We start from the raw sequence: 72,089 nt of genomic DNA, 5'->3' as shown, positions 1-72,089 counted from the left end.
GGCCCGGCATGAAACCACATTGGTCACAGTGTACAACTTCCAGAATGACCTTATTAAGCCTATTGGCCAGTACTTTGGTTAGAATTTTATAATCTGCATTGAGCAGAGATATCGGGCGGTATGAACCGCAATCAAGCGGGTCCTTATCCGGCTTCAAGAGCACTATAATGGTGGCATCATAGAAGGACTCTGGAAGTTGACCCTGCGAAAGAGCAGCCTGTAAGACCTCCACCAAAGCAGGAGACAGTTCATTCAGGTACTTTGCGTAGACCTCAATCGGAAGCCCATCTGGGCCTGACGCCTTCCCTTTGGCCAGATCAGAGATAGCCTGTTGTACCTCCTCAAGGGTAATGGCGGCCTCCAGCATGGTACAACTATCAGGCAACAGGGTAGGAAATGTTATATCAGACATATAAGCATCTATCTGAGACTGTGAGGGAGGGTGTGGGGAGGAGTACAATTCTGTGTAAAAGTGAGCAAAACAATCTACTATGGCCTGGTTGGAGTCCAGCACTGTACCCTGTGGGTCTTTAATTTTAAGTATAGAGGGCGTTTTGATGGATCAAGTATGCTAACAGTTTACATGACTGGTTGCCCAGTTCAAATGCTGATTGCTTATTAAAGAAAATACGTCGGTTGGCCTTCTCCTGTAGGAGGTGCAAATATCGTCTCCCACTTCCCAACCAGGCTTCCCGATTGCTGTCTGAGGGGTCCTGAATATAAGCCTGTTCCAGGTGTTTACAATTATTTTCCAACTCGGTTTCCTCTCTGGCGCTCTCTCTCTTGATGTAAGTAATCGAGGACTGAAGGCAGCCACGCAAATAAGCCTTGGCGGTCTCCCATAGGATCAGTTTATTTTCATACGGAGAATTTAGGTGGAAAAAACATTTGAGCTGATCCGGTATATGGTCAGTCTCGCCGAAGAGAGAGAGACAGAAAGGATTGAGTCTCCATACCGAGCCCCCCAACCGAGGCTGACCAAGAGTGAGCAACACAGCCGAGTGGTCCGACACGGACCTAGGAAGATATGTGATTGAGGTGGCTGCGGAAACCAAAAGGGGGTTTCCTACAACCATATCAATCCGTGAAAGGGTGGAATGCCCAATAGAGTGGCAGGAGTATACTTTGGTCATGGGGTGGTAGTGTCTAAAGACGTCTGTCCAGCCCAACTCATTGAGTAGACCGTGTAGAGGGGTGGGGGAGGGGGTGTGGTGGGGGCAGTGGCTAATTTGTCTAGGGTCAGGTCTAGAACCATATTATAGTCGCCCATGCAGAGCAGGGCAGCACCAAGATATGAGGCTGCGAAAACCGCCGCTTGATGTATAATCTGTAGTGAACCGGGGGGAGGAAATGCACAGCAGGACATAAGGGCGATTATCAATGTAAGCGTGTACAAATACGTATCTGCCCTCAGTGTCCACTCTGGAGGCCGCCATCCCCCACTTGACCGACTTGTGTACCAACAAAGATACCCCTCTGGAGTGTGTGGTGTGGAAGGAGTGTACAGTACCTTGCACCTATGGCTTATTTAAGAACCGTGCTGTCTCGGAGACCATATGTGTCTCCTGTAGGCACAACAGCTGTGGGTTGCATTTGCTGATCTGGGTAAACACCATAGCCCTTTTCTGTGGACTGCCAAGGCCTCTCACATTCCACGACATAATTTTAATGGACATCATGGCACCTAAAAGAAGAGAACAGACAGGGCAGGCAGGCAGCATTAACAGTTAGGAAATCTTGGATGCATAGAACTGATAACAAAAACATAATAAACCAATAAACAGTGCTGCTCTCGGCAGCAAACATATGAAAGCAAACAAAAAGCTGTACAGCTAACATGTGGCACTTCTATGTACTTCTATGTCCCGTGGATATAAACCCATATGTCAAGAGTATGTGTGCATAGGCTTCTAGTCCCACCGGTCCTGAGCCCAGCTGTAAACTAACCTAAGGGTCTAAAAATTAAAAATGTCCTGGTGACCAATAACATAGTAAAGGAATCTGTCCAACCTAGTTATGCCAAGTAGGGAGCAGAGGTGTCCTCAAGTTCAGCGATAAGCACGGTGTATCCCCTCACATGAAGGCGACCGCAGGGCTCCTGTTACAGTGCTGATACTTCAGAAGGGAACACCATAACAAAGAAAGGTGTAGTGCAGATACGATCAGGAAACAACAGGTAAGAACGTTAAACAGAATAACTCAAAGCGTTACCGCCCGATATGGCATCGTACTGGGACCAGTACATGGCGATCAAGTCGTCAATCCTTCTCACGTCCGCGGGCCTCGGCCTGACGTCTGGCTGCCCACTCCTCAGCGTCACGAGGCGCCGTGAAGTGAATGGCTCTGTTGCCATCCACTACGCGGAGTCGAGCAGGGTAGGCCATGGATTATGGGATGTCCAGTTCTTTAAGTTTGCGCTTAACCGCTACAAACGTGGCCCGCTTCTTCTGTAGCTCCGCCGAAAAGTCGGGGAATATAGAAATTGGCGCCCCATTAAAGACAAGGGCAGGTAGTTGCCGTACCTGACGCAGCACCAAGTCTCGATCATTGCAGTTGAGGAGTCTGGCAAGGAATGGGCGCACGGGGGCCCCCGGTGGAGGTGGTTTCGCGGGCACCCTGTGTGCTCTTTCGACTGCAAAGCCCGCTGAAAATGGCACGTTAGGCAGTATTTCCTTCAGCCATTGCTCCACAAAGGCGCCTGGAGCAGAGCCCTCAGAGCGCCCCGTAGGCCCAGGATCCGCAGATTATTGCGTCGTAGCCGATTTTCCAAATCATCGGCCTTAGATTTCCATTGCTCACTCTGCTTTTCCAGGACAGTAATGGCCGCAGGGATCGGAGCTGTTCTATCGTCCAGGTCCGATATACGGTCCTCAGTATGCCGGACTCTGTCCCTGAGTTTATGGAGGTCCGCCCGCAGTAGGCCCAAGTCTATTTTGACTTCCTCCAACATACCCGTGAGGGAGGCCTTGCATGTGGTGATAGCCGCGAGGATCTGTCTCATGGTCTGCTCTTCCACCTCCTCCGCTCCACTGCCGGATGAGCTGCCGGCTACGCCAACATCATCAGGGTCTGCACCGGCTTTAGTCGCGGCGCGTCCGCTTCCTCCTCCGCCACCATTTTGGGAAGCCGTGCGCGCCTGCGGCTGCAGCTTCTCGGGAATCGTAGGTTGCTTTGCGAGTCCCATGGCGGATCTCCCTGAACGGGCGCGGGTCCTGGATTCTGTGCAGGATGCTGGGTTACACGGGATCTGCACGAAGCTACTGCAGCATGCGACCGCTCGCTCCGGCGTCCAAGCCACGCCCCCCCACATTTACATTTGTAATGAAACAATCCCAGCAACATTGTTTTGTTATTGGTGAAAAAATGGGGTGCATACTTTTGGCTTCATTCCGAACACATTCCAAAAGCAAATGTAGAAACACAGCCTCATGTTGTAAAAAGGAAAATAGTCATCTGTCACTAATATGATTCCCCTGATACCGTTCCTATATGATTTAACACATGTATCAACATGAATTAACAAATGATATATGATTAATTTTAGCTAGTGACAAATTCAGCCCTTTCAGTCATACTTTTTTGCTTGCATTATCATGACACTAATACTCGTACTATACCAATTACTATAGTTTTGTTAATAATGAAGACCAAGTATTCTGCATATGGCTGTTCTAGGGCTTTTGAAGCAAGATGGTGAATTTCTGGTTAGCCTTATGATAACTTTTTAGGTGGGTGACGACTTGTGTTCAGGGGTGTTGTCTCTATGTTTCACATGTCTGTCATTGGTAACAACAACAAAAAATATATATTGGGTCATACATTGGTGGTTTTCTTTAATTAAGTAATCTGGAATGTACTGTGTGTTTTGACACCTTTCTATCATGGCCAGCATTATCTATTATAGGTATTAATTTGGCTATCTCCCTATAGGCTATCTGCCTCATGTCTGACAGTGCTACATTGCCTCGTAAGAGTGCTAAAAGGAGAGAAAGACCACCTTCAAAGCCACCTGGCTGAGAAAGCTAGATACCGCAGCCAGTGTAGCTAACCATCACAAACCCTTCATTCACTTCTAGGACCACTGGGCTTCAGGCTAGTCATTCATCAAGCTGAGAACTGCACCTCACGTTGACTGTATCCCTAAAATTTGGGAATTACAAGGCTTGGTGAGTAATACTAGTATCAGAAACCCCACTAGAAGCAAACTGGTGAGATATCACATTTGGTGAAGATCAGTTAATGCATTAACTCTGTTACTACTAGGTTCTACCTCAGGTTAAGCAAGGAAGAGAGGGACCCCACTGAACTAGGTCACTAAGGAGGAGATTCTGGGTCACTGAGGAACAAATGCTTAACGACTGATCTATAACCACTGATTCCATAATATATATATTTTTTTCATATACAGTATTTAGGTTATATAAAGACAATGACAAATATGACACTGAGAGCACACAATGGACAGACTCGGAGCAGCCTCAACATGCCCTGCAACATGTACAGATGCTGGCACATGCCTTATGCCACACATCTGAAAAGTGTTGCCAGTCTCACCATGTTTTCTTATCACTGCTATGTATACAAAAGGAAACATGCACTGAGCTGAACCTTTGAACCTCATTAACTGTCTACATCTCTTTTATCTGGTAAATATCTTCTTCCCAAAAAATTATGATACAAAAAAAAACATACTGACAGATTAAAATTGATAGAGATAAGCGAATAAAACTTCATGAACTCAGATTCATTGTGAACTTTTCAAAATGCTTGATCCATTACAGAACCGAAATTTTTGCAAACTCTGTCCAAGACATTTTAATATACTACTTCTGCTATACAGAAAATAAAAAAGAGCCCCCCCCCCCCCTTGCAGGCGTGCACAGTCAGGGAAGGGAGGCCATGGAACGGCCCTGCAACCCCCATGCCACAGGACCAGACCCAAAATTGCCACACCAAAACCCAGCCAGCACCACCGGCAGAGGAAGCTGCCCCCAAACAGCACAAGTCTGGATAAGGTATTGCACTCACCATAGCTATCAAAGACAGAATGGGACAGACAGGAGGGATTAAAACCATGAGCACTCAGGTGTCTCCTGCTAATTGCGGTCATGTGGGTCTCACCAGGAGGAGTGCAAAACACGGAGAAAAGAGAGAAACAAAATATCGGTAATATATATATATATTATATATATATATATATATATATATATTATTTGTGGTACCATGGTATAAGAGTAACCTGGATTAAGAGAGTTTTTCAAGAAGAGCTCACAGTTTTTCAAAATTGTAACTTGGTTTAAGAGCATTGCTTTGGTTTAAGAGTTCCCTGTACTGGGTGGGAGGAGGAGTGGAGGAGGGGCATGGTCTACATAGTGTGGTCTACAGCACTGCACTCTGAATCAGGAAGTCTCCCTCACCTTCCAAATCATGGCAGATCCACTTCAGGCTGTGGCTTGCATCAGGGGACAGGAATGTGAAGGTAATCACTTTGTAGCTGTAACCCCTCTCTCCCCGGACGGAGAGTGCTGCTAAACTGTTTCCACATATGCCCTGCTTATTCCTTCATGCTCCCTGCAAACTCTGTCAGCCCTTGTGTTTCTCATCCTCTCCATTCCTGCTATAATCTTTCTGCACTCACACTCAGCTATATACACTGCTGCTATAATGTGCCTGCACTTACATTCAGCTATACATACTGCTGTATAGAAATGTTTCTGTCACTGTCCTCCTGCACAGCCCTGTGATTTTCACTTCCTGATTGGTCCACGCTGAACACACACCCCTTCCCCATTGCTGGTATGTCACCACACAGACCTCTGACAGCAGCCCTGCTTCTCTATTCTAGCCTGTTGTACTACACTACTGTATTATGGGGATTTGCACCTCCATCCTGTATCTACAAACTGCTGATGTTTTTCCTGGTTTATGCAGTTACTATAGATTATACTCCACATGCTGATTGCTATACTGTACAGTAACTTATAATATCACATATTCAGCCGTTTCTGTATGTTTGTGTAATTTTTTTACATGTTATTCAGAATAAAAAAAATCTTTATTTTGGGGTGTGGAATTCAACAATATGAAAGAGATGATGTGTTTCCAGGGCTGACCACACCCTTAACCATAGAAAGAAATGTTAACAGCTATCACCACTACCCCAATGTGCCACCCTAGGCACAGGACATGCTTAGCTGTAGATACAGCCCCATTCAAGACCCATAACTACTACATACATACAGTGCATGAATGTTCAGAACTGTCAAAATCCATATCAGTTATTATCCTCATGTTCTAAACATGAATATGAGACTTCATCTTCAATGTAATGGATGGCTGTTCCTAGTTATATCACTTTTCTTTACAAAATGATAGGTCTTCTAGATTTGGCGGTTTCACAGCCCTCTAAACAGCTGTTGTGATGCCACATACGCTCTTACTAACTGCTTTAGAATTGGTAACATAAATGAGTCTAATAAGTTCTGTAACTTTTCCAGAGCAATTATGCAAGAAATGTGTCTGACTCTTCTCTCTAAAGTGTAATGATGATAGGGAACGTGTCACTTGATGCAAGTAGATATAGACCCAGAGGAATTGATTAAACAGACATGGGAACAATGTGTGGAATAATACCTTATTTCACCTTTTATTCTGACTTACATGTCTCCACTTTTGCAGTAAAACTATCAGCTTTTGATTTATTTAAGGACAAGTCTTTATATTTAAACATTTGTATTCCTCAGAGATTAGATTTCATTGCAAGGAACCTCAACTCATTTACCACCAGTTTAAGATAAAACCACTAGGAGGCAGTGTGCACTACGAAAGGCCATTTACAACTGCTGGGACTATGCCATGACTAAATAAGGGGATTGGTTCTGTATGTATAGCAAATGGAAAGTAAATAAACTAACCTCATTTATTGTTTAAAACTTTTATTAAACTATAAAGCCACCTTCGATATTATATCCTAGATCAGGGCTGTCACACTCAGACCCTCCAGCGGTTGCAAAACTACAATTCCCATCATGCCTGGACAGCCAAAGCTAAATCTTTGGCTGTCCAGGCCTGATGAGAATTGTAGTTTTGTAAGAGCTAGGGGACTTGAGTTTGACACCTGTGTCCTAGATGGGTATGTGCAGTAATTAGGGTAATTTTCTATGCTGGCACTGTGGAACATGTTGGCACTAAATAAATATTATTACTAGTGTTGAGTGAGTATGCTCACTCACTCTATCGAGCATCAGGGTGCTCTTTAAATATTTGTGCTGTCAGTACAGTAGCGTGAATATTTAAACAGTTTCAGAGCTCATTCATTATCATGCTGTTTGATACAGTTTGAGTACCGTAAAAAAAAAAAAAAAAAACTGTAAATACAGTAAATGAAGCTGCTATTTTAACCTGTCTGTTCTTCTCCCGATGCCTCTGGTCCTCCGTAGAGATGAGCGAAGCTGGAGCATGCTCGAGTCCATCCGAACCTGATCGTTCTGCATTTGCTTAGCAAGGGCTGCTGAAGTTGGATAAAGCTCTAAAGTTGTCTGGAAAACATGGATACAGCCAATCACTATATCCATGTTTTCTACACAGCCTTAGGGCTTTATCCAACTTCAGCAGCCACCGCTTATCAAATGCCGAACGATCGGGGTTGGATAGACTCAAGCATGCTGGAGGTTCGCTCATCTCTAGTCCTCCGCTTAGTGACAGCCCTCCCAGCCCAATGATTGGCTGAGCAGGTTATATGTGAGTGGAGGATAGGAACTGGCACCAGAGGGCATCAGAGGAGCGCAGACAAGTGAATATAGCTACCTATTGCATGTTATTGTAAAAATATTTGTTTATTTCATTCCTTGAAGAGATGTTTAACCCCTTAGTTACTGCTAATACGACTTTTTAAAGTGGTTACAAATGGGGCTGGAATCTCAAGAGATCATATGTCAGTATGTAAGCTGGAACTACACTGAGCGGTAGTTTATCGTTCAGGGTACCTTAACCTGTTACATGCCGCTGTCAATTCAGATCAGAACGATCCTGTAAGAAGGTTGTACGTACTGATCCAAAGTCCCGCAGCGAGGACCCAGCTTCTGATTGTCTCTATGGCAATCCTTCTAAGGGATTCCTTTATTTACTGTGTGCTTTGGTAGGGCATCACATTGCACTATATTACACAGACTGCCTAAAAGAAATGTTTGTAGAGGAGAAAATCCTGGTAGTAAGGTTACAACAAATGCATAAATTTGCCAACATAAAATATATGTGAGGCTCCTAAGTAATTCGATGTACCAAACTGTATGACTCAAGAGTGTATTAAGTAACTGTTGCCACCCCAATCACTAGAAAGTTGATTGTCCACAAAGGTTTACAGATGCTTTGAATATAATTTATTTGTGCAAAAGGAATCCACAGACTAAAAAGTTTAGTCGACGTTTCGGTGAGTCATACACCTTTATCAAGATGTCTGTGGTACGGAATACAAAATAGACAGTGTAAGTATCTATTAAAGTTACTGAATATGTTACATAACAGTAGAAAATCATATACATAAAGATAATGGAAAAACTTCCAACAAGTAATGTCTTCTGATCTGTAATTATAGTATTTGTACATCATTGTCATGGTTATTACATCGGTGTTAAACATATAGAAATATATTATATGCTCAAATCCATAAGAGGAGAAAAAACCCCATATTGTCCAGTCAGAGGGGGTGGTGGCGTGGCTATAAATAAATAAATATATGAACCCAATTAGATGATGTAAAATTGGCTATGATATATCACATAGTAACATAACATGAAACTCGGGATTGTTAGTCAAGGGTAGAGTCATAGCAGGAGGTAGTAGAGAAAGGGGTGAAGGATGTTACCTGTGTATTGTAAATATGGGCAGTCCTGACGTGTCTCTCAATGTGTGCTGGAGCAGACTGCTGAAAGGAGAAGAGGAGGGATGGGTGAGAAGGGGAGATAATGCATATAAGGGAAGGAAGCCGGAGTATCCATATGTCCAGGGTCACAGGTGGTATGGTAGTTACCTGTAGGCAGACTGAGCTGCATGTGGCTGGCGATGTGAATCGCGGCGTCTGGTGCGTGTTGCGGCTAAGACCCGGTCTTATATGTGCAGGGCGCATGCGCAGATGGCTCACTTTGATGACGCGCTGTCAGGCGTGAGTCGGCGTAATGACGCGCTGTCTTGCGTGATGACGCGCAATGCCCGGCGTGATGACGCGCGTCGGAGGGCCGTGCTGTGTTGTTGCTAGGGACGCTACAGTGAGTGTGATGCATGGAGATGGCTGGCTCTCAGTTAATGTGCAGGGGAGATGGATGGAAATGTGTGCGGATAAAGATGGGATGCCAGCAGGACCGGAAGAGATTGGGGCGATGTATTGTATCAGTAAAGAAAGATCTAATAGAAGATGTATTGTATCAGTAAAGGAAGATCTAATAGAAGATGTATAGAAGATATATATGAAGAGTAGTTTGGTATGGCTCTCTGTAAATGAATGGGAAGAGGAAAGAAAAGGGAAAAGGAGAAAGGGAGGGGGGGAAGAAGGGGGGAGGGGAGGGAAGGGCAAAAAGGGAGGGGAAAGGAAAAGACAGGGGGCGGCGGGAAGGGGGAAGAGGGAGAGACAGGAGAAGGAGCGTCAGGCTGAACTGGGGGAGGGGGATAATACTACCTGTCTAATAGTCGTATGGCGTAAACAAGTCCTAGGGAACCTAGGGAAAAATTCACAATGTGTTAGAAGATCACATAATATAATAAGACATGACATCTAATGTAATATATCACCCGACAGAAGATAATCTGAGCATCATAGTGGATTATATGAGCAAGTCATTAGGTACGCAATATTTCATATTCTCTGTTGAGTCCGTGAGGTTCTAAGGTATCCAAGGTGTGGATCCAATAGGCCTCACGTTCCTTCAGTCTTTTTATCCTGTTGCCACCTCTTCGTGCAAGTGGTATCTGTTCGATCACTTGGAATCTTAGTTGAGCCACATTATGTTTAGCTTCTGTAAAGTGCGCTGGTATAGGAAGTAGAATCTTTTGGCAACGGATCGTGGATTTATGTTGGGCTATGCGGTCACGTATATGTTGGGTAGTTTCGCCCACATATCCGAGGCCACAGGGGCATTTGATCAAATAGACCACATAGGATGATTCGCATGTGAAAAAGCCTCTTATGGGATAATGTTGACCTGTACGTGGATGGGTAATGTATGTATTCTTGGTTATGTTGGAACATTGATGGCAGTGAAGACATGGAAAAGTGCCCTTCTTTTGTGTTTGTAGAAAGGTTTGGTGTTTTGTTTTGGAGAAAGAGCCTATATCGGCTCTAATCAGTCTGTCTCTGAGGTTCGGTGGTCTCTTATGGCAGATGAGGGGGGCAGTTTTAAATTCATCGATGTCAGGATATGCTTTCTGTAGGATATGCCAGTTTTGTTTTATGGTTTTGTGGATCAAAGGGGAGAAGGGATGATATGTATTGACAAAGGCTATACGTGGTGGTTTGTTTGTCATATTTTGTATGTTTTGGTTGGGATGATTGGGTGTGAGGAAGTTGTCGGGGTATCCCCTCTGGGTGAATTTTTGAGCCATCTCTTGTAATCTGGTTTCCCTTACTCTCTGGTCCGTGACTATCCTAGTAACTCTGCAGAATTGTGATTTTGGCAGGGATTTTTTCATTTGTTTAGGGTGACAGCTGGTATAATGAAGGAGACTATTTCTGTCAGTTGGTTTGACATATAGGTCAGTGGTCAGGTCCCCTGTTTCGTTTTTTGTGACTGTAGTGTCTAGAAACTGAATTGAGGTGTTGCTATGTTGCATGGTGAATTGTAGGCCTGTGGTATGGGTGTTGAGGTCGTTGAAGAATACAGTGAGTGAATCGATTGTGCCATTCCAGATGCAAAACACGTCATCAATAAATCTTTTCCATAGGATGATGTTGTTTGAAGAAGGATGAGTGAAGACTGCGTTGTCCTCAAAGTGTGCCATGAAGGCATTAGCATAAGGGGGCGCCACGTTGGACCCCATGGCTGTGCCGGATGTCTGAATGTAAAATTGGTCTCCAAAGAGGAAATAATTCTTAGTGAGGACTATTGTGAGGAGTTCTATGCAGAACTGTTTCTGTTGTTGTGTAAGGGTAGTGTCCTGGTCCAATAGGGACTTTGTGGCCATGATACCTGTGTCATGTGGGATTGACGTGTAGAGGCTATTTACGTCCATGGTAACCAGAATGCTTGTTGGTGGTATGGGTGTTATGTCCTTGAGATTTTGTAAGAAGTCTGAGGTGTCAAGAAGAAATGATTTTGTCTTGCGTACTAAAGGTGTGAGTATTTTTTCCAGGAATTGTGCTAAAGGGGAAAAGATGGAGTCTATAGATGCCACTATGGGGCGGCCTGGTGGTTTCTGCAGGTTTTTGTGGATTTTTGGTAATGTGTAGAAAACCGGTGTGACTGGGTGTTGATTGTAGAGAAATTGTTGTAGTTTAGAATCTATGATGTTGTCAGATTTGTATTTGTCCAGGAGTGTGGATATCTCTCTGGCGGTTTCGCTAGTGGGGTTTCTGTCAATGGGTCTGTATGTTCTGGTGTCCTGTAGTTGTGACCTAATTTCGTCAATGTAGTATGATCGGTCCATGACTACTATGGCTCCACCCTTGTCTGCTGGTTTTATGACCAGGTCTCTATCTTGTGCCAATGTTTGTAATGCTCTATGATCAGTGGCATTCATGTTGTGATGTAGGTGGTAGTTGCCTTTTTTGATGGAGGTCAGTGTGTGTCCAATGTCTCTTTTGACTATGTCAATATATGTTTCAATGGGGTGTTGATTTTTGGGAGGCATGTAATTGCTGAGGATCCGAAGGCCTGTCTTTTTGAGTGTGAACATACCTGTTGTTTCCGGATTCGTGTCGGGACCGAGATCTGTTTTGTGAAAATGTGCCTTGAGTCTTAATGATCTGTAGAACCTTTCTAGTTCCTGTTCGAGGAGGAATGTGTTAAAGGTAGGGGTAGGGCAGAAAGACAGTCCCTTTTGCAAGAGGTTAGATTCTACAGGGGACAGGTTTTTTGAGGAAATGTTATAGACTAGGGGGAGAGGACCTACCTGTGATCTTGTTTGCATCCTCTCCGAATGTGTGTATGATTGGCCTCTACGTCCCCCCCGGGATCCCCTGGGGCCTCTTAGTCCTCTCCGGTGGTAATTTAAATAGCGGCCTTGTTCGCCTTCGGAGCTGGAGGATTGTTGTTCTTCAGAGGAATAGTAGGGGCGGTGATTGCGGCTCGGTCTGTATGAAGTGGGTTCATGCCATTTGTATACTTGGTTGATGATGTAATCCTCAGTGTCTCTAGCAAATTTGTTTCTCTTCTTTAGCTCGAGTTTCTGTCTGAATTCCATGATAAACGATTCAGTTCTCTTTTTCTCTTTTTCATTGCCGTCCATTCTTCATCAGGGAGGCTATTCTTCAGTTGTTCTTCAGTCTCTTGTAATTTTCTTGTAGATTCTTGGATGGCTTTGTCCAAGAATTCTAGTGAAAGTAATATTATGTCCATAGAGCATTTGTTCAGTATTCCCTCGAATTTCATGCAGTAATCTTTGTCATTGTTGAATAGGGTGGGTCGTAGGTGAACCCTGAGTCCTCTGGGTATGCGTTGTACCCGATGGTATTCAGCCAAGGTGGCACTGTGTAGTTCCAACGAGATATTGCGCTTGGATTCGCGCTCATAGTCGCGTCCTCTTAGTTCGCCAGCCGGGACTTGTAGGAATTGTCTGGATCCTGTAAATCTTGCTAGGATTTGGCTTGCTTCATCGTCATTGTATGAGACAATATTTGATGCCATTGATGTTTCAAAAGGTGCGTTATCCGAAAATAGGTCTATATAATCAGTGTGTGACGGGTGAAATATTGCGTACCTAATGACTTGCTCATATAATCCACTATGATGCTCAGATTATCTTCTGTCGGGTGATATATTACATTAGATGTCATGTCTTATTATATTATGTGATCTTCTAACACATTGTGAATTTTTCCCTAGGTTCCCTAGGACTTGTTTACGCCATACGACTATTAGACAGGTAGTATTATCCCCCTCCCCCAGTTCAGCCTGACGCTCCTTCTCCTGTCTCTCCCTCTTCCCCCTTCCCGCCGCCCCCTGTCTTTTCCTTTCCCCTCCCTTTTTGCCCTTCCCTCCCCTCCCCCCTTCTTCCCCCCCTCCCTTTCTCCTTTTCCCTTTTCTTTCCTCTTCCCATTCATTTACAGAGAGCCATACCAAACTACTCTTCATATATATCTTCTATACATCTTCTATTAGATCTTCCTTTACTGATACAATACATCTTCTATTAGATCTTTCTTTACTGATACAATACATCGCCCCAATTCTCTTCCGGTCCTGCTGGCATCCCATCTTTATCCGCACACATTTCCATCCATCTCCCCTGCACATTAACTGAGAGCCAGCCATCTCCATGCATCACACTCACTGTAGCGTCCTTAGCAACAACACAGCACGGCCCTCCAACGCGCGTCATCACGCCGGGCATTGCGCGTCATCACGCAAGACAGCGCGTCATTACGCCGACTCACGCCAGACAGCGCGTCATCATAGTGAGCCATCTGCGCATGCGCCCTGCACATATAAGACCGGGTCTTAGCCGCAACACGCACCATACGCCGCGATTCACATCGCCAGCCACATGCAGCACAGTCTGCTTACAGGTAACTACCATACCACCTGTGACCCTGGACATATGGATACTCCGGCTTCCTTCCCTTACATGCATCATCCCCCCTTCTCACCCATCCCTCCTCTTCTTTCAGCAGTCTGCTCCAGCACACATTGAGAGACACGTCAGGACTGCCCATATTTACAATACACAGGTAACATCCTTCACTCCTCTCTCTACTACCTCCTGCTATTAATGACTCTACCCTTGACTAACGACCCCTATTTTCATGCTATGTTACTATTTGATATATTATAGCCAATTTTACATTATCTAATTGGGTTCATATATTTGTTTATAGCCACGCCACCACCCCCTCTGACTGGACAATATGGGGTTTCTTCTCCACTTATGGATTTGAGCATACAATATATTTCTATATGTTTAACACCGATGTAATAACCATGACAATGATGTACAAATACTATAATTACAGATCAGAAGACATTACTTGTTGGAAGTTTTTCCATTATCTTTATGTATATGATTTTCTACTGTTATGTAACATATCCAGTGACTTTACTAGATACTTACACTGTCTATTTTGTATTCCGTACCACAGACATCTTGATAAAGGTGTATGACTCACCGAAACGTCGACTAAACTCTTTAGTCTGTGGATTCCCCCTTCCTTTTGCACAAATAAATTATATTCAAAGCATCTGTAAACCTTTGTGGACAATCAACTTTCTAGTGATTGGGGTGGCAACAGTTACTTATATAGTGATCATTTCCACCCAGCAACTACTTTGAAGAGTGCGACCCGTCACACACTGATTATTCAAGAGTGTATTAGGGATTATTACAATTCAGGAGTTGTTTTGTGTTGTAATAGACCCATTTCCAGCAGCCCTACATCTAGACAGGTTTTAGTAAGGACCTATTATAAAGAGTGATGATCTGCCGAATCAGGCCGATTTGACAGATTATCGCTGCAATGAAGACATGGCCGATGGGTGATGACTGTGTAAAAAATGATAAAATTTATACATACCTGTTCACGATCCCAGTCCCACAATCTCATCACTACTGTATGCATCTGCCACCGGAACTTCAGAGACTACCTTTGAAGCGACATGCCGCTCAGCCAATCCCCGACTGAGACAATACAAACCATCTCTAAAGTTCCAGCAGTGGTTGTGGGCAGCGGGCAGAACCAAGGAGAACATTGGGGATCATGGACGTGTATGTATAAACTTTATTATTTCACACGTTTACAGCCAGGGCTGCACAGACATCACTAATAATGTCCATGCAGCCCTTGCTGCACGATTATCGAGCAATGTATTAATAATTTTAGAATAGATAATATAATATGGAACACTTTGCATTAGCCTACCTAGACACACAAACACACACACACACACACACACACACACACAACAAATCGAACGAATCCCTCTCCAAACACACTATACATTCAGCTTGAAGGGTTAGTTTATAGGAGAAGATAAACATAATAGCTCCATAGACCTAAGATGTGATCTTTTATGCCATCTCATCAGTCTCTTTCTGGCTTTCTGATAAAACAATGTTCACTTTGTTAGCAATCAGACATAGAATACAGACACACACAGTTTTTCTAAATCAAGAAGAGATGGAATCCTAGCAGTAGCATAACCGTTTCAGAATGTGTCTGCCGCCATTTGTGATCTACCTAGAAAATGTAGTTCCTTAAAATATTTAAGCTATTGCAGTAACTAGCTGTTTCACATTCCTCATACAGTATATCACCAACGGTCATAATATAATATAATTATATTTTTTTCTAAACCAATTCTCTCCATTAAAACCAACAGGAAAACCCAGGAACTGTTCCTGGTTCTTGCATGCTTGGTCCAGGGATAATGGCTCCTAATAAGATGATGGCCATAATGATATCTCCTCTCATTGCTATATTTCTGCTCTTTTTTTTATATACTCTGTAAGTAAAGACTCAGCGAAGACAAATCTAGACTTGCATGCTGTGGAATGGGCTGTTAGTGTGAACACCTAATAGAAAATTGCTCACAGGAATTAATGTGATAAAAAGAGCAACAAATTCATTTTCACCTTTTCCTGAGAGTTCATTTATTTAATTAAAACAAAGTGTTTTTTTCCCTCTCAAAACAAAGCATGGTTTACATATCCTTTTCCCATAGGCTTATCCATGGAACAAAAAAAAAGTTTCAAAACCCATGACATAAATGGCATTTCTTACAAGCTTAGGTTAAATATGCTATAAGGTAATTGTTACGGTTGTAAATAGTGATCATGCTATTTATTTACAGACCAGTTTTAAGTTATTACACACCAGTTTTCTTATCTAGAATTGGTAGACCCATGTTTAACTCTTTAAGGAAGGAGACAATTTTCATTTTTGCGCTTTCGTTTTTTCCTCCCCATGTTTAAAAGGCCACTGCTCTTGCATATTTCCCCCTACAGACCCACATAAGCCCTAATATTTTGCGATACCAATTATACTTTGCAAATACAGACTTTTTCTATAAAATATGCTGAAAAACTAGAAAAACATTATATGTGCAGTGAAATTTGAAAAAAAGGTTCAATTCCTTTTATTTCAAGGGGTTTTGTATTTACTCCGTTCGCCCTATGGTAAAACTGTCTTGTTATCTATGTTTCTCAAGTACCATTACAACTATATGTAACTTGCATAACTTTTATATTATTTGATGGCTTTTAAAACATTTAAACCTTTTAAAGAAAACTAAATGTGTTTAAAATCACTCTATTCCCATCCTTATAACGCTTTTATTGTTTGGTCTGCCAGAAATGGCTGTGTGAGGTGTCATTTTTTGCACCTGTTCTTTCTATTGGTACCTTGTTTGCATATATGCGACTTTATGATCATTTTTTATTACATTTTTGCTGGATTAAATGTAAATAAAAATGCACAATTTTGCACTTTGGCAGGTTTTTTTGTGCTTACGCCGTTTACCGAGCGAGATCAGGAATGTAGTCATTTAATACCAAATATACGTAGATACCAAATATGTTTATTTTGTATTTATTTTTATTTATAAAATGGGAAAAGGGGGGTGATTCAAACTGTTATTAGGGGAGGGGATTTCTTATTAATAAAAACATTTTTTTTTCACATACAGTAATTAGAATACCCCTGGGGGACTTCTATATACACAGCACTGATCGCCCATTGAGATCAATGTTGTGTATATAACAGACCACCGATCCATCAGATCGGTGCTCTATTATAATTATTATAATAGTCTGCTGCAGACCATCTACAGGGATTGCAGAGCCGGGATCAGTGCCGGAATGGCCGGCTCATTATAACGGATCTCCCGTCCACGTTCACATCGCGGGGGGGGGGAGATCCCCCACTATACACCAGGGACAGGGGGCGAATATACTATTCAAATGCAGCTGTCAGCTTTGACAGCTGCATTTGAATAGTTTATTAGCCAGCTGCGGCGGCTAATACCCACAGTCCCTGGCTACACAAAGCAACCGGGCACCGCGGGCTGCAGAGAGGGCTCTCTGATCCCCCTTAACGGCCGCATGACGGGTATACCCGTCATGCGTCATTAAGGGGTTAAGATGTGGGGGTGATGGGGCTGATTATTTACATCTATCATGGTCAAGTGAAAAGATTTTTGAATTTTGGTCCCAAGCTTTACAGAAGATAGATGTCACGGACTGTAAGATGAGGAATGGAAGACACCAGACAAGTGCTGCCCTGGTACTGGCACCCACCCCAGCTGTCCCTGCCTACTTGCCCTGACTGCCCTAGGTAGCAACGGACAACTGGGAGGTGTTCTCTAATTGAATCAAATTGTGACACAAAACGAAGACAAGACGAAAAAACATAGTAAGGGGGTGGTCAGTGGTCCAAGTAAAAAAACAGCCAGTCAGCGAAGTACAGAAACAGAGTCCAGAGAATAATTGAAGTTCAAGCCAGAAATCAGTTTGCCAAGAGAATCAGTCAGATCAAATGCTAAGCTCACTACTGAGGCTCTATCGCAGGCAAGGTACTGCGATAGGGGAACATACTTATGGGGCCTGTAGTCCCAGCCCCCAGGTGTGATTGGGGCTGAACCTTCAGGTCCTGCCCAGATACTGAGAGCTGAATAATAAGTCAGCGATCAGTCAATATTTTGTGAACTCACTACACCTATGCTGATATGCCAGGGAGTAAATACTGGCCACTGTTACAACCAGCAATAGTAGAGCAGAGCAAAACCTGACATTCAGTCTGGCTGCTATGGACAGCGAGCCAAACGCATGGTCCGAGTCCTAACGATAGAACAGAAAGTGGGAATTCAGCTACCTGGGATGCCAAAATTAATCTTCTTAGTTGACACATCAGGAATTAAAAATAATAGAAAAAGTATAAATATTATTTTGAGAAGCATATTCTACGCTTAACTGGGGGATTGGGAGAGATGCATGGTCCGGTACAAGAGATATTATTAAGTGGGAGATTTTATTTGTTCTTTTTTTCTCATTCAGTGGACAGGGGTGGGGGCAAGGGTAGGAGGGGTAGGGATTTATGTATTGTGGCTATAATGATGTATTGGATTTAGATGAGTATTTGTACTGGTTCGCTGCCCGTGTCTCTTTCCTTTTTATTGTTGTATAATATGTTGCATTTTGGAAAAAAAAGAAAAAGAAAATATAATTAAAAAAAAATCTACCCCTTGGACTTCACCGGAAGTCATGTGTAAGCAAAATCAGAAGCCAATAGGTTAATGAGTAAACAGTGAAGAGGCCTAAGCCAGGAGGTCACACAATTATGAGAATTAGCAGACAAGTGAGGATACAAGGTACAGAGTCCAAAAGCTCAGAAGCCAGAATTTCCAGTAGAATGTAGGAACCCAGGGAATGTACCTAATTCACAGTGGAACCCTGGCAATAATATAATGTGACTGCTAATGTGGGTAATGAAGTGCAAACTGATATCTAAGCTGTGCTCTTTGAGCTGGACTGATAATTCTGAAAATAAACATACTATTTTATTCATTGCTCCAGTATTGTAGCCTGTTTATTTTTCAACAGTTCAATCAAACTACAATGTGAAAGCACAGCTTTGTGGTTGTGTTATATATATATATATATATATATATATATATATATATATATATATACTGTATGTATGTATATATATATATATATATATATATATATATATATATATATATATATATATTGCATATATGTTTGTTATGTAATACCAGGTATTACATGAACACAATAAACACTTTTTTTTAAACTCACTTTCAAAAGTATTTCCTCACACAGAAAATCAACTGCACTTGACCCCAGGACGCAATGATGATGGGAGTGGTAATGTATGAGTTTATTTCTGGGTGGTGCTTGAGAAATGATCTTTCAGTAGCTCTGTACAAGGAATGTCAGCATGTCAGATGTCACTATGTCTGAACTAGAGCTGTACCTGGACCTGCGTTCCCAGCCCTGCAGATCTGTCTATCTCTTCGCCAAAGCCAACAACATCCCATTTGTGCACCACGAGATCAGGCTGTTTCAAGGTTAGCTGGGCATCTCTTGTCTACTGGGTCGGGAAGGGGGGTAAATGGGCTTTGTAGGCTGCAGTTCAAAGTTAAATCATACAATGACACTATTATTACTCTGCTTACAGTTACACTGAAATAGGTATTTTGCTTCTATTTGATACTGCAGAATTAAAACATTGCTTGTACTGTACTTGAGCATTGTATATCTCAGTAAAAGGAAGAATTATTAAGACTACAGAGCTGGAGTTTGTCGACCTCTAACATGTTAAAAATTATTCTTTAACACTAATAAAACTAATAATAATAATAATAATAATAATAATTAGAGATGAGGGAAGCAAACCAGTTGGACCTGGATCCAGGCTGAATAGTCTGAGCATTTCATTTCTGTGGAACCTGCTAAAATAGAGTTGGTAACATAACAGAAAGGAGGAAGAGGAAGGATCACATCATCTCAGGGTAACCCAGAATGCCTTGCAAACAGCTGTCCCAGCCAATTAGGAGGCAGTACAGTGGTAATGTCAGAAACACTATGAAAGTATATGCATACAGGGTGGTGCAAAAAGTAGGTTATGAAGGGGGAGATGTATCAAACATGGTGTAAAGTGAAACTGGCTCAGTTGCCCCTAGCAACCAATCAGATTCCACCTTTCATTTTCAAAAATGTCTGTGAGGAATGAAAAGAGGAATCTGATTGGTAACTGAGCCAGTTTCACTTTACAGCATGTTTGATAAATCTCCCCCTTCATAACCCTATTACACATACTGTCCACCTACTTTTGGACCACCCTGTATATATTCAGTAGCCATTTTAGAGACAGTAGATATTAGAAGTAGATCTATGTGAGGGACAATCATAAGGGAACAACACAGATAGGAATAGGGCCACGGCGACATTAATTATTTAGGAGTTGAAGCAGCACTGCAAAAAAATGTTCTGTCAGTGCAAAATTTGTTGTGTGCTAGTTTTTTATGGTACACAAATGTTTGTAGGGGGAAAATCCCTGTTTCTATAGGACTTTGTGTCACTTTTTCAAACAGTATGCTACTTGCAAAAATGTATAATTTTTGGACAGTTTGGAAAAACCCATTGCTTTTGAAGTTCACTCATCTCTAATGCGCCCAATCCATACAGACCCTCTCAACTCTCCAGATACTTGGAGGAGAGAAAGTTCTGGCAACTGAATTTTAATGTTCTTTTTCTTAGAGGGGCTAAGCACAGGGCCGTCTTTCCCATTGGGCAGGGTAGGGGGCTGCCTGGGGGACCATGCCTCATAGGGAGGACCTCAAAGTTATAACATTGCTCTAGCAGAAGGAGGAGATGTCTACATGTGGTAGTGGTGGCCCTGTCTCTGCTGTATGTGTCTACATGTGGTTCTGTCTGTCACTGTGTCTATGTGTTGTGCTGAGTTTGATTGTGCTGTGTGTGTCTGTCACTGTTTCCATGTGTGGTTCTTTGCCTGTGTGTGGTGGGCCGACTGATTACCTATATGAGTGATGAATCATCCCATCATCTTCCCTGTCCTGGACCTCTTCCATTGGGTTTGTGGCTGCACTGTGTGTTGGTGTGGTTGGTGTGTTACCCACAGTCAGAAAAAATAGGTCCCATCGTCAGGACAGCAGAGTTCCTCACTTGGCTCCATCAGGACTACTGAGCTAACCTCTGCAGCACCCTTGGCACATGACACAGTGCCAAGGGTGCAATGCACTGCAGCAGCTATATGTATTCTGCGGTGGGGGGTATTCACATATTACAGTGACTTTATTAATCCCTGAATTGCAGCACCCTAGGAAGGTGGGAGGGGTCACAAGGTTGGAGGGGTTTGGTCAAAAAGGGGGGTGGCTAGTTCACAGCTGCACCCAGCGGTTCATAATGCTGTTGAGACAGTCTTGGCTAAGCAATAGACAGACATAAGGGCTAATTAATAAGTATCTGGTTAACATGTTTTAGTTAATGTTATTGCTACAAGGTAGTATGCCTTCCACAGTAAAGGTATATATTTATTGGCATAGAATTATTATGTAGAAATTAGCTTAAGAATATTTGTGACACACATAAAAATCGGATCTACATTTCTTACACATTACATTGCCCTTTATCCATAATAAATGTTTAGTGTTAATGAACAGAATGGACAGTATATACAATATATACATGCCATAGGAAGAATGCTTAGTGTTAGTTAATGTTCAGTTAGAGCAGTTATCCTGGGTCTATTCACTATATCTCTGTTGTAACAGGTTAAGGACAGAGCTAGAGGCTACATACAGGAGAATGCTGTGCAAGCTGCTTGTAGTAGAGACATAGAGACTTCCCCAGGTTTCTAAAGTATTTAAAGTATTATAATGTAACTTTACAGTTTACTCTTTACATTTCTTAGACGCTCCTTTATTGGGTTTCTCAAGCAATTTTTATCCAACATTATGTTTAGAAGAGAAGTACACGGTTGTGTATTTAAATGTCACCAAGTAACAGGAATATATTCAGAGGAAAGGGCACACATTCTGTAATATGTCTGCATTTTAGGATGCTGGGAGTTGTAGTTTCTGAGAGGAAAAACCTTTAATAAATGACAATAACATAAAAAGTGAAGTGAAGGTTGTATAGAGGTTGTGAGTGGATGCAATCTGTGGGTCACAGCCAACATCTCTGAAGGTCCCATCAAAAAAACTTTGGTTTTCAGGGGCTGATTATCAGAAGATTGTCTGTTCATTTATACTACAAATCCCAGTGTATCCTGATAACTGCAGTATATGCTGGGAGTTGTATTTTTTACAGGTCTGCAGCTGATGTAGCTGGAAGGTCTTAGGTACTGTGTACATGAGATGCTTTCTGGAAGAGCAGAATAAATAGTTCTTTGGAGGCTCAGTTTGTGGAAGTGGTCCCAGAACAGTACTATAGGAGATATATATATATATATATATATATATATATATATATATATATATATATATATCCAGTAAACCAAAATCAATGTTACCAACAAATACCTGTATACAAGAAACAAATATCATCACCACACCATTACCATTACAATGTTAAAGAGTATGTAATCACTGTAAGTGATAACAGTGCAGTTACATCAAGTGATTCACAGGGAGCATGTTTTCTGATCAAAGTAATCTGCAAATATTATAGGCCCCTCGTTCCATCACCTACCCCTTCTTTGCCAGAATATAGTAGTCACCCATTTAGAAGTTAGGCCCCACTTTACCTCCCTATAGTATAAGCATCCTATGTGCCTCCATACATTAGTTAGGCTTTCTCTGCATCCAATTAGTAGTTAAGCCCATCTGTACCTGTATAGATTAGTTAGACTAATTTGTGCCTCTATATAGTAGTAAGGCCCACCTGAGCATCCATTGTACAGACATCGTCACAATATAGTAGTAAGGACCCCCTATGCACCCGTATAGTAGTTAGGCCACTCTGTGTATCCATATAGTAGTTAGGTCCCTGGGTGCCTCCATACAATAATTATGCCTTCTCTTTTCTTCCATTTAGTAGTTAGGCCCCTCTGTGCCCCATTATACAATATAGTAGCTACTTCCCCCCCGTGCCCCTGATAGTAGTTTGGCCCCTATGTACCCCTATTTAGTAGTTAGGGCCCTCTGTGCCCCTATATTTTAGAAGCATCCTCTGTGTCACAATAAAGCAGTTAGGTCCCCCATGCCCCCATATAGTAGTTAAGTCCCTCTGTCTCCATATAGTAACAGGTTTCTTTGTGCATCCATATAGTAGTTATGTCCCTTCGAGGCTCCATGTAGTAATTATGCCTTATCTTTGCTTCCATATAGTAGTTAGGGCCATCTGTGCCTCTATTATATATGTAGGCATTCATTGTGCCACCATATAGTAGTTAGGTCCCCTATGTTTCTATATACTAGTAGGCCACTTTGTACATTCATATTGTAGTTACACCTCTCTGTGCAGTTAGATTATTAGATAGACTTCCCCTCTAAGTTACACCACCTCACTAGGTAGTGTCCCAAAGTAGGTATTCCCCTATTGTTACATGCCTAGAAGTTACCACCTCCCCAGCAATCAAATCCCTCCCTCACCCCTAATAGCTAGCACCACCCAGTGGTCAACCCCCACCAAACCCTTCCGCTAAAAAATAAACCAACCATACTCACCTGCCTGTAAAGTCTGACAGTGTTTCCTCTACCCCCTCACTCTGCAACTCAAGAGTGCTATCATTACTATGCAGGAATGCTAGGAGAGAGAGGAGCATAATGCTTCCAGTATTCACACAATGATTGGCAGGGCGGGAAGTCAATGGTTCCTCATTCTGTCAGTCAGAAAGCCACATCAGTTAACTGTAATTTAGATTTTTCTATGAGTTAGAATTATGAGAGCTTACAGCTAGGAGCCAGGTGCAGCATCCAGCGACAGAAGGGGCTTCACAGGAGCAGGGGGGACCTTAGAACTTGCCAAGTGCTAATGTCAGCCCAGGGGGCCCACTCTAGCTTGGTGTCCACAGGGGAGATTCCCCTGTTTCATGGCAGACCAGTATGTATATAGTAATTACTTGAAGAAAAGATTATCCTAACCAAGCAACAGCATTATATACAGCAATAACACAATGATCACCTGGAGAAAAGGTTTTCCTTTCATATACTTGCACTTACTTATTATATATTTGCATTATCAGTATCTCCATATCTGTATTTACAGTTAAGGATTTGCACACTTTAAGGCCATGTTCACACTACGTAAGTAAATATTAATCACGGTCGTTGTTGCCAATTTGCAACACGGCCGTGATTAATCCTTTACCCACATTGTGTTGCAGGCAAAGGGAATCCCAGACGGACTGCATACACATAGTATACACTCTGGACGGGACCCCTAGCGGTGCCACAAAAAACTGACATGTCAGTTTTCTGTGGCCGCAATTCCATGAATAGTGGCCGAAGAAAACCTGTCAGTGCACACATTGAGTCCAGCAGAAAATTCAGATTCATCAGAAGTGAAGATCATCCGGCCGGTACTGCCGGGATGATCTTGTCTGACACCGACTGTTCTGTGATCCGGAACTGCAGGTGTCTTACACAATGTGAACATGGCCTAAGGGTGCGTTCACACATACAGGATTCACAGCAGATTTGATGGTGCAGATCCACAGCAGATTTGATATCAATGTAACTAAATAACTGAATCACAGCATCAGATCTGCGCAATCAAATCTGCTGCAGATCCTGTACATGTGAACGCACCCCAAAAAGGCTTTTCCGGTTTAACCTAATTTGTTCATAAGTGGCATAAAAGCACTCACAGTAATTATGGATTATAAGAAGGAAGAAATAACACTGTGTGATGATCTGTAGGGTAATAGCTATAATGGGTGAAAATGTAGTAGTCACCCTAGCACCCTAGGGGGCCCAAATACTTTTCTGCCATATAAGACATCAGTTTGTATGGTACATAGTAGGTAAGGACCTTTTTCTTATTTTGCATTGGAGTCCAGGAGCTTTAATAATTTGCACATAAAGTGTAGCGGGGGTGGGGGTGGGGGGATCATCGGACCCTAACTAAACAAAGGAAGTATGAAGAAGACCAAGACTGATTTATTTGGAAGTAGCAGATGATCCCTTGTAAATTTTAACTGCAAATACAGTCTGATGTGCCTACAGCTGTTCTAAAGCATCATGTATACAGTATATTACTTTATTTGACCATAAAGACTTTGGAGGATTCAAGATATCCGTGTCCTAAAGTGTGAATTATTTTTTCATTATAGTCTGTAATATGTCTTTGTAGGGGATCATCTCACTGAAGAGTTTAAACAAGTAAATCCATTACACAAAGTTCCAGTCCTAAGAGACGGAGACTTCACACTTGTTGAGAGGTGAATATGAATGCTTTGTATTTATTATACTTTTTATTTTCCTTCACTTCAGAAACTGACCTGTGATTTATCCCTAGTACGGCTATGTTACGCTACCTGGTGCAAAAATACAACACACCTGATCACTGGTATCCATCGGACCTGCAGAAACGTGCCCGGGTTGATGAATATCTTGCATGGCAGCATACCAACACACGTCCCCATGGCTGTAGAGTCTTCTGGGTGAAGGTAGCTCTACTAGTACTATTTTTTGTATGCAATATAATGACACTCTTTATCAGAAAGTACTCTACTACTCTACCATGACCAGGGGTGTAGTTAAAGTGAGTGCAGAGTTGGCAGCCACAGCTTGGCCCCACTTTCACCTGAAAATAAATAAATAAATAAATAAATACTAGTATTATGAATACAACATTTTGAAGGGGCCTGTCCCTTTGAGGGCTCGTTCACACTGAGCAAAAGCAGCTGAATTTCTGCGCTGAATCAGCGCTGAAGTTTCAGCCATTAAAATAGGTGCAGAGCTAATTTCCATTGTGTTGAATGGAAATTCTGCTCCGCAGTTCACACAGTGGAATTTCCGCACTGAACGTTCCGCGGGTAATCCGCTGTCCGCCAGAAGAATGAACATGTTCATTCTTCCGCTAGAGGAAGCCTATACAAACCAATGGGGCTCTGATTTTCTGTTTCAGCGCTGAATACGCGCGTATTCAGCGCGTAATACAAGCGCAATACAAGCGGAAATTACGCGCTGAATCAGCGCGGAAATGGGGAAAAAAGGGGGGGGATTCTAGTATATATTCTGGTATAGTCTAGTTTACTCGCCAAATACTCGCTGAATTTCAGCGCTGAATGCATGCGGAATCACCGCTGATTCCTCGAGTATTCCGCGCTGAATTTGTCAAGAGCTGATTACGAGCTGAACACTTTCCTAGCGGAATACGCAGGGATTCTGCTTTTATTCTGCTTATATTCTGCTCGGAATTCAGCGTCAGTTGATTTCAGGCGGAAATATTTCCTCGCGTAATCCGCCCCTTTTGCTCTGTGTGAACGTAGCCTGACATATCAAAAGAATTTTTTTAATGACAGGTACTACTTAAAGTGTCACTGTTGTTATTACTTTCGAAATCTAAATCAACAGTAGATGTGAAATAAAGCAAGTTTGCAATATACATTCATTATTTTGTTTGTTGTTATCATCGTGTAAAACAAAGCTGAACTTACCAGAAATCCAGGTCCAGTCTCCTGAAGGCAGATTTTTAGACTGATTGAAAACAAAAATAGACTAAACACAGGAATTCCGGCCAGTACAGAGTGGCACAGATCAATGTGTCTCTCAATCACATGGCTGCCTTCTCTGTGAGCGTTCAGATGACCTGGGAAACACTGAACTTCCTGTTTTCTGACTCTTCGAGAAAAAAAAAGATTCAGAAAACAGAAAGTGCAGTTTTTTCCATGATAACAACGAAAAAAATATTTAATGTAAATTGCAAACTTGTTTATATCACATTTACTGCTGATTTAAATTTTGAAAGTGACACTTTAAGGCTATGTTCACACAACGTCAAAAATAGAGAAAAGGCGGATGATTTTGATATTTAAAATCACGTCTGTTTTTGCAGTGATTTAACTGACTGCAATAGTAATGCATTGAAGTCAATGGGAAGACGGACGTCCAATGTGCACAATGCATTGAATAACGGACCTTTTTACCGCAGATGTCAAAATAATGAACACAATCATTATTTTCGGACGTCTTTTGCAAACAGCGGACATTTTTTATTAGTTGTTCACACACAGTTTTTCTTTTCCACTGTTCTTTCTTCTTTTTTTACCATTAAATTCAATGGACTTTTCAATTAATCCACACCCAAAGGCCAATTAGTAATCCCAAACTAGAATAATGTACCAACAGCCGTCATTGTACTAAGGAAAGGCTAGACAGCTGAATGACGTCCGTTATTTTAGACTCAAAATAACGGACGTAATTTTCAACGGAGCTCAAAAGATGTTGTGTCAACATAGCCTTAGCCTGTATCCCAAAGTTATGGATGTAATTAGTAGAATGCATTTGTTGCACACGTATGTCATCATTAAAGTACTGTGATCATAGTACAGGCAAAAGGAAAAGGCTGTCAACCAGCAACACAGGTTTGACTGCGACACTGAAACAGCCCAGGGCCTTTTCAAGCCCCCCAGGGCTGTATAGAAATAGTTTTTAACTTATGTAAGCGTGTGAATTTTGCATGTCCTGCATATATCTACATAGAGACATAGAAAATACATTTTGTTTTAAGTAAAGGGCAAAAAAAAGTTTTACCTAAACGTAAAAAAAAAAATAATTAAAAATAACAAACCACAACGCCTAAAAAAAATCTAAAAATTCCATTCTTTATATGTCATAAAAAAAAATAAATAAATATATATATATATATATATATATATATATATATATATATATAAAAATACTTAATATATAACTCATGATTTATCTTCACATGTGTTGATGGGAAAAAAAAAACCTCCACAGAATATGAGGTGGCAAAAATAAAAGCACTAACCTGGTCCTTAATTGGCATGGGTCCTAATTGGGGGGGAGGAGGCTCATAAGAGTCATACCCATAAGTAGTTAATGACGAATGTTCAAACGTCCTAGTCATTTTACAGATATTGGAAAGAACTGCATATTCTGTTTTGACCCACTCTCGTCCTTCTGCTATACAGAACTGATTAACCGTGAGCATATATCTGCCTAGAGCAAGCATTTACTACCTACTATAAATCATTGCGAGGTTTCTGCATATTTTAATATTGTCTGTGTTGTTGGTTCTATACAAAAGTCTGAGCACCTGGCATTTTTTGCTTAGATTGTGCAGTGTATCTTGGATACCTGTTTTGCCTTTTGCTATGACATTCCTAAAAGACTGTAGCAAACCATGGAATGCACCCCCTTCTCCAGAACTAAGGGTGTGCTCACACTACTGAATCCGCGCGGATAAGTTCCGGTGGATTCCGTCGCTTGTACCTGCCATTCTGTGGCCAGGCGGACATGTTAGTTCTTTCAGCGGACGGCGGAATTCACCCGCACATAGAATTGAGTCTATGGGACGGGCGCTGCCGTGAGCGGGTATGAGCGACAAAATGAAAGTCAAAAACACTCCCCTTTCCCATAATATAAATAAAACATGTAAAAAAAATTAAATAAATAAAAATATTATATACCATAGCATGCGTAATTGTCCGATCTATTAAAATATAACAATTGCCATCCTGTACGGTGAACGGCGTAACCAAAAAGAGGGAGAAAAGTGCCAGGATTACCAATTTTTGTTACTATATATATATATATATATATATATATATATATATATATATACACACATATATATATATTTAAAAAAAACTAATAAAAAGTGATCAAAACGTCCAATCTACACAAATTTGGTATTAATAAAAAACAGAAATGAAATCCTGGTGCAAAAAATTACACCCGACACAGCCCGTAGATGAAAAACGAAGACCGTTATAAGAGTCACAATAGGGCCATTCTATTAATAGTTAATTGCAAAAACAAAAGGATTTCATTAAAAATAAATTAAAAATTTATAAAATCTGTGTAAACCTACATATCGTTGTGTTCGGGCTGACCTATAGAATAATGGAATCATGCCGCTTTTACCATATAGTGCATTACGAAGACACAGGAACCCCCCAAAAGTTACCATATTGCATTCTTTTTTACGATTTCACCAGTTTATATTTTCATAAATAATATTTTGGGGTTTTCATCATACATGTTATGGTAGAATCAAAGATGCCATTACATAGTACACCTATTCCTGAAAAAGACAAAGCCTCACGGCCCTGTAGATAGAAAAGTGAAAGTGCTAGAGCTCTTAGAAGAAAGAAAAACCAGATACAGCCCTCCATGGCACAGATCAGCTTGACTAAAAGGGGTGAAGGGATAGAATATGGTAACCCTCACCTGATAGAGTGGTGCTGAAAAGGAGGCACAACTCTTGGAATAGCATTAAAAAAAAAGTATAAACCTGCGAAACGCAGCCACTCCCGAACTCCACCAAGGGAATAATGAGGAAAACACCACCAAACTCCAACAACTGGGATCCAGGCGCAGGTCCGACTAATGGTGACCAGATGATACCCAACGCATTTCGGAACTGTACCGGTTCCTTTTTCAAGAGTTTCGGTACGGTTTGAAACGCGTTATGTAATTTTTAATAAACTTTTATAGTTTTACATTATTCATCTGGTCACCATTAGTTGGACCTGCGCCTAGAGCTCTTAGAAGGGGAGGAGGAAAAAACAAAAGCGCAAAAATGAAAATTTGTGCGGTCCACTGGGTCATTTTGGGCTTGGTCCTCAAAGGGTTAAAGTGATATTCCACTAAAGAGCTGAAAGATGAAATGCTCCCAAACCTAGTTGTTCTTACTCGAAGAGTCCCCCAGAGTACTTTGAGCCATATCCCATCTTTGTAGTTGCTGCTGTTCCTGAGTTACAAATTTTTCTAAAAGCCGATCTATATCCAAGATGGCGCCGGCCAGGAAGCAACATTTTATAGCCTTCATTGCACCTCAGAGCCAACTGCCCAGTACCTTCCCATCGCTGGCTGCCCATCTGCTTGTTTAACCCTGTAAGCAAAATATCTATCTATCTATCTATCTATCTATCTATCTATCTATCTATCTATCTATCTGTTATTCATAGCCACTCTTATAGTATGGCAGCATGGGGTATTGTGAGTTCTTTGAGATTTTAAGGGAACTTGGGCGGTGGGGTTGGCTTGGGTGAGGTCTCTTAAGTATATCCTCTCTATAACACACCTTATGAAGTTAAGCAGGCTTCATTATAGTGCAGTTTAACAGGATTTATTTAGGTATATACAGTAAATTCCAACAAAAAGAAACATGAGTGGTTACAGTTCACATAAATCTGTCTTTCTCTGTAATGTTTCTACCTCATACACTTCATTTGCTTCATTTTACCGAGAAAGAGATGGAATAAACTGTTCCCTATACTGCTCAGGAGGCTGTCACTGTTAACTTTTTTCCCTGCCCTTTGGCCAGGTGCTCACTGATTGGTGTAATGTCAGTGGTGGGCAGGGTTAGAAATGAAGAGTTACAGCTTGCCTGTCAACAGAAGGGACAGTGTTCATCTGACTTTGGTCTCAGAAGAGAGGGGGAGGACAGAGGAGCCAAGACCAAGTGGACCAGGAAGTGAGGATTTCCTGCAGCTTCAGGATGTGTTGCAGACAAATGGCCCAATTCATATAATAGAAACCTATTACAAAGAAGCTTAGATTATAGGTGTGGACTGAACAGGGTTAAATTTTATTAAGTGGTGTACCCCTTTAAGTGCTACTTAATCATACCACACTGCAGATAGGTGGAAATGGAGTGTCTGCCCTTATGATATGCTGTACACGTATAAGCAACGGGTGTACACGTTATGACTGCTTACATTTCATACAGTATACTCTGACAATGTTCAATCCTGTCAAAAGACAGCATTTTATAATACTATTTCTAATATGACCTAGAACAATAATTTGCATATCTGGTATTTATGATTCAGCACATTCCATACTTAGCTTGGCAGTCTGCAAGTATAGATAGACATCTTTTATTTCTTGAGGGGATGACACATAATTTGCATTTCTATATAATCAAGTTGAATTTTAATCCTTACTGAAATGTTATAACAGCCTGTGAGTGTAACACAGTATGACTGTGTCTATGTGTTGTAGTTTGGTTAATACCTGTACGGAAATAATGACGATATATGTGATTTAGTTTCTTTATTCCATAATATAGTGGCCCAGGGATGCATGATGTTAAATGCCAGAGCTGATGTTGTGGTACTGCCATGACACTTCTGACGGGGCTCGGATTGATGGCAGTTCTCCCTGGGTGCAAGCATACATCCTTTAAGGGGTTTTCTATGTCCCCTCTGAAGTGTGGTGGTACCATACATAAAAGAACACAGACTTCAGAGTAACTGAGTGCATTCTGCACCTGAGATATAGTTTTGTCATCAAGTTGTGCAGAGGTTACAAAAAAAAATTGTGCTTGTCGCGAGGAGGCTACCTTAAAGGGACCTGTCCAAATACGTATGGCACTCTGTTGAGGGGGGTTCTGACAACGTTGGCTACAGTTGCTATAAACTTAAGACTTGGAAGAATAATCAATACTCATGGCTATGACCATTGATGCTGGCGAAGCACATAAAGTTTTAAGTCCAACAGTACAGGCCCCCTGTTTGCACAACTGGGCTGAGCTAGCACCTTAAAATTTGCTAGGGGGAACCAAGCAGGAGACAGCAGGGCAAATTGGCTAGTAGCACTTCTCCAACTGATTAGAATATATCCTAGTTCAGACTTGTGGGACCTTAGGAAACTTGAGTGCTATAATCCTCACAACGTGAACAGGTAGAAACCTCATGCCTTTGCTAGTTACCCAGTTTTTGTTCTAGCAGGCCATGTCCTGGTTCGCAGGAACATGTAGAGGAATAGGATTGACGGCTTTAGTTACTTCAGGCACTAGCAACAGGGCCAGGGCCTAGAAAGGACACCCTCAGAATACTTTGCTTTGTGCTCTTGTCACTAGAACAGAACTAAAACTAGTCTCCAACTAATCTGGGAACATGGCCTTCTACACAAGATTTATAAGGACTTGTCTCCTATTGGTGGAGAGCCGCCTGAGGTACCTTGAAAGGGAACTTACACGGGGCTGTGATGGGCCCAAAAGTAGGGAGGTGATTTGCAAACTTCCTTTCATGCAGTCACAAGTGTCACACAGGCAATTATCACCTTAAACATCCTTTAGCCTGTGCTTGCTGTGAAAGAATTAGTGCCATCTTGTGGCCAAAATGCTGTAGACACCTTTATCCACACAATACCCTGAAATATACACAACCTGAGTGCCGACCTACGTACATCCATATCCAGCAGGGGTACATAGTCTCTGGGACACTGCAAAAAAGAAACTGAATCTGTCAAATTTGTGCATGGTCCAAACTTTGCTAAGAGTTCTGTTTGGCATAATCTCAGCCGTAGTGTATACACTGTGTAAAAATTACGGCTGTGGTTCCATAGGCTATAGTGTAATCGGCTGCTGTCAAATCTGCAACAACGGATGTTGTTTAATGAAAAATGCCCTGTGTACACATGGCCTTAGACTGTATGAGAAGATTGGCCATCAGATTGCATGGAGGTAAGCAGTAAACCTCAGTCAGTCAAGAAAATTCATCGAGCTTAGATCAGCTCCTGTGACTAAGACTTAAATGCTGCAATCTACGATATTTGAGGAGTTAATTAAAGACATACTGCCTGCCATTAACAGTAAGGACCTCACCATCTATGAAGCAAGCTCAGCTTCTGGGCTCACTTAAAAGAGCCCATAGACCTAATGGCGTATCATTTTGTTATGGGTCCTTAAGGGCTTAAAGTTTGGAGAAAAATGTTAATTTTATTTTGAAGCTTTTGATGTTAAATCTAAATTTCATTTTGAACCAGTTTATGACTCCTGTTATTATGGACTATGAGGCTGCACCAGAAAAACTGGATGGCATCCTGGCTGAGTTCAGAGACATCATAACACAACTTGAAGAGAAATTCTTGCAGGAAAAACTATTTTTGACTGGAGATGAAATATCATTGGCAGATCTTGTGGCCATTGTGGAAATCATGCAGGTGAGAACGATAAAATTGACTGTGGTCATGAACAGTTCTTTCAGTTATGTTTATTTCTTCAATAAAATGCAAAACCTTTGGTATCTCTCTGTTTAAGTAGAACTGTCGTTTTAGGTGATGTTTCAGGATAAACTGGCATATACTGTATGTTTACACGAGAATAGGCAGTGGATCTGCAGATTTTGGCTCTGAAAGCTAAATCTGTAATTTCCAGTTCTTTTAGAGCTAGTGGCCTTAAAGGGGTTATCCAGCGCAACAAAAACATGGCCACTTATTCCCCTACTGTTGTCTCCAGTTCAGGTGCAGTTTGCAATTAAGCTCCATTTACTTCGATGGAACTGAGTTTCAAAACCCCGCCCAAACTGGAGACAATAGTAGGGGGAAAGTGGCCATGTTTTTGTAGCGCTGGGTAACCCCTTTAATATTTATGGTCTTTGCACACACAAAAGGGGGTTTCCTGCAGATTATTGTCTTTGTAAAAGACATGCTAAAGCCATGATAAAGCTGTAGTGAGCAGTCAAAACTGTGTATGAAGCCCTGTGGTGAGATCTCTTAGGTGTGTCTTAAAGCCCTATTACACGAAACAATTGTCAGCTGTATTCAGCCGATAATCATCTTGTGGAATAGAAGGCAACGTTCAGCCAACATGAATGATGCCGGCTGATCATTGCAGTGGTTTGTCTTTCAACATGTTAAAAGACAAACGACTAATATAGCAGCAATATGCTGCCGTCGCTCCGTGGAATAGGAGCGGCAGCTGCAGACCGCTGCTATCTGCTACGGGCTGCCCGGACGATATGGCACCCCTCTCTCCGCCCCACTGGCGAAGATGGTGCAGATGCGAACAAAATATTTGCAAAAATATCCTTTGCAAATATTTTGACGCCAATCTGCCCCATTTGCTTTTTCATACATGTCCCCCTATGTGATTAAATAGCTATTGATTCCCTGGGTGAACTTACTGGTGTTTTTTCTGTTTTGGTATCATTATATTTAGGCTATGTTCACATTATGTAAAACAGCGGCCGTAGTGCTCGCCGCAAAACTACGGCCGTTCTTTTGAGGTTTATAAACTTGGCTGCAATATATACAAACTACGGTCCTACAATGCACACTACGTATCAGACAACGGCCATTGTTTATACGGTTCCGTGAAAAATGAGCATGTCAATTATTTCTGGCCGGTAATGCTTCAACAACGGCCGTGGATTTCAATGCGGCCGCGAACGTTAAACTTATATCTGCCGAATTAAACTTGATTTTAATGTAAAAAATGTTCTGAGTGGTTTCTCTGGCTGGGCGCAGTATTTAAAGTAAACATGCTAGGAAGAAAATTTAAACAACGGCCGTAGTTTCACGACTAGCCCATATGCTCGTATTTCTATGAGTTTCTACGTACTTCTACATAGTTTCAGGCGTATGTGTCCGGCCGGGTGAAAACAACGGCCGTTAATTTACGCTGTGTGAACATAGCCTTAAAGTGTAACTTTAATCATCTTTAGCATCTTTTTTTCTGTTTATTACATATTTTTTACATGTAAAACTAAAAAGATTGAATCGCAACTGGTTTAACTCGTTACAAGGAGAATAAAGCCCCCTGAGCTGATCTAGTTCTGCAAAAACACATTACCTACCCCGTACCTGGCAATCACATAATGGCTAGTATGGGAAGCAGGAAACCTTATGGCTGCATGCTGTGTATACAACAATCCAGAAGACAAGGGTGATAAAAAAAAAAAAAAATCTCTGCCTTCTGAGAACAAAGCTGTTACTGACTGCTGGCTTATTTTTTTTCCTTCCCGAGCTGCCCAGATTTTTATAGTGTATCAATGACCTGCAAGTGGTAAAAGAGGACCTGTTGGGATATTTATATAGATTTTACCCTCTAGTACCACTACTTTTTTAGTAAAATAACATTTTCTAACTTCTAACTTTCTAGCTCCTGATCTTCCCCTAACTAACCTCAGATTGTGGCCTGCTGTTCTTGTGTTTCATTTTTATGGAGAACACTTCTGTCCTTAACCTTTATTAATATTCTAGTATATTTAAAGGTTCTGATCAAGGTACAAATCTCCCTTCTGTCCTCCAGAAATACAAAAAAACACAAAACATATCTGTATTTTATAAATTAAAACTCATGACTACGTTGTTATGTTAACCACTGAGCGGCAAATTTGTCATCAATTGTGGGCTGCATCATGATTTACAGCTATGTTCCCACTTATCTGTGAAGGTGGCCATCTTTTAAAATAGACTGCCGCTAATATTGATCATGATAATTTTTAGTGGCTGTCTATTTATCGTCCTTCTGCCGATATTATTATGAAGGGAGATCAAAGCCTAGTACTGAAATACTGCATATATTTTTTGTTAATGTACACTGTTCTCCATTCTCCAGGTATTTGCAAGTGGAGTACCTATTTTTGAAGAAAGACCAAAGCTTGATGCATGGAAAAAGAGAATTGAGGATGCTGTGGGGTCAGAGCTCTTCAGAGAAGCCCACGAGGACATCCTCAAAATTAAGGAGCAACAGCGTAATTTATTGACCCCTGAAGCCAAGGAACAATATAGAAGCAGACTTTTCCTGTTTACAAACAGTGGGATGTGGTTGTGCTAATGTGCACAACATTTTGTAAGAACAAAACATATGCAGATTTATATTAGCAATTCCTCCTAAGTGCAATGTATAAGGGCAGGTTCATAAATGCACGTTCAGACAATTCTGCTTACAAAGCATTTGCTGCAGTATCTGTTTGAAATCTGAGACCAAATATTTGGCTCCATGCACTATAAATCTTATGCATTTCTCAGGCCTCATTCCAAATCATTAGCCTCTGTTTTAGATAAGACATATCGCTCATTAAAAAAAAACTGAAATTTCAGATCCTAGTTGGAGAATAAAGAGTCACATTTTAGAATGCATGGGTGGAATATCTGTTTATCTTTGTCCATGTTCAACGTTAAAGGACGTTTGATTGAAAGTCTATTTTCTTTATATTTTATATGCAGTTTATTATGGTAAGGTTGTATTCCAGCAACAATTTTAGATTACTGAGAAACCACTGTCCTTTTGAATAAAAAAAAAAAGATAAAAGATTTAAGAAAACGTTTATTCCAAGGACTACTACATAACTTAAAGTCACTCTGTATCCCCAATCTGAACCCCCCCCCCCCCCCCCAAAAAAAAAAAAAAAAAAAAAAACGCTTGTACCGTAGATAGCTGCTTTTAATCCAAGATCTGTCCTGGGGTCCCATTGGCAGCTGATGCAGTTATTTTCCTCCAAAAACAACTTTTAAACTTGCAGCCCTGTGTCAAACGTCTGTGGCCTAGATTGTGTATGCATTAGGCTGGCACACCCTCTCTGTCCCTCCTCCCCACCCTCCTCATCATTAGGAATGCTCCAGGCAGATTTTCTCCTATTCATCAACTGTGTCAGCATGGCACAAGGGCTGCATCGTAAAGGCATCTGTGTAGTTTTCACTGCAGAGGAATAGGAAAAATGGTGAAGAAGGTGGGAAAGAGGGACGGAGGGGGAGTGCAAAGTTAGGGCACAGATACTGCAAACCCCGGCCATAGGGCACAGGGCTAAAAGTTTAAAAGTTGTTTTTTAGGACAATAACTGCATCACCTGACGAACGGACCCCAGGACAGATCTTGGATTAAAAGCAGCTATCTGAAGGTACAAGTGGTTTGGGGGGGACAGATTGTGGGTACAGAGTCGCTTTAACTGTTACTATTCTGTAGGGTTGGTTGCACTTTAAGAGGTAGTTTATACTGTACCTTGCAGTTTAAGCAGCACTGCATTTGTTGCATTTGTTTCATTTTAATTTTTTGGCCTGTAATGCCCACTCACCTTCACTAATCAGTGCCATCTGTTTTATTCTACCACAACTGCATCCATACGTTTCTGTCAGGATATGGGAACAGGATGACAAAGGACATCCCTGACGCTGGTGCCCGCCCTGCTGTCCCTGCCTAATTGCTTCAACAGCCAGTGTGAACATGGAACACGAAACAAAGAGAAGACAAACGCAATAAAAAAAAGCAGGGTCTAAGGTCCAAGTCAGCAAGAGGGCGGTGCAGTTCAAAACGTGATTTAAAAGAATAGTCAAAGTCCAAAAAGCCAAAAGTCAGAATGTCAAGTACACAAATGCAGGGAATGCTAGGTCAAGACACACCAGAAAACTAGTCTCTGTCACAGGCAAGGAACACATGAATGGGGAGGATACTTATGGGGCTTGGAGTCCTGGCCCCAAACGGGATTGGGACTGAGACTCTAGCCCCAGGACACATACTATTGTTTAACTGGCAGTGCCGGCCGCCACTTACACAGGTGAAACATGAAGCAGCTGTGCCGTTTAGCCGGGGGCAAGCAGCCCTGGCTGCTGCACCCCTAGCAACCCCGTACCAGAGATGCGGGAAGCTGTCCGGTTCTTGACAGTTTCTTTATTGGATGTTTCATCAGGAAGTGGTGTGTCCTATGTCAGTCGACTTCTTGTGAACTTCAAGATGACATTAACAGCTATCAGATCCCTTCTAACAGCTCTCAAACCCATCCCCATTTAGATCTATTTGTATGCAACTGCTGCTATCTCTATGGGATCAGGGTAAATAGTAATTATACATGTTCCCAGAGGCTGTGTTCACATTGTTTCCACATTTTTAACTATTTTACTACAGCTGTGCAAAGCACAGTAAAGACATTGTTTTTATTCTAATGATAACATGATAAAGTTTCTCCACATAATAGTGCACAAGAGAAACTGTTAATGTGTGCTACTTCTATAACAGTTCTATGCAATATGGTATTGAAGCACCGTATTTTATTAAAAGCTATATACATTATAAATATTAAAAGCTATATTCATTAGAGCATACCTCCCAACCGTTTCGGATCCAGTGAGACAGTCACGATTTTGAGGTGAGGTCCCGCCATCCTGGGATGGCCCTCATATGTCCTGCTGCCTAACTAATACCCCTTAGCCCAGCATCGAAACCAGGAGCCTCCGATGCCGGGTGCTGACAGGGGCCCATTTTGAGCGCTCCTGATGAGTGTTCACAGTGACACTGACAGGCTCTCTGTACCCCCCCTGTCCCCGGACACTGAAGGGCCACGCTCCCTGTATTGCAAATGCAGAGACTTTCAGTGCAGGCTTCCTGCATCAGAAGTTCATTGTTCCAGCCCTGCGGTGCCAGCACTCCTCTCCTGCTTGGCTTAGATGTGATGTCATCTACGGAGCCAAGAAGGAGAGAAGACTGCAGGCACGGCAGAGAGACTGCAGGGGAGCAATATGAGAGGTGAGTATCTTTTTTTTTTCACATGGAAGCTACTACACAGGGAGCCTATACTATGTGGGGGCTACAAAGTAGGGCTATACTCTGTGGGGGCTACACAGGGGGGTTATACTAAGTGAGGGGCTGCAGGAGGGGGCTGTACTATGTGGGGACTATACTATTTGGGAGCTACACAAGGGCTATATTATGTGGGGGCTAAACAGGGGGGCTATACTATGTGGGCACTACACAGAGGGGGCTACACTATGTGGGGGCTACACAGAGGGGCTATACTATGTGGGGGCTATACTTTGTTGGGGCTGTTACACAGAGGGGCCTGTACTATTTGGAGGCTCCTGCACAGGATTGGGGCCTATACTATATAGAGGTTGCTACACGGGGGGGGGGGGGGGGCCTACACAATATATGGGCTGGTAAACAAATATGGCCTAAAATATATGGGAACTGCTACACTATATGGAGGCAGGGGTGGGGGCTACTAGTATGTTGGAAGAGGGAGAGGAGGCCTATTTGAGCTTAGCGAGGAAAAATTACTATAGGGGAGCATAGAAGAGGAGCCTATTATAATGTGAGAACACAGCACCCAGGGGGCCTAATACATATGAGGACACAAAGTGCCCTGACTACTATTTGGGGACACAGAAATTTGCTGTGTAAAGCAGATGAAAAGTTTGCATAGAGATGATGATGTTTTCAAGCTGACCAGACATGATGGCAAAGAAACACAAAAGTAAAGAACAAAAGAAATATTCCCTGTGAGTCACTAAATAACTACAAAAAAATTACTTATAAGATCTGCAAAACCTGTGTACAGCTTAATCTCCACTATATGGTCAATGCTGAGGGAAAATATTGTTCTTTGTATACTGGATGTAGTAATGGTATGGGGGTATAAGTCACTATGGGGTGAAGATGTGTTTATAATATTTGTTTATGTAATGGTAATAGGTGATGTGAATATGGGGGCATGCACACTGTCATTAATGTCCCTCTTTCCTCCCATCAAAAGTTGGGAGGTATGATTAAAGATCCAGGAAAACAAACATTGAAAATGGGTATGGGGTGGGGGGACTATTCTAGAATTGCAGATTTGTGATCCAAAAATAAACACTTAAATGACTAAAAGTCACAGAGTTAAACAGCAAGAAATGACAATTGTATTGTACGTTTTACTAACTTAAAAAAAAAAATGTTTTTAGAAGTAGCAAAGTAAAACAAAAACTAGATAAATTTTAACCCCTTCATGTCACAGCCAATTTTCATTTTTGCACTTTTGTTTTGTCCTCCTTGTGTTTAAAAAGCTATAGTTATCAGCTATTAGCTACTGTATATATATATTTTTTTCTCCTACAGACCCATATGAGGTATTATCCATTGTGACACCAATTGTATTTTGTAATAAATCTCTTCATGTTTCCATAAAAGATGCTGCAAAACCGAAAAAGAAAAAATTGTAAGGTGGAATTGAGAAAAAAAACAATATTTCAAATTTCAGGTGGGTTTCGTGTTTATGCCATTAGCCATGTAAAACTGACATGATATCTATATTCTTAATACAATGACAACAATATCTAGTTAATGTAACTTTTGTTTCATTTTACCACTTAAAAACAATGAAAACATTTGAAAAAAAAAACGTGCTTAAATTGTTTTAATCTGACTCTTAGGGTACTATTACACCAAGCAATTTTTCGATGACTTAACGATTAACGATAAACGATCTTAAACGACCGTAAAGGGAAACGACCTGAAATCGTTCGCCCAATTACATGGAACGATGATCGTTATTTATGATCGTTCTTGCGGTCGTTTAGTCGTCGGTAGTGCGTACATCTCAGCTGCGAATTCTTATTCCACTGAACGATGTGCGAACAATCAAACGATAAAAATAGGTCCGGATCCTATTAAACGATCAACGATTTCTCTTTGGTCGTTTAATCGTTGCCTGCTATTACATGAAACGATAATTGTTTAAATCCGAACGATTTAACGATTTTTTGAACGATAATCGCTCCGTGTAATACCAGCCTCAGGACAGTTTTTGGTCTGTAGGGGTGTATGAGGGCTCATTTTCTTATGCCATGATCTGTAGTTTTATTCAGTACACTTTCGTATATGTGACTTTTTGCTAATTTTATATATATATTATAATAAAACGTTTATTATAGGATGGTGTCATGTCAGTGAGCTCTAACTGAAGACAGCCCACTGTCCCTGCCTACTTGGACATGCTGCACTAGGGGGCAGGCCCCAACTGGACTGTCCCTGTGCTGCTAGACTGCTGGGATGCCAGGTAGGGGACAATGTTCAAACAGTCCAGGTCAAACACAGAACAGGAACCTCAAACTTCAAATCAGAAGAAAAAACTGTTAAAAATCCAGGGGTCAATACCAAGATAGCAGAACAGTACAAATCACAAGCACAGCTGAGGGATAAAAGGAGGTTTGAAGGAGTCCGTCCAGGCCCATTTTTTAGCAAGTGCTGGGAAGGGGAGGTTAAGGGTATAAACCCACACACCGTATATGCAGCAGATATGCAACAAATACGCAGTAGATTTGTTGGTACAGATTTGATGCTGTGTTCAGTTATTTAGATCTAATCTGCTGCGATTTTGCTGCGAGTTTGCTGCGAGTTTGCTGCGTATCGCAGCAGTAAATACGCTGCATATACGGTGTGTGGGTTTATACCCTAAAAGAGAAAAAGTCCTCCTACCTCCCAGCTCCTGCGCTGTTGGCCGTATCCTGCAGCTCTGGTCCCAAACTATTGGCAGCAGTTTCTACTGCTTTTTGGCAGTTTTTCTGGAATTCTTTATTTTCAGTGTAGATTAGTACAATGGTCTCTCAAGTTACAATACTACGCTATGTTCACACAACGCAAGGTTCATATTAATCACGGCCGTTGTTGCCGATTTGAAACAACGGCCGTGATTAATATGAACCTTTCAGTGTGCTGCCCTTTATGGTATCCAGTAGTATACACTCTGGCCGAAATCCCTAGCGGCGCCGCAAAAAACTGACATGTCAGTCTTCTGTGGCCACTATTCATTGAATAGTGGCCACAGAGAACCTGTCAGTGCACACAATGGAGCGTGCGGCCAGGGTATTCAGATGCGGGCGCACACTGATGTGCCCGCATCCGAATTCAGCGGCAGTGAAGATCATCCGGACGGTACTGCAGTACTGGCTGGGATGATCTTCTATGACACCGGCCCTTCCGTGACCCAGCTCGGTCAAGGAACAACCGATGTCTTACTATGTAGGAACATGGCCGTAATTGGTTCTGGGACAACCATTGTACTGTATGTTGAAAATATTGTATCTCGAGAGGAGAACAAAGAATTAAAGGAAAATAAGATAACCAATATCGGTATGGCAAATTTTTACATATAAGTCAAAAAGAGCTGCTAGAGCCTGTAAATTACCCTCTGAAGAGGATTGTTTTTAGAGTCCTGTACACACAGCATTCCAGAAAGAAAAAAAAAATGATTCCGCCCTCACCTGGTGATCAATAAAACAACTCATCCTGGCACGGGAAAAAGGCAAGGGGACAACATGTAATATCACACTGTACTGTAGAGAGGTGCTACTAGACAACCAATCAGTGTATGCACTTCAGTAATACTGGGGTTTTACCAGAAAAATGGCTACTTTTAAGGTGCATTTACATGTTCTGTGACTAGGTTCCATGCACAGAAGATGTGCTACTGATGTGAATGCAGAGATCACTATTATTTATTATGATGCCGGGAGCACTAAAACAGTTTAAGGCCAGGTTCAGACTATGTAACTGTGCGGCTGTATTTGCGGCTGTAATTGTGCGGCGGTATTTTTGGTGGTTCATGCGTACGCTGGAAAGTATAGGATATACGGCTGCACAGTGCACACTATGTATGAATCTACGGCCCTATCGTAAACGGACCCGTAAAAAATTAACAAGACCATTGTTTGCAGCTGGAGATGCGGCCGAGGATTGACAGGCGGTCCGTACGGAGTACTTCAAAAATAGCCGGCAATGATGCCGAATGCTGATGCCTCTAATAGTTAATATATTAAATTAATAAAACACATTCTCTTTGTAATAAAGTCCCTTTCGTTGGTCAATAATTTAATTCTAACGAATCCATCATTGTGCAATTAAATATACTGTTAAAATAAATAGATATATAAATAAATGTATATTTATATATATATATTTATTTTTTGACAGTATATTTAATTGCACAATGATGGATTCGTTAGAATTAAATTATTGACCAACGAAACTGAATTTATTTCAACGAAATTGTGTTTTATTAATTAAATATTAATTAGTACAGGAAGCTCCATAAGCCGTTAATTCATATGCCGGCAATAGAGCTTTCTGTACTAATTATGACTTTACTTTAATGAAAACATCAAATGTTTCTTCTAATTATGTTATCACAATAGCATTATTAGAAGAAACATTTAGAATTATATGTGCGCTCAGCTGATTGGCTGATCGGCTCAGCGCACATATAATGAGCCGGTCCGCAGTACAGTGACTTCATTGTGCTGCGGACCAGCAAAGAGGCAACATCGGGGTGAGTATAGAGCTCTCCCCACCCCCTCCCCAGCACTGCACCCCTCCCAGCAAGGAAGGGGGGGTCAGTTAACCCCTTCCTTGCTGGGATGGGTGCAGTCTGACATCAGTCTGGCCCCCAAGGGGTTAAGGGGGATGCAATACATCCTCCCTTAACCCCTTGGGGGCCAGACTGTAAGCAGCGATCTGTAAAGATGCTGCATACTGTAAGGAGCACAACACCGCTCACAATGATGGGTGTTGTGCTCCTGTTTGTGTGTTTTTTGTGTGTTTCTCCCTTTTTGTTTTTCAGATATCGGTATCCTGGGGATTACGTCGGATTCCGTGGACTACGTCGATGACCAGCGTTTTTTTAATGTTTTTTTTTTAATAAAATGGTCAATGAGGGGTGTGGGGGTGTTTTTATTTGAATAAAAAATTTTTTTTACTTGTGTCTTGTCTTTATTTCTTTACTTTATAGACTTAGTAGTGGAAGCCGTCTAATAGACGGAATCCATTACTAAGTTGGGGCCTAGTGTTAGCCGGTATAAAATGGCTAACACTAACCCCCTATTATTACCCCAGTACCCAATGCCACCAGGGGTACTGGGAAGAGCCGGGTGCCAGTGGTCCCGGAGCGTCAAAATTGGCGCTCCTGGACCGGGCGGCAGCAGGCTGGTAAGATTTAGGCTGGGGAGGGCCTAAACCAATGGCTCTTCCCACCCTGGTGTTACCAGGCTGCTGTCGTTTGGTTTTTAACCCGGCTGGTTATAAAAATAGGGGGGACCCTATGCGTTTTTTTTTAAAATAAATAAATAAATAAAAAAAAAACGCATAGGGCTCCCTCTATTTTTATAACCAGCCGGGTTAAAAACCAAACGACAGAAGCCTGGTAACACCAGGGTGGGAAGAGCCATTGGTTTAGGCCCTCCCCAGCCTAAATCTTACCAGCCTGCTGCCGCCCGGTCCAGGAGCGCCAATTTTGACGCTCCGGGACCACTGGCACCCGGCTCTTCCCAGTACCCCTGGTGGCATTGGGTACTGGGGTAATAATGGTGGGTTAGTGTTAGCCATTTTATACCGGCTAACACTAGGCCCCGACTTAGTAATGGATTCCTTCTATTAGACGGCTTCCACTACTAAGTCTATAAAGTAAAGAAATAAAGACAAGACACAAGTAAAAAAATTTTTTATTCAAATAAAAACACCTCCACACCCCTCATTGACCATTTTATTAAAAAAAAAAAAACATAAAAAAAACGCTGGTCATCGACGTAGTCCACGGAATCCGACGTAATCCCCAGGATACCGATATCTGAAAAACAAAAAGGGAGAAACACACAAAAAACACACAAACAGGAGCACAACAACCATCATTGTGAGCGGTGTTGTGCTCCTTACAGTATGCAGCATCTTTACAGATCGCTGCTTACAGTCTGGCCCCCAAGGGGTTAAGGGAGGATGTATTGCATCCCCCTTAACCCCTTGGGGGCCAGACTGATGTCAGACTGCACCCATCCCAGCAAGGAAGGGGTTAACTGACCCCCCCTTCCTTGCTGGGAGGGGTGCAGTGCTGGGGAGGGGGTGGGGAGAGCTCTATACTCACCCCGATGTTGCCTCTTCGCTGGTCCGCAGCACAATGAAGTCACTGTACTGCGGACCGGCTCATTATATGTGCGCTGAGCCGATCAGCCAATCAGCTGAGCGCACATATAGTTCTAAATGTTTCTTCTAATAATGCTATTGTGATAACATAATTAGAAGAAACATTTGATGTTTTCATTAAAGTAAAGTGATAATTAGTACAGAAAGCTCTATTGCCGGCAATATGAATTAACGGCTTATGGAGCTTCCTGTACTAATTAATATTTAATTAATAAAACACAATTTTGTTGAAATAAATTCAGTTTCGTTGGTCAATAATTTAATTCTAACGAATCCATCATTGTGCAATTAAATATACTGTCAAAAAATAAATATATATATAACTATACATTTATTTATATATCTATTTATTTTAACAGTATATTTAATTGCAAAATGATGGATTCGTTAGAATTAAATTATTGACCAACGAAAGGCACTTTATTACAAAGAAAATGTGTTTTATTATTTTAATAGATTAACCATGAGAGACATCGGAAAACTGCAGAGGATCGCAAACCCCGGTAATAGCAATTCATGTAAACTATGTTCCCTGCTTTCCCAGATGCATCCAGAGGTGTTTGCATCACTTTCTTAAGATTTTATTTGTTATTTTTAGTTCAACCAGATTTCAAAGTAAATGACCGTATGTTTTGAGCCGCATGTCTATTTTTTCCCACGGCCGGAGTTTCATCCGCACATTTACAGCCGCATAAAAAATACAGCCGCACAGTTACATAGTGTGAACCTAGCCTAAGGGTAGTTTTGAACGTACCGGATCCGCAGCGGATTTCACGCTGTGAGTTTGCAGCGAAATCCAACGCGGATCCTGTACTGTGAAGCTGAATGGGTCCCATACAAGCAGCGCATCCGTTGTGTGTATGGGACCCGGCCCCTTTAACCCCCCGTCTCCGGCCGGCCGCCCGCAGCCCCAGCCCCGAGCCTACATTACCTGCTTGCCACTGCGGCTGTGTTTGACGCTCCTGGCTCCCCTCGCTCCTCATCAGCCAATCAGTGCTGTTTTGGAGCTCCCGGCATCATTATTTATTATGATGCATTCATTATAATGCAGTCCTGCATTCCGAAACTGTAGAACGTAATTGTGGAACGTGTAAATGCGCCCCTATTGGTTGATCATCTAGTTATTCACATGTGCCACAGGGTCAACATCAGCACCAGGCTTACCCGGGAAAGCACTTCTAGGGACCTGAAGAGGGCCCAGTGCTCTTATGTTCAGTCACTAGTGCAGGGTGAGCAGGTTGAACATCAAAAAACAGAGAAGGAGCAGGACCTGTCAGCGTTCTGTACAGAGGGGGGGGGGAGGACCTGATCACATGATCCGCAGGTCCTCAACCTTATTGTGTGGAGAGTATCTGAACATAGAGGAATAGGGAGAAGACTGAGCTGTAAGTGCTGTGTGTGTGTGTGTCAGTCAGTAATGTGTGAATCAGTGTCTGTGTCAGTAATGTGTGTGTCAGTCAGTGTCTGTGTCAGTTATTTGTGTTTGTGTATGTTAGTGGTGTCTCAAGTTATTGTGTACAGTGTGTGGATGATTGGTGCGAAGTGGATGTATGAAGGAGGTTCTGTCATCCAAGGGCCCGCAAAAAACCCGGAGCTGACCCTGGTATGTTGTGTGCGGTTTCAAGATACTTTAGTCTAGGACAATTGTATGTTAAAAAAAAAAGTTGAGGGACCACCGTTCTTTCATCCCCCCCAGAAGGTTTGTATGTAGGAGAGAAAAAGCTATATATATTTTTTTTTTAATGCCAGATGCATAATCTGCTGCAATTTTGCAAGGTACGTATAAAACGTGGAAATTTTTTAAAATCTTATAATGTGCTACAATAAAGTTTATAGATAAAAAGCTGTACAAGCACACTTTGTAAAGAAATATTAGTTTTTTTATATTGTGTGCATAGACTGACATTTTTCCATGTGGCACATTATTAGGTTCATTTTTTTTTTTTTCAATAAGTGTGAACATAGCCTTTACTTTATTAGAAAAGCTGTCTTCATTTGGTCTCCTACAACTTACATTTATACAAATGGAATTTTACAAAAATTAAATATTGATATCACTTGGCAAAAGCTGGCATATTTTCCTTCTCTTGTCCCTGTGTGATCTGAATTTGTTCCAAATTCAATGTATTTGGATTATAAATTACATAAAATTATTTTTGAATGTTAACCCAAAATCTTCTTTCTCATGATTTAATCATATATAGCTAAGAATTATTCTAACATGGAAATAATTTAGTTTCAACCACCAGCCATGTACATTATAAACCAATTTTATGACAATAACAACATTGAAATATTCACCAAAATACTAGCTCTCAGATTCTTCTCATCTGGAACAACAGCCATGAAGTACTATTTTAACCCTTTCACAACCATGGGTCATTGATTCCTTAATGCCCAGGTCATTCTTGGACATCAGCTAATGGGATCATAATGATCCCATTAGCCATAAGCTAATGTCCCTAAGTCTTCCCCTCTCCTCTGCCCCCTGCCGCTGTCACAATCTTGTGACAGCAGCAGGGGAGAGAGGGGAGGGGGCAGAGCGCACGGCCACGCGCCCTGCCTTTCCTTTCTCCCCCCGCCAGCCTCCGTAGCCAGAAAAACGGAAGTCTGAGGCTTCCGGTTTCCATGGCTACAATAGAGGCTCTGCGATCACTTTGCAGAGCCCCGATGGACACCGGACAGAGAATTCTACCTCTGTAGAGGGAGAATTCTCTGTCAGAAGCCCTCTAGATGTTGCGGTCGGGCTGACTGCACTATCTATAGGGTTAACTCTATGATAGCCGGGAGGGTTACATTCAACATTTTTTAAAGAATTTATTATAATGCTTCTTTCTATTTTTCCTTTTTTATCATCTATGTTTTAAAATGATCATGAAATCTTGCTATTTTAATTCTGCCCCCTAGAGCTAATGTTAAGTTAAGACTTCTTAGCTTTGTAGTGAGCAATTTCCAGCAGCAGTCATTTTTACATAGTGTGAACCTGGCCTTGTGCTGACTGAGCATTTAAAAGGGTACTCCAGTGAAAATCTTTTTCTTTAAAAGAAAGTTATATAGTTTTGTAATTTAATTCAATTTAAAAATCTCAAGTCTTCCAATACTTATCAGCTGCTGAATGTCCTACAGGAAGTGGTGTTTTCTGTTCAGTCTTTCAAAGTGCTCCCTGCTGCCACCACCTGCCATGTCAGGAACTGTCCAGAGCAGGAGAGGTTTTCTATGAGTATTTGCTACTTCTCTGGACAGAGGTGACAGCAGAAAGGACTGTGTCAGACTGAAAAGTATACACCACATCCTGCAGGACATAAAGCACATAAGTATGGAGAGACTTGAGATTTTTAAAGTAAATTACAAACTTATATAACTGTCCGAAACCAGTTGTTTTAAAAGAAAAATATTTTTGCCCCTTTAACATATAGTTAAATTTTAACTCAGTTTTTACACTGTAAAAACGAGAAAAATCGAATTCAGACATCTAACTTTGTTACCTAAAAAGGAAAAAGTTATTTCAATGGCTCATCTGAGCCATGTGTCATATTTTATCTGTAACAAACTACCATTTGTGTGGTGTCTAGGTTCATTACACACTACACACTTTTATCAGGATTTGGTTGCTTCATCAATGGCCGGTGTGACAGTTAATATGCCAGAGCTTTCGACCCTTTCTACCATATGTTACACCTATTGCCTGTCTTCCCAGTTATCAGCTGCAATCATTTGTATCCTGTAGCTTAACTGTTTTGACCTGTTTTAGCAACTGGCCTTCAGGATTCATTATTATTTATTTTTCTGTCCCCTTTCTATGGATGATTGTTTTGCTAGTTAGGAAGACCAGATGGTGCACCATCTTGAAGAATCCACCCAGATAGCTAATTAGACAGACTCTAGCCCTGAGGCAACAGATTGCAAAGTCTCCGAGATCTTCCACTCAATGCAAAGTCATAAATCATCATCCAGAATGGCACTATCAAATCGGCCTATGCCCAGGACTGACTCACATATTTGGCTCTTTACTTATGTTTGTTAACGTGCCAATGGTCTTTTCAGGGCCAAGCTATTTTTTTTGCCGGTTGTTTATGAATCCTATGTATGCTTCTGTCATCGGTGTTGCTCAACTAGTTTTTACTGTTTGGAAATAGAGTAACACGGTAATCGAGCATCAATAGATATCAATAATCCAGTATTCTCTTTGTTTACAATAATGTAACCTGATCTATTCTAACAACAATGTTGTTTCTTTGGGAAGCGTAGCTATAAATATGGACAGTTTTCTATGAGCTTTATTTATCATGTGAAGAGAAGGGAAGGGAAGTGTGATTTCCTTGGTATAAAGGACGTAGAATGACAACTTTTACTATTGTCAGAATAAATAATAGAGATCTATGAGTTGTTGGATAAACAGATTTAGCTGAGAATTACAAGCACTGTGCTAATCATTGATTTCTTCTGTCAGGTGGCAGTCATGGTATTGATACAGTCAATTTGCTTCCTGCTGTTCTGTTACTTTTCATGTACTATTTAATGTCTGCAATGAACAAAAATCAGCATAACCAAAACACACACACAAAAGAGAAACTAAAATGATGTATACTGTATATATGTTGATACAAACATAATACTCAATACACAATACTCAACCAAAGCCTGCATCACTTTATATACTAGGTGATTACATTACTCTATATAGGATCTGTATTCAGTAGAGATGAGCGAATATGATTCGATCAAGTAGGTATTCAATCGAATATTGCGGCATTCGAAAGATTCAAATACAATCGAGTAGTGTGTCGAATACGCGGCAAACATTCAAAAGCCCTTTTTTTAATCCAATTACCATGCAGGGAGGCCGTGAGGGACCCTGGGAGTACATGCGCAGCGCGAAAACGGCGTCTACCCTCATTGGATGGCTGAACCACATGATCTTGAATATTTAAGACTTGACTTCCGCCTCTCGACCGCAAATTCGCTTTCAACCTAGTCAGGGAGAGTTCTTTGAGCAGGGAGAGATAGGTTTTAGTAGCGTTTTGGTTAGGCAGGATTACTACAGAAAAGTCCTTTTCAGGGCTAAGATCCAGCGAAAAAGTCATCTCTGGAGTCTGCATCCAAAGCACTTCTCAGTGCTAAGAAATAGATGGTATAACAGCAGCAGCATCAGCTGTATTCATTCCAGTACCCTGTGTGTACAAGTGACTTATAGTGTCCCTGGTTTAGCCCACGAAGAGCACATTAACCTTATACCTATTGTGCCAGTTGCCCAGTAAAAGGCACGTGATACCTATTGTGCCAGTTGCCCAGTAAAAGGCACTTGATACCTATTGTGCCAGTTGCCCAGTAAGAGGCAAGTGATACCTATAGTGCCAGTTGCCCAGTAAAAGGCAAGTGATACCTATTGTGCCAGTAGCCCAGTAAAAGGCATGTGATACATATTGTTCCAGTATCCCACAAACATACTGTTCTAGTAACGTTCGTACAGCATGATGCGTGATAGCCGCGAATAACATGACGCTTTACAGACGCACAATGGAATCATGTATGTAACACTGCGCAAGTAATACGAAATGTGTGAACATTGCCATAAAGTGTTCACAAATATTTTTCCTTTGCAACTGCATTATACTGCACTTTTGGGGTGTTGGGTGTACCCAGGCATGCTCCTCCTAATGTCCCAGTGTCATTCCGTAGGTGTTTAGAAGAAATAGGGGTGCACAGCAGGAATACTTGGTGCTAATAACGGACGGATGTTTTCATCCACACATAGTCCAATAGAAAAAATCCGAAGCACTCGTTTTTTTAAATGCAAAAGTGTTCATAAATTTATTGACAGCGTGCAGGAGAGAAGCCAGGAAAATAACAATGATTTCATTAGCAAAATAATTATTGGATGCGAAGCGACTGTGGACGTTTCGATCCTATCCAGGACCTTTTTCAACGTCGCTGCGAAGAAAAAATATGTTTGTAAGTAACCAAATATACAAAACAGTAGCTAGTAGATATGTGTGTGAGTACTGTCATGAAATGGAATAGATGGGGGGATTAGTAATGGAGTTGCCGTAGTGACATCTCAAGTATGGTCCTGAGAGATCATAAAGGTCTGCGTGTATCATGTGGTATGTGTATACTGAGTGCGCTGGATGTAGACTGAAATGGTGTGTAACACAATGTACAAAAACCAAACATATGGTATGTGGTGCTCTATCTAGTACAATACAAATATTGCAGTATGTAACATAGAAGTCAATAAGGGAATCGAGCCAGCTGTAATACATGATAAACAGGGTACACTTGAAAGATGCAGCCCAATATAGAACATATATATCAAATATACCATGGAGTCTGTTGGAGAATAGGGGGAGGGAGGGGGGGGGGTTCAGGAGAGGGAATAAGCCGGGTAGGAGTAGGAGAAACCGGGTAGGAGTAGGAGAAGCCCAGTATGGGGTAGGTGAAAAAGTGGGGAGCCGGAGGGAGAGTGGAGCAATGCGGTCCGGCGGTATGGAGGAAGGCTCACCTGTGGGTATGTCTGGTGGGGGAGCGCTCCTGGCGCTATCCTAGGGCGTATCAAGCGCTGTGTGAGGTGGCCCGCTGTATGTGGGCTTAAGAACGCTTAAACCGGAAGTGCGATACGTCACTTCCGGTGTGCGTCATAATGCGTTCCACCGTGGAACGCATGCCGGAGACCGCGCATGCGCACTCGGTACGGGATCGTATGTAGAGTAGAATGGCCATAACATGGTATAAAGTGATAGAGAGAGGCCAGAGGAGTATGTGGAACAGCTAATAACGGTTGGCTGTCATGTAGGGGAATAATGTGGATGAATATGTAGGTCTGGATCTGAATGTAATGTACTAGAATCGGGGATCACAGGTGAGGTAGGATAGAGAAGAAGAAAAAAAGGGGGAGGGGAAAAGAGGAAAGGAAAGAGAATAAGGGAGGAAGTAAAAGGGGAGAAAAGAGGGAAAAGTAAAGTAGAAAAATAGGGGGGGATGGGGCAAGGTGGAAGAGGTGTGGGGCAAAAATAAAAAAGGGGGGGGTTGGGGGGGGGGTGGGGGTTAGGGGTAATGGAAAGGCAAGGGAGGGGACAAGGGAGGGGAGGGGAAAAGAAAAGGGGGGGGGGGGGTTATACTACCTCACAGGTTCTGAGGTTGGAGTGCTTATGGGACCTAGGAGGCAAAGCAACAACATAGTCAATGCACAGAATAAACAACAAATGATATTAGTTCAGTACAGATTCAAAATAAAATATCATATTCCCGATTCAAACCATTTGGTGTGAGAGTTTGTAAAGTGTGGATCCAGTAGGATTCTCTTTTCCTCAGAAGTAGGTTCATGTTGCCGCCCCTGCGGGGATAGGCGACCTGTTCCAGAATCTGGAATCTCAGTTGTGCGATAGTGTGTCCCTTATCGTGAAAATGTTCCGGGATCGGGAGCCACGTTTTTTTGCAGCGAATCGTCGACTTGTGGCTGCTGATCCTGTCCTTGACCCGTTGCGAAGTCTCGCCAACATAGGCGAGACCGCAGGGGCATTTAATGAGGTAAATAACGTTCCGGCTGTTACAGGTGTGGTGTCCTTTGATGTTGAACGATTTCCCCGTATGTGGGTGTGTAAACCGGTCTCCTTTGATAACGTTGGAACAACACATGCAGCTTAGACATGGGAAAGTGCCGTTGTTCTTGGGGTTGAATAAAATTTGTCTAGGGGTCTTCCTAAAACTACCTATATCAGCTCTGATGAGAGTATTACGAATGTTCGGTGGGCGTTTGAGACACATCATGACTGGTTCGGAGAATTCCTTAATTTGTGGATAAGATCTAGTTAATAAAGGCCAGTGTTTCCTCACCACTTGTTGTATTTTTGGAATTATGGGGTGGTAAGTGTGGACAAACGGGATGCGTGTTGTGTTATTGCGTTTGGAGGTGTGGGGTTGAGGATTGAGACATCGGGATTTCTCTTTTTCAAGTAATGCCCTGGGATATCCTCTTTCCTGAAATTTATTGGCCATGCTGTCAAGGCGTTGGGATGTGAGTGTGTTGTCAGAGACTATTCTTGAAACTCGTGTGTATTGCGATCGTGGGAGTGATAATTTGGTGGCTCTGGGATGGCAGCTACCGTAATGAAGTAAGCTGTTGCGATCCGTGGGTTTGGAGTATATGTCTGTGGTGAGTAGGCCTTCGGTACTTTTGGTCACTAGTGTGTCTAGAAAACAAATCTGGTATAGGTCTTGGTGGACTGTAAACTGTAGTTCTGGACGAACATTATTGAGGACTGTGAAAAATTGTTTCAATGTGTCTTCGCTACCATTCCAAATGCAGAACACGTCATCTATGTATCTGTACCAACATAGGGCGTGAGTTTGGAATAGTTGGTGATTATAGACGTGTTCCTTCTCAAATAGAGCCATGTAGCTGTTGGCGTATGGGGGCGCCACATTAGATCCCATGGCTGTCCCACATTGTTGTACATAGTGGGTGTCGCCAAATAAGAAAAAGTTCTCATGTAATACTATGTGTAGTAATTCAATGCAGAATTGTATAGACTGGTCAGACAAGTTCGTTTCTGTGAGTAGTGTTTTGACTGCATGTATGCCCTTGTCATGGTGTATGGAAGTATAGAGACTATTCACGTCAAGTGTAACTAATAGACTTGAGGGCGGTACTTGTTTCAAGTTTTTCAGATTTTGTAGGAAATGCCCTGTGTCTAGGATAAATGATGGAGTATTCTTGATCAAAGGGGTGATGATTTTCTCTAGGAAGATGGATAAGGGTGACAAAATCGAGTCTGTTGATGCTACTATGGGACGTCCTGGTGGTTTGTCAAGGGACTTATGTATTTTAGGTAATACATAGAAAACTGGTGTAATGGGATGAGGGTTTGTCAAGAAAGTTTGTGTTTTGTTGTCAATGATTTTATCTTGTACGGCTGCCTCTAGTACACTCGTGATGCGACTACGGATTGTGGGGGTGGGGTCATGGGGTAGTGGTGTGTAGGTAGTTGTATCACTCAATTGTCGTTGGATTTCTGATATATAATCTTGCCGATCCATGACAACTGTCGCACCACCTTTATCCGCAGGCTTGATGACTATTTGTGTGTTGGATTGGAGTGACCTGAGTGCTTGTCTCTCGGGTATTGGAAGGTTATTGTGTGTTGGGAAAAACCCTCTCTGAGTATCCTTGATAATATTCTTGACATCTCGATCTATAAGTGAAATGACTGTTTCAGTTGCATGGAATGTTTTGGGAGGATTGAATGGGCTCCGGTTACGGAGGCCCATGGTCGTAATGGACAGTTCTGGTGTGTCTAGTGAGTTTCTCGAATGAGGTTGGTTGGTTAAAGTGCCAAAATGTGTCTTCAATCTTAAGGTTCTATAAAAGTTATTGAGTTCTTGTTCTAACAGGAAGGTGTTGAGAGGGGAGGTGGGGCAGAACGACAAGCCCTTCTGAAGGACCTGTAGTTCTGCGGGGGATAGGATGTAGGAGGAGATGTTGACAACCAGGTTTGTGGGCTTACCTGGGACCGGGTCTGCATTCTTGGCCCGTAGTCTCTGTTGCCTCTTCCCCGCCCTCCTCGTCGGTTTCGTTGTCCTCGTTGTTGGCCTAAAAAATGCGGCTGTTGGCCGCGGGATGAAGAGTCGCTGCTGGAGCTGCTTGTATCTCTCCATTGTTGCTGCCGTCTTGGTGGGCCAAATTGTGAGGATTGTGATGATTCCTGCCATTTATAGACCTGATTGTTGAGGTAATCCTCTGCGTCGCGATGAAATTTTTCTCTCTTACGATATTCTAGGGTTTGTCTGTATTCGCTGATATTCTTTTGGGTTCTGGTTTTGAGGGTTTCCCACTCTTCCGTGTTCAAGGATGTTGATAGTTGTTCTTCTGTTGCTATGACCTTTTCTCTTGTTGCAGTTATGGATTTTTGTAAAAATTCGAGAGTTAGTAGGATAATATCCAGCGAACTTTTGTTCAATATCGCCTGGAATCTGTCACAGTATTCCTTGTCCTCAATAAACAAGGTTGGTCTCAGATTGCTCCTGAGACCCCGTGGAATCCGACTAGATCGGTGATATTCCGCTAAGGTAGCACTATGAAGTTCATGGGCTACCAGTCGGCGGGATTCTTTCTCGTAGTGGCGAGATCTCAGTTCATGTGAGGGAATTCTCAGGAAATCACTTGATGTGGTTATCTGTGATAGTATGGAATTAGCGGTGAGGTCATCGTAATTGACCGTAGGAGTAGACATCTGGGGTCCTGGTGCACTGCTCCACAAATAAGTACAGTTTAGAAGAAATAGGGGTGCACAGCAGGAATACTTGGTGCTAATAACGGACGGATGTTTTCATCCACACATAGTCCAATAGAAAAAATCCGAAGCACTCGTTTTTTTAAATGCAAAAGTGTTCATAAATTTATTGACAGCGTGCAGGAGAGAAGCCAGGAAAATAACAATGATTTCATTAGCAAAATAATTATTGGATGCGAAGCGACTGTGGACGTTTCGATCCTATCCAGGACCTTTTTCAACGTCGCTGCGAAGAAAAAATATGTTTGTAAGTAACCAAATATACAAAACAGTAGCTAGTAGATATGTGTGTGAGTACTGTCATGAAATGGAATAGATGGGGGGATTAGTAATGGAGTTGCCGTAGTGACATCTCAAGTATGGTCCTGAGAGATCATAAAGGTCTGCGTGTATCATGTGGTATGTGTATACTGAGTGCGCTGGATGTAGACTGAAATGGTGTGTAACACAATGTACAAAAACCAAACATATGGTATGTGGTGCTCTATCTAGTACAATACAAATATTGCAGTATGTAACATAGAAGTCAATAAGGGAATCGAGCCAGCTGTAATACATGATAAACAGGGTACACTTGAAAGATGCAGCCCAATATAGAACATATATATCAAATATACCATGGAGTCTGTTGGAGAATAGGGGGAGGGAGGGGGGGGGGTTCAGGAGAGGGAATAAGCCGGGTAGGAGTAGGAGAAACCGGGTAGGAGTAGGAGAAGCCCAGTATGGGGTAGGTGAAAAAGTGGGGAGCCGGAGGGAGAGTGGAGCAATGCGGTCCGGCGGTATGGAGGAAGGCTCACCTGTGGGTATGTCTGGTGGGGGAGCGCTCCTGGCGCTATCCTAGGGCGTATCAAGCGCTGTGTGAGGTGGCCCGCTGTATGTGGGCTTAAGAACGCTTAAACCGGAAGTGCGATACGTCACTTCCGGTGTGCGTCATAATGCGTTCCACCGTGGAACGCATGCCGGAGACCGCGCATGCGCACTCGGTACGGGATCGTATGTAGAGTAGAATGGCCATAACATGGTATAAAGTGATAGAGAGAGGCCAGAGGAGTATGTGGAACAGCTAATAACGGTTGGCTGTCATGTAGGGGAATAATGTGGATGAATATGTAGGTCTGGATCTGAATGTAATGTACTAGAATCGGGGATCACAGGTGAGGTAGGATAGAGAAGAAGAAAAAAAGGGGGAGGGGAAAAGAGGAAAGGAAAGAGAATAAGGGAGGAAGTAAAAGGGGAGAAAAGAGGGAAAAGTAAAGTAGAAAAATAGGGGGGGATGGGGCACGGTGGAAGAGGTGTGGGGCAAAAATAAAAAAGGGGGGGGTTGGGGGGGGGGTGGGGGTTAGGGGTAATGGAAAGGCAAGGGAGGGGACAAGGGAGGGGAGGGGAAAAGAAAAGGGGGGGGGGGGTTATACTACCTCACAGGTTCTGAGGTTGGAGTGCTTATGGGACCTAGGAGGCAAAGCAACAACATAGTCAATGCACAGAATAAACAACAAATGATATTAGTTCAGTACAGATTCAAAATAAAATATCATATTCCCGATTCAAACCATTTGGTGTGAGAGTTTGTAAAGTGTGGATCCAGTAGGATTCTCTTTTCCTCAGAAGTAGGTTCATGTTGCCGCCCCTGCGGGGATAGGCGACCTGTTCCAGAATCTGGAATCTCAGTTGTGCGATAGTGTGTCCCTTATCGTGAAAATGTTCCGGGATCGGGAGCCACGTTTTTTTGCAGCGAATCGTCGACTTGTGGCTGCTGATCCTGTCCTTGACCCGTTGCGAAGTCTCGCCAACATAGGCGAGACCGCAGGGGCATTTAATGAGGTAAATAACGTTCCGGCTGTTACAGGTGTGGTGTCCTTTGATGTTGAACGATTTCCCCGTATGTGGGTGTGTAAACCGGTCTCCTTTGATAACGTTGGAACAACACATGCAGCTTAGACATGGGAAAGTGCCGTTGTTCTTGGGGTTGAATAAAATTTGTCTAGGGGTCTTCCTAAAACTACCTATATCAGCTCTGATGAGAGTATTACGAATGTTCGGTGGGCGTTTGAGACACATCATGACTGGTTCGGAGAATTCCTTAATTTGTGGATAAGATCTAGTTAATAAAGGCCAGTGTTTCCTCACCACTTGTTGTATTTTTGGAATTATGGGGTGGTAAGTGTGGACAAACGGGATGCGTGTTGTGTTATTGCGTTTGGAGGTGTGGGGTTGAGGATTGAGACATCGGGATTTCTCTTTTTCAAGTAATGCCCTGGGATATCCTCTTTCCTGAAATTTATTGGCCATGCTGTCAAGGCGTTGGGATGTGAGTGTGTTGTCAGAGACTATTCTTGAAACTCGTGTGTATTGCGATCGTGGGAGTGATAATTTGGTGGCTCTGGGATGGCAGCTACCGTAATGAAGTAAGCTGTTGCGATCCGTGGGTTTGGAGTATATGTCTGTGGTGAGTAGGCCTTCGGTACTTTTGGTCACTAGTGTGTCTAGAAAACAAATCTGGTATAGGTCTTGGTGGACTGTAAACTGTAGTTCTGGACGAACATTATTGAGGACTGTGAAAAATTGTTTCAATGTGTCTTCGCTACCATTCCAAATGCAGAACACGTCATCTATGTATCTGTACCAACATAGGGCGTGAGTTTGGAATAGTTGGTGATTATAGACGTGTTCCTTCTCAAATAGAGCCATGTAGCTGTTGGCGTATGGGGGCGCCACATTAGATCCCATGGCTGTCCCACATTGTTGTACATAGTGGGTGTCGCCAAATAAGAAAAAGTTCTCATGTAATACTATGTGTAGTAATTCAATGCAGAATTGTATAGACTGGTCAGACAAGTTCGTTTCTGTGAGTAGTGTTTTGACTGCATGTATGCCCTTGTCATGGTGTATGGAAGTATAGAGACTATTCACGTCAAGTGTAACTAATAGACTTGAGGGCGGTACTTGTTTCAAGTTTTTCAGATTTTGTAGGAAATGCCCTGTGTCTAGGATAAATGATGGAGTATTCTTGATCAAAGGGGTGATGATTTTCTCTAGGAAGATGGATAAGGGTGACAAAATCGAGTCTGTTGATGCTACTATGGGACGTCCTGGTGGTTTGTCAAGGGACTTATGTATTTTAGGTAATACATAGAAAACTGGTGTAATGGGATGAGGGTTTGTCAAGAAAGTTTGTGTTTTGTTGTCAATGATTTTATCTTGTACGGCTGCCTCTAGTACACTCGTGATGCGACTACGGATTGTGGGGGTGGGGTCATGGGGTAGTGGTGTGTAGGTAGTTGTATCACTCAATTGTCGTTGGATTTCTGATATATAATCTTGCCGATCCATGACAACTGTCGCACCACCTTTATCCGCAGGCTTGATGACTATTTGTGTGTTGGATTGGAGTGACCTGAGTGCTTGTCTCTCGGGTATTGGAGGGTTATTGTGTGTTGGGAAAAACCCTCTCTGAGTATCCTTGATAATATTCTTGACATCTCGATCTATAAGTGAAATGACTGTTTCAGTTGCATGGAATGTTTTGGGAGGATTGAATGGGCTCCGGTTACGGAGGCCCATGGTCGTAATGGACAGTTCTGGTGTGTCTAGTGAGTTTCTCGAATGAGGTTGGTTGGTTAAAGTGCCAAAATGTGTCTTCAATCTTAAGGTTCTATAAAAGTTATTGAGTTCTTGTTCTAACAGGAAGGTGTTGAGAGGGGAGGTGGGGCAGAACGACAAGCCCTTCTGAAGGACCTGTAGTTCTGCGGGGGATAGGATGTAGGAGGAGATGTTGACAACCAGGTTTGTGGGCTTACCTGGGACCGGGTCTGCATTCTTGGCCCGTAGTCTCTGTTGCCTCTTCCCCGCCCTCCTCGTCGGTTTCGTTGTCCTCGTTGTTGGCCTAAAAAATGCGGCTGTTGGCCGCGGGATGAAGAGTCGCTGCTGGAGCTGCTTGTATCTCTCCATTGTTGCTTGTATCTCTCCCTCAAAACCAGAACCCAAAAGAATATCAGCGAATACAGACAAACCCTAGAATATCGTAAGAGAGAAAAATTTCATCGCGACGCAGAGGATTACCTCAACAATCAGGTCTATAAATGGCAGGAATCATCACAATCCTCACAATTTGGCCCACCAAGACGGCAGCAACAATGGAGAGATACAAGCAGCTCCAGCAGCGACTCTTCATCCCGCGGCCAACAGCCGCATTTTTTAGGCCAACAACGAGGACAACGAAACCGACGAGGAGGGCGGGGAAGAGGCAACAGAGACTACGGGCCAAGAATGCAGACCCGGTCCCAGGTAAGCCCACAAACCTGGTTGTCAACATCTCCTCCTACATCCTATCCCCCGCAGAACTACAGGTCCTTCAGAAGGGCTTGTCGTTCTGCCCCACCTCCCCTCTCAACACCTTCCTGTTAGAACAAGAACTCAATAACTTTTATAGAACCTTAAGATTGAAGACACATTTTGGCACTTTAACCAACCAACCTCATTCGAGAAACTCACTAGACACACCAGAACTGTCCATTACGACCATGGGCCTCCGTAACCGGAGCCCATTCAATCCTCCCAAAACATTCCATGCAACTGAAACAGTCATTTCACTTATAGATCGAGATGTCAAGAATATTATCAAGGATACTCAGAGAGGGTTTTTCCCAACACACAATAACCTTCCAATACCCGAGAGACAAGCACTCAGGTCACTCCAATCCAACACACAAATAGTCATCAAGCCTGCGGATAAAGGTGGTGCGACAGTTGTCATGGATCGGCAAGATTATATATCAGAAATCCAACGACAATTGAGTGATACAACTACCTACACACCACTACCCCATGACCCCACCCCCACAATCCGTAGTCGCATCACGAGTGTACTAGAGGCAGCCGTACAAGATAAAATCATTGACAACAAAACACAAACTTTCTTGACAAACCCTCATCCCATTACACCAGTTTTCTATGTATTACCTAAAATACATAAGTCCCTTGACAAACCACCAGGACGTCCCATAGTAGCATCAACAGACTCGATTTTGTCACCCTTATCCATCTTCCTAGAGAAAATCATCACCCCTTTGATCAAGAATACTCCATCATTTATCCTAGACACAGGGCATTTCCTACAAAATCTGAAAAACTTGAAACAAGTACCGCCCTCAAGTCTATTAGTTACACTTGACGTGAATAGTCTCTATACTTCCATACACCATGACAAGGGCATACATGCAGTCAAAACACTACTCACAGAAACGAACTTGTCTGACCAGTCTATACAATTCTGCATTGAATTACTACACATAGTATTACATGAGAACTTTTTCTTATTTGGCGACACCCACTATGTACAACAATGTGGGACAGCCATGGGATCTAATGTGGCGCCCCCATACGCCAACAGCTACATGGCTCTATTTGAGAAGGAACACGTCTATAATCACCAACTATTCCAAACTCACGCCCTATGTTGGTACAGATACATAGATGACGTGTTCTGCATTTGGAATGGTAGCGAAGACACATTGAAACAATTTTTCACAGTCCTCAATAATGTTCGTCCAGAACTACAGTTTACAGTCCACCAAGACCTATACCAGATTTGTTTTCTAGACACACTAGTGACCAAAAGTACCGAAGGCCTACTCACCACAGACATATACTCCAAACCCACGGATCGCAACAGCTTACTTCATTACGGTAGCTGCCATCCCAGAGCCACCAAATTATCACTCCCACGATCGCAATACACACGAGTTTCAAGAATAGTCTCTGACAACACACTCACATCCCAACGCCTTGACAGCATGGCCAATAAATTTCAGGAAAGAGGATATCCCAGGGCATTACTTGAAAAAGAGAAATCCCGATGTCTCAATCCTCAACCCCACACCTCCAAACGCAATAACACAACACGCATCCCGTTTGTCCACACTTACCACCCCATAATTCCAAAAATACAACAAGTGGTGAGGAAACACTGGCCTTTATTAACTAGATCTTATCCACAAATTAAGGAATTCTCCGAACCAGTCATGATGTGTCTCAAACGCCCACCGAACATTCGTAATACTCTCATCAGAGCTGATATAGGTAGTTTTAGGAAGACCCCTAGACAAATTTTATTCAACCCCAAGAACAACGGCACTTTCCCATGTCTAAGCTGCATGTGTTGTTCCAACGTTATCAAAGGAGACCGGTTTACACACCCACATACGGGGAAATCGTTCAACATCAAAGGACACCACACCTGTAACAGCCGGAACGTTATTTACCTCATTAAATGCCCCTGCGGTCTCGCCTATGTTGGCGAGACTTCGCAACGGGTCAAGGACAGGATCAGCAGCCACAAGTCGACGATTCGCTGCAAAAAAACGTGGCTCCCGATCCCGGAACATTTTCACGATAAGGGACACACTATCGCACAACTGAGATTCCAGATTCTGGAACAGGTCGCCTATCCCCGCAGGGGCGGCAACATGAACCTACTTCTGAGGAAAAGAGAATCCTACTGGATCCACACTTTACAAACTCTCACACCAAATGGTTTGAATCGGGAATATGATATTTTATTTTGAATCTGTACTGAACTAATATCATTTGTTGTTTATTCTGTGCATTGACTATGTTGTTGCTTTGCCTCCTAGGTCCCATAAGCACTCCAACCTCAGAACCTGTGAGGTAGTATAACCCCCCCCCCCCCCTTTTCTTTTCCCCTCCCCTCCCTTGTCCCCTCCCTTGCCTTTCCATTACCCCTAACCCCCCCCCCCCCCCCCCAACCCCCCCCTTTTTTATTTTTGCCCCACACCTCTTCCACCTTGCCCCATCCCCCCCTATTTTTCTACTTTACTTTTCCCTCTTTTCTCCCCTTTTACTTCCTCCCTTATTCTCTTTCCTTTCCTCTTTTCCCCTCCCCCTTTTTTTCTTCTTCTCTATCCTACCTCACCTGTGATCCCCGATTCTAGTACATTACATTCAGATCCAGACCTACATATTCATCCACATTATTCCCCTACATGACAGCCAACCGTTATTAGCTGTTCCACATACTCCTCTGGCCTCTCTCTATCACTTTATACCATGTTATGGCCATTCTACTCTACATACGATCCCGTACCGAGTGCGCATGCGCGGTCTCCGGCATGCGTTCCACGGTGGAACGCATTATGACGCACACCGGAAGTGACGTATCGCACTTCCGGTTTAAGCGTTCTTAAGCCCACATACAGCGGGCCACCTCACACAGCGCTTGATACGCCCTAGGATAGCGCCAGGAGCGCTCCCCCACCAGACATACCCACAGGTGAGCCTTCCTCCATACCGCCGGACCGCATTGCTCCACTCTCCCTCCGGCTCCCCACTTTTTCACCTACCCCATACTGGGCTTCTCCTACTCCTACCCGGTTTCTCCTACTCCTACCCGGCTTATTCCCTCTCCTGAACCCCCCCCCCTCCCTCCCCCTATTCTCCAACAGACTCCATGGTATATTTGATATATATGTTCTATATTGGGCTGCATCTTTCAAGTGTACCCTGTTTATCATGTATTACAGCTGGCTCGATTCCCTTATTGACTTCTATGTTACATACTGCAATATTTGTATTGTACTAGATAGAGCACCACATACCATATGTTTGGTTTTTGTACATTGTGTTACACACCATTTCAGTCTACATCCAGCGCACTCAGTATACACATACCACATGATACACGCAGACCTTTATGATCTCTCAGGACCATACTTGAGATGTCACTACGGCAACTCCATTACTAATCCCCCCATCTATTCCATTTCATGACAGTACTCACACACATATCTACTAGCTACTGTTTTGTATATTTGGTTACTTACAAACATATTTTTTCTTCGCAGCGACGTTGAAAAAGGTCCTGGATAGGATCGAAACGTCCACAGTCGCTTCGCATCCAATAATTATTTTGCTAATGAAATCATTGTTATTTTCCTGGCTTCTCTCCTGCACGCTGTCAATAAATTTATGAACACTTTTGCATTTAAAAAAACGAGTGCTTCGGATTTTTTCTATTGGACTATGTGTGGATGAAAACATCCGTCCGTTATTAGCACCAAGTATTCCTGCTGTGCACCCCTATTTCTTCTAAACTGTACTTATTTGTGGAGCAGTGCACCAGGACCCCAGATGTCTACTCCTACGGTCAATTACGATGACCTCACCGCTAATTCCATACTATCACAGATAACCACATCAAGTGATTTCCTGAGAATTCCCTCACATGAACTGAGATCTCGCCACTACGAGAAAGAATCCCGCCGACTGGTAGCCCATGAACTTCATAGTGCTACCTTAGCGGAATATCACCGATCTAGTCGGATTCCACGGGGTCTCAGGAGCAATCTGAGACCAACCTTGTTTATTGAGGACAAGGAATACTGTGACAGATTCCAGGCGATATTGAACAAAAGTTCGCTGGATATTATCCTACTAACACTCGAATTTTTACAAAAATCCATAACTGCAACAAGAGAAAAGGTCATAGCAACAGAAGAACAACTATCAACATCCTTGAACACGGAAGAGTGGGAAACCCTCAAAACCAGAACCCAAAAGAATATCAGCGAATACAGACAAACCCTAGAATATCGTAAGAGAGAAAAATTTCATCGCGACGCAGAGGATTACCTCAACAATCAGGTCTATAAATGGCAGGAATCATCACAATCCTCACAATTTGGCCCACCAAGACGGCAGCAACAATGGAGAGATACAAGCAGCTCCAGCAGCGACTCTTCATCCCGCGGCCAACAGCCGCATTTTTTAGGCCAACAACGAGGACAACGAAACCGACGAGGAGGGCGGGGAAGAGGCAACAGAGACTACGGGCCAAGAATGCAGACCCGGTCCCAGGTAAGCCCACAAACCTGGTTGTCAACATCTCCTCCTACATCCTATCCCCCGCAGAACTACAGGTCCTTCAGAAGGGCTTGTCGTGCTGCCCCACCTCCCCTCTCAACACCTTCCTGTTAGAACAAGAACTCAATAACTTTTATAGAACCTTAAGATTGAAGACACATTTTGGCACTTTAACCAACCAACCTCATTCGAGAAACTCACTAGACACACCAGAACTGTCCATTACGACCATGGGCCTCCGTAACCGGAGCCCATTCAATCCTCCCAAAACATTCCATGCAACTGAAACAGTCATTTCACTTATAGATCGAGATGTCAAGAATATTATCAAGGATACTCAGAGAGGGTTTTTCCCAACACACAATAACCTTCCAATACCCGAGAGACAAGCACTCAGGTCACTCCAATCCAACACACAAATAGTCATCAAGCCTGCGGATAAAGGTGGTGCGACAGTTGTCATGGATCGGCAAGATTATATATCAGAAATCCAACGACAATTGAGTGATACAACTACCTACACACCACTACCCCATGACCCCACCCCCACAATCCGTAGTCGCATCACGAGTGTACTAGAGGCAGCCGTACAAGATAAAATCATTGACAACAAAACACAAACTTTCTTGACAAACCCTCATCCCATTACACCAGTTTTCTATGTATTACCTAAAATACATAAGTCCCTTGACAAACCACCAGGACGTCCCATAGGAGCATCAACAGACTCGATTTTGTCACCCTTATCCATCTTCCTAGAGAAAATCATCACCCCTTTGATCAAGAATACTCCATCATTTATCCTAGACACAGGGCATTTCCTACAAAATCTGAAAAACTTGAAACAAGTACCGCCCTCAAGTCTATTAGTTACACTTGACGTGAATAGTCTCTATACTTCCATACACCATGACAAGGGCATACATGCAGTCAAAACACTACTCACAGAAACGAACTTGTCTGACCAGTCTATACAATTCTGCATTGAATTACTACACATAGTATTACATGAGAACTTTTTCTTATTTGGCGACACCCACTATGTACAACAATGTGGGACAGCCATGGGATCTAATGTGGCGCCCCCATACGCCAACAGCTACATGGCTCTATTTGAGAAGGAACACGTCTATAATCACCAACTATTCCAAACTCACGCCCTATGTTGGTACAGATACATAGATGACGTGTTCTGCATTTGGAATGGTAGCGAAGACACATTGAAACAATTTTTCACAGTCCTCAATAATGTTCGTCCAGAACTACAGTTTACAGTCCACCAAGACCTATACCAGATTTGTTTTCTAGACACACTAGTGACCAAAAGTACCGAAGGCCTACTCACCACAGACATATACTCCAAACCCACGGATCGCAACAGCTTACTTCATTACGGTAGCTGCCATCCCAGAGCCACCAAATTATCACTCCCACGATCGCAATACACACGAGTTTCAAGAATAGTCTCTGACAACACACTCACATCCCAACGCCTTGACAGCATGGCCAATAAATTTCAGGAAAGAGGATATCCCAGGGCATTACTTGAAAAAGAGAAATCCCGATGTCTCAATCCTCAACCCCACACCTCCAAACGCAATAACACAACACGCATCCCGTTTGTCCACACTTACCACCCCATAATTCCAAAAATACAACAAGTGGTGAGGAAACACTGGCCTTTATTAACTAGATCTTATCCACAAATTAAGGAATTCTCCGAACCAGTCATGATGTGTCTCAAACGCCCACCGAACATTCGTAATACTCTCATCAGAGCTGATATAGGTAGTTTTAGGAAGACCCCTAGACAAATTTTATTCAACCCCAAGAACAACGGCACTTTCCCATGTCTAAGCTGCATGTGTTGTTCCAACGTTATCAAAGGAGACCGGTTTACACACCCACATACGGGGAAATCGTTCAACATCAAAGGACACCACACCTGTAACAGCCGGAACGTTATTTACCTCATTAAATGCCCCTGCGGTCTCGCCTATGTTGGCGAGACTTCGCAACGGGTCAAGGACAGGATCAGCAGCCACAAGTCGACGATTCGCTGCAAAAAAACGTGGCTCCCGATCCCGGAACATTTTCACGATAAGGGACACACTATCGCACAACTGAGATTCCAGATTCTGGAACAGGTCGCCTATCCCCGCAGGGGCGGCAACATGAACCTACTTCTGAGGAAAAGAGAATCCTACTGGATCCACACTTTACAAACTCTCACACCAAATGGTTTGAATCGGGAATATGATATTTTATTTTGAATCTGTACTGAACTAATATCATTTGTTGTTTATTCTGTGCATTGACTATGTTGTTGCTTTGCCTCCTAGGTCCCATAAGCACTCCAACCTCAGAACCTGTGAGGTAGTATAACCCCCCCCCCCCTTTTCTTTTCCCCTCCCCTCCCTTGTCCCCTCCCTTGCCTTTCCATTACCCCTAACCCCCACCCCCCCCCAACCCCCCCCTTTTTTATTTTTGCCCCACACCTCTTCCACCTTGCCCCATCCCCCCCTATTTTTCTACTTTACTTTTCCCTCTTTTCTCCCCTTTTACTTCCTCCCTTATTCTCTTTCCTTTCCTCTTTTCCCCTCCCCCTTTTTTTCTTCTTCTCTATCCTACCTCACCTGTGATCCCCGATTCTAGTACATTACATTCAGATCCAGACCTACATATTCATCCACATTATTCCCCTACATGACAGCCAACCGTTATTAGCTGTTCCACATACTCCTCTGGCCTCTCTCTATCACTTTATACCATGTTATGGCCATTCTACTCTACATACGATCCCGTACCGAGTGCGCATGCGCGGTCTCCGGCATGCGTTCCACGGTGGAACGCATTATGACGCACACCGGAAGTGACGTATCGCACTTCCGGTTTAAGCGTTCTTAAGCCCACATACAGCGGGCCACCTCACACAGCGCTTGATACGCCCTAGGATAGCGCCAGGAGCGCTCCCCCACCAGACATACCCACAGGTGAGCCTTCCTCCATACCGCCGGACCGCATTGCTCCACTCTCCCTCCGGCTCCCCACTTTTTCACCTACCCCATACTGGGCTTCTCCTACTCCTACCCGGTTTCTCCTACTCCTACCCGGCTTATTCCCTCTCCTGAACCCCCCCCCCTCCCTCCCCCTATTCTCCAACAGACTCCATGGTATATTTGATATATATGTTCTATATTGGGCTGCATCTTTCAAGTGTACCCTGTTTATCATGTATTACAGCTGGCTCGATTCCCTTATTGACTTCTATGTTACATACTGCAATATTTGTATTGTACTAGATAGAGCACCACATACCATATGTTTGGTTTTTGTACATTGTGTTACACACCATTTCAGTCTACATCCAGCGCACTCAGTATACACATACCACATGATACACGCAGACCTTTATGATCTCTCAGGACCATACTTGAGATGTCACTACGGCAACTCCATTACTAATCCCCCCATCTATTCCATTTCATGACAGTACTCACACACATATCTACTAGCTACTGTTTTGTATATTTGGTTACTTACAAACATATTTTTTCTTCGCAGCGACGTTGAAAAAGGTCCTGGATAGGATCGAAACGTCCACAGTCGCTTCGCATCCAATAATTATTTTGCTAATGAAATCATTGTTATTTTCCTGGCTTCTCTCCTGCACGCTGTCAATAAATTTATGAACACTTTTGCATTTAAAAAAACGAGTGCTTCGGATTTTTTCTATTCCGTAGGTGTTGGCATCATTTAGGGAGGTTTCATGGGGGACTTGGTGACCTCCAAGTGGTCGAATTTTGATTTCCAAGTGCTAAGAATTTTTTTTCCCATAGACTATAATGGGATTGAATATTCGTTCGAATAGTCGAATCTCTGTGCCTATTCGATTCAAATTCTTGAAAGTCGAATATTTCACTACTCGCTCATCTCTAGTATTCAGTATAAAAACTTAATTTCTGTATGTAGATATCTCTGTATATCAGGGTTAATCATTGAGTAGATATAAAGTCACAGAAATCAATCCCCTTAACTAGAGATGAGCGAACCAAACCCGTTGAACTTTTTTTTTTTTTTTTTTACTTCACCAAAATTTTGGTTCTAAAACTAACCGAACTTTTGGCTAAGTTCGACAGAATGACAGTGGTTTCCGCAAGGGATTATCCCTAATCCCTTTTGTGAGGGTAATTTCTGCTCGAAGTCTCCCCCTATTGATGGCCACTCCCCTTTTAAATAGTATATCGGCGAGGAGGAAGTCATCATTCCAGTTGTTCGAATGCATCTGTGTAGGGTAGTGAGGGACAGAGAGAGAAGGCAATTCAAAATTAGAAAGTGAGGCAGAAGTGCTTTAGAATAAGAGCTCCGTGTATTAGCTAACCCACTCAAGCACTTGCAGGTTACAACAGTTCCTAATTGTGTCACTGTTCCCAACAACATTTTTTCTAGATATCTTGGGTGAATTTAACCCCCTGAAGCAACTATCTTATTATGTCCATTCCCTGTTTTGGATATGTTTTTGCACCATCATACATTTCTTATTACCAAATAAAGTCCTTTCTGGCTATTTTGGCTGCTGCCACCCCCAACTGTCTGTCCTTGGCCATTTGAGACAGGTTAAAAAATGGGCTCTGGTCCTGAAAGCCAAAATCAGTCCACTCCTGAAGGGGTTAATTATAGGCAGAACATATTTGTCTTTTTGAAAATTTAACTGTGTTTTTCTTCCGGCCTAAATATAAGAATTTTAAAACTTTCCATTATACTTGTCTTACAGATGCTTCAACTCTCCATAGACTTCAATATCCTTCTCCCTCTGCCATTTCTTTTGTGCATGAATTTGTTTTCTCCACAGTAACAACATCTTAAACGACTATGGTAGCCAATTTCTTATTTTTTATATCACTTTGAATTAAGCATCGATAGAACAAGCAGTGGCTGGCTGTCAAGGTTACATAATATGACCCATCTTTACACATAGGATTTGTTTTTTAAAGGCTTATCTATTTTTTTCCCCTATGCCATACACAGCTATCTTTTCTGTAATACTGGTTTCTTCCTGTGATCCAACCAAAAACTGCCTACATTTTCTTCCCAAACATTAAACATCCGACACTGAAGAAGATGACCTTTAAAAGTACACAAATTTATGACCAGATTTTCACTAAACCCCTGACATTTCTAACAAATATATGTGCGCATTTTGCCTGGAATACGTTTAACGTTCTCTTTTTCCATCAATATCTATTTTAAACACAATCAGAAGAAATATAATTGTTATTGATTAAATGAGAATAGTCATTTTAAAATACACAAAACATTAAACAATAGTTTCAGTTCAGCAATCTGATTACAGAGCCGTATTGATTGAAGTGCTTATTGATAATGAGGCTTCTGGAGGAGTGAGACCTCTGAAAAAGGGCTTGTCAGTCGCTACATAATACAGTTGTAGATCTTTTTACTAGGCCAGTTGATGCAAGGAAATGAATGTATTTTTTTTCCAATATGTACTTAGGCTTCTATTTTCCAAAGTCATAAAATAGACATTCAACACAATCTCTGTATTTAATAAAATGATAATAAGAAAAATATGTCATCGTGATGACTATATTAGGGATATAATATGAAAAATTGCTGAGCTAGAATTTGAAGAGATACATTGGAACCAGATTTATAAAAGATGTTCCCAATTGACAAAGGTTAAAGTAGCATTCCACTTCTTATTTGCTCCCTAGCTGCAGGCTCCCCCATATGCTCACCCGTGGCGCAGAGTCATTACGGTGCTCTGAAGCTGTTCAGATCCCTCTGGCGCCTATGTCACATCTCTTCTGACCCCCCTTCTTACCTCAGGGCTTTTGAAGACCGGAAATCAGTGTCTTCATTGCATCTCTATGAGAGTGTTCTCATAGAAGTGCATTAAAGACCCTTTTTCCATAGCACAATAAACACTTAGAATTAAGGTCATGTCTTAGCTTTATCCTAAGCATTGTTTTAGCTGAATCTTTCCTTTAATAAATACTGTATGTAAACACAGTTTTGTACACCCCAATTTGACTACACCCCTTGATGCACCAATCCTGCATATCCCCCAACCCTCTTCATCCAATGCTTTGAAGTAATGAGCGCTGGATTAACATCACTGCAGAGTCCCGCCTCAATTTTCTTCTAACTTGCTTTTAGTTGCATTTTACTAGGGATTTTTTTTTTTAAATTGATTGGTGTCTGAAAGTCACAGTATAAACATTTGTGAATGACTTATTATTGATAAAACTTAAAGAGGATGTACCACCAAAGCATTAATATAAGGATGCGACATGGAGAGAAGGGAGCTACTGCATATCACACCTATGGCTGATACTAATGCCGCTCGGCTAATTTTAAAAAACAACGCCAGGATGTTCGTATATAATTTGATCAAACCATACTGCCCCATGTACCACGTGCAGGTCTCCTGGTTCACAGGGGTCCCTACGATAACTCCACACTGTCGGTCAGCGACTGCCAACCCCGCAAAGCGTGCACATGCAGGGAAGGGAGGCCATGAAATGGCCCTGCAACCCCAATGTCACAGGACCAAATCCACAATGCCCCACCAATGCGCAGCCGGCACCACCGGCGGAGAAGGTTGCCCCCAAACAACACAAGTATGAATATGGTATTACACTCACCACCACTGCTGCAGACAGAATGGGAAAAACATGGAGGTACTGACATGTGAGCACAGGTATATCCTGCTAATTTGGGTCACATGGGTCTTATGAAGGGGAGTGCCAGCCGCTCAAAAAGGGGAGAAAAACATAAAATGTGACATGGAGAGAAGGGAGCTACTGCACATCACACCTATGGCTGATACTAATGCTGCTCGGCTAATTTTAAAAACCAACACCAGGATGTTGGTATATAATTTGATGAAACCATACTGCTCCTGTGAAATTGGGGTTGCAGGGCCATTCCATGGCCTCCCTTCCCTGCATGTGCACGCTTTGCGGGGTTGGCGGTCGCTGACCGACACAGTGTGGAGTTAGTGTAGGGACCTGTCTTAACCAGGAGACCTGCACGTGGTACACGGGGCAGTATGGTTTGATCAAATTATATAACGACATCATGGCGTTGGTTTTTAAAATTAGCCGAGCGGCATTGGTATCAGCTATAGGTGTGATGTGCAGTAGCTCCCTTCTCTCCATGTCGCATTGATATAGGGATATACCTGTACATACCTTCCTGTAGGCATTGCTGTGTACAATCGGCTGATGTGGAGCTTCTGTCCCTCAGTCACTTGGTTCCTGTTATTGTTGCCGAAATGTAGATATGCTAATTACCCTCAGTGAAGAACTGGAGGCCGGTCCTGCACCTTAAATTCAAACTCCTCTCCTCCCCCCCTCCGTGACGCACCAGCCTCTGTTTATGCCGCCACGCCTACTATGATAATCCTGAAACCCCTCCTTTTCTGTACAGAGTCCGGCCTGCTGCAGAGCCCAGTCTCCTGTCTTCTTCATGGCCGCCCAGTCATCATGCCGTGATCATGAGCACCGTCATCAGAGCGGGGTACGAGTCCTACTTCACTGAGGGTAATTAGCATATCTACATTTCAGGAACTGAGCAGCAGAGGGACAAAAGCTCCACCTCACCAAATTCTACACAGCAGTGCCTACAAGATGGTAGGTATATCTATATGTTAATGCTTTGGTGGTACATCCTCTTTAAGCCTTTCAGTACTGCTGCTGTATGCCTTCCAGGAATGGTATATTTTTCTAGTATTGCACAGAGCTGTCTGCTGTCTCTACTGTCCTATAAGGAACAGCACAGAACAGGACTTGCTCTACTGCGCATGTGCGGCGTGATGAGAACGTAGGCACACTGATGTGCGCTATGGATGACGTTACAGCTTCACGGCTGCTTGAACAATGCCCCTTATTCCCAAAGGGGCGAGATTACATCACTCTACCTGCAAACAGCCCACCGCTTAGATGACTACTGATTAACATACGGCACGCCAATTTGTATAAGTAAGTTTATAAGTTTTACTTTGCAGGGACACAGGGAATAGGCACATGCACGGGAAGTGTGCTGGGTGATGTATCATCACAATTTCCTAGCTTAATAGGCATTTTAATGGGATTGGTTCCCTTTAAACAACTAAACAAGCATTATAGTCTGTTGGCTGCTGATGCTATGTACAACATACAAAGCCACAAAGGTGGACTAATGGAACATTAGTACTAAAACGGTGAGGGAATTTAACAGGTATGGTAAAATATTTTTGACTTTATTATATTTTATGTTGTTAGAATTTTTTTTTTATTCTTGGACAACCCCTTCAAGTGATAGCTCTATCTAAATTATTATGCAGAACAGGAATACTCAGGAAAATCTGATTCTGTGCTGAGTATCAGGCATGGGGGAGCTTTGATGTTTATTTAAACATGTTTTATGTACCATCTCAGGACATACACTAAGCATACTAAAGTGTAAGTTTTGTTTATAGTGTTCCTTAAAGGTGAAATGGTTAGAAAAGTGCACAAAAGATCATACGTGTTGCAAAGAAAAAACATGTTATGTTTCCCTCCTTGGTTAATGACATCTCAGGATACGTTCCTCCTGAATAAAGAGATGCCGTTTGCAAGGCCATTATTACAGCAGTGTCATGATCTGGAT

General features: G+C 42.5%; 1 protein-coding gene across 1 annotated transcript; it reads left to right on the top strand.

The window, feature by feature from the left end:
- The first annotated feature begins 19,060 nt into the window (after positions 1 to 19,060).
- Positions 19,061 to 35,693, top strand: LOC138787091 (glutathione S-transferase theta-1-like). Its single transcript, XM_069964227.1, has 5 exons — positions 19,061 to 19,229; positions 24,979 to 25,066; positions 25,144 to 25,294; positions 32,595 to 32,771; positions 35,170 to 35,693. Exons 1-5 carry the CDS (start codon positions 19,100 to 19,102, stop codon positions 35,386 to 35,388), a joined length of 765 nt encoding a protein of 254 aa, XP_069820328.1. The 5' UTR covers positions 19,061 to 19,099; the 3' UTR covers positions 35,389 to 35,693.
- Positions 35,694 to 72,089: the final 36,396 nt, after the last annotated feature.

This window comes from Dendropsophus ebraccatus, chromosome 3 (assembly GCF_027789765.1).
Source record: "Dendropsophus ebraccatus isolate aDenEbr1 chromosome 3, aDenEbr1.pat, whole genome shotgun sequence".
Lineage (NCBI taxonomy): Eukaryota > Metazoa > Chordata > Amphibia > Anura > Hylidae > Dendropsophus > Dendropsophus ebraccatus.
This window is presented reverse-complemented; position numbering and strand designations above follow the sequence as displayed.

Bases quoted from the DNA above. Each gene is read 5' to 3' on its own strand.
- LOC138787091 (XM_069964227.1), top strand. From the start codon at position 19,100: ATGTCAGATGTCACTATGTCTGAACTAGAGCTGTACCTGGACCTGCGT. The intron at 25,067-25,143 runs GTGAATATGAAT...ATTTATCCCTAG, and splicing joins GACTTCACACTTGTTGAGAG to TACGGCTATGTTACGCTACC. The intron at 32,772-35,169 runs GTGAGAACGATA...TCCATTCTCCAG, and splicing joins CCATTGTGGAAATCATGCAG to GTATTTGCAAGTGGAGTACC.